The 71074-nt window shown below is 44.7% G+C and overlaps 5 protein-coding genes across 5 annotated transcripts in view; 3 read left to right on the plus strand and 2 right to left on the minus strand.

Moving 5' to 3' along the window:
• Nucleotides 1-1786, plus strand: part of kcnk2a (potassium channel, subfamily K, member 2a) — a 23896-nt gene extending 22110 nt beyond the window's left edge. Inside the window, exon 7 of the mRNA XM_036542509.1 lies at nucleotides 1077-1786. Coding sequence (XP_036398402.1) covers nucleotides 1077-1412 — 336 coding nt within the window. The 3' untranslated portion in view covers nucleotides 1413-1786. The remainder of the gene's footprint in view (nucleotides 1-1076) is intronic.
• Nucleotides 1787-25805: 24019 nt separating this feature from the next.
• On the minus strand, nucleotides 25806-30841 carry ctsba (cathepsin Ba). The gene is made up of 10 exons (XM_036542047.1): nucleotides 30762-30841; nucleotides 29688-29808; nucleotides 29282-29367; nucleotides 28823-28937; nucleotides 27881-27996; nucleotides 27535-27620; nucleotides 27265-27411; nucleotides 26967-27083; nucleotides 26583-26711; nucleotides 25806-26304 (listed from the first exon to the last, which is right to left on the minus strand). The coding sequence occupies exons 2-10, from the start codon at nucleotides 29805-29807 to the stop codon at nucleotides 26228-26230; spliced, it is 993 nt and encodes a 330-aa protein (XP_036397940.1). The 5' UTR covers nucleotide 29808; nucleotides 30762-30841; the 3' UTR covers nucleotides 25806-26227.
• A 3588-nt stretch (nucleotides 30842-34429) lies between these two features.
• Nucleotides 34430-40850, plus strand: xkr5b (XK related 5b). The gene is made up of 7 exons (XM_036542901.1): nucleotides 34430-34628; nucleotides 37412-37595; nucleotides 37695-37861; nucleotides 38340-38552; nucleotides 38822-38991; nucleotides 39399-39510; nucleotides 39812-40850. Exons 1-7 carry the CDS (start codon nucleotides 34508-34510, stop codon nucleotides 40768-40770), a joined length of 1926 nt encoding a protein of 641 aa, XP_036398794.1. The 5' UTR covers nucleotides 34430-34507; the 3' UTR covers nucleotides 40771-40850.
• Nucleotides 40851-44372: 3522 nt separating this feature from the next.
• On the plus strand, nucleotides 44373-50326 carry LOC118787168 (translocating chain-associated membrane protein 2-like). Its single transcript, XM_036542632.1, has 11 exons — nucleotides 44373-44540; nucleotides 45651-45714; nucleotides 46113-46222; nucleotides 46990-47106; nucleotides 47335-47393; nucleotides 47575-47659; nucleotides 47976-48046; nucleotides 48691-48795; nucleotides 49242-49385; nucleotides 49485-49642; nucleotides 49853-50326. Exons 1-11 carry the CDS (start codon nucleotides 44421-44423, stop codon nucleotides 49924-49926), a joined length of 1107 nt encoding a protein of 368 aa, XP_036398525.1. The 5' UTR covers nucleotides 44373-44420; the 3' UTR covers nucleotides 49927-50326.
• Nucleotides 50327-55769: 5443 nt separating this feature from the next.
• On the minus strand, nucleotides 55770-58425 carry LOC118787414 (protein eva-1 homolog A-like). The gene is made up of 2 exons (XM_036542969.1): nucleotides 58268-58425; nucleotides 55770-56790 (listed from the first exon to the last, which is right to left on the minus strand). Exons 1-2 carry the CDS (start codon nucleotides 58398-58400, stop codon nucleotides 56417-56419), a joined length of 507 nt encoding a protein of 168 aa, XP_036398862.1. The 5' UTR covers nucleotides 58401-58425; the 3' UTR covers nucleotides 55770-56416.
• Nucleotides 58426-71074: the final 12649 nt, after the last annotated feature.

The raw sequence follows: 71074 nt of genomic DNA on the forward strand, positions 1-71074 counted from the left end.
TATAATGCACATGTCCTCCGGGTGTGCTAAATGTTACAAGGGAAGCACATAGGTCCTTTCTAACCTAAGATGATGCACTTTTTTAAACTACAGTTAGAACTTTCAACAGCAGTCATTGACTCAGCTCGAAAAATGTGGAATCAGGTTAAATTCAAAGGCAAAGAACACTGTATTCATGAACTCTGACAGATTGATGCCCTTGTTTAAGGGGACTAGTGATGCCAATAAGAGGGACAAGTCTACAACCTTACATGGAAATGAAGGCCATCATTCACAGGTTTCATATTTTCAGTCTGCTCTGTGTTCAGTAGAAGAGTGCACTCTTTTCCCAAAGAATTTAGACGAGGATTCAGAAGCATTATTAAAGTCTGCAAGTACTGCTCTGTGGTATAGTGGTCAATTGCAGATTAGTTTTATTCTTCTGTGTTTGTTTCACATACAGTCCAGAGCCAGCCAGAGCCAGTCAGAGGTCAGAGGTTCCAGTGTGACCATAATCAATTCTGAAATGCTATTCTGCTTGTGGGTCCCATATTTAAATGCATTCCCCTTTTCATCATGGAGACACCATCCCTGTAGAGCAGACACAGAGTCTTTAGGCTGAATGTGACACTGACAGCAGGTCTTACTGAGGCACAGACTGAGCAGCACCAGGTTAGTGCCCACTCACTCAGTTCCATGACTCTCCCACCCTCTCCCTCTCCCTCTCCCTCTCCCACCCTCTCACCTACCCTCCCTCCCCCTCTCCCACCCTCTCACCTACCCTCCCTCCCCCTCTCCCTCTCCCTCTCTCCTACTCTCCCTCTCCCTCTCCCACCCTCTCACCTACCCTCCCTCCCCCTCCCCCTCTCCCTCTCCCTCTCTCCTACTCTCCCTCTCCCTCTCCCACCCTCTCACCTACCCTCCCTCCCCCTCTCCCTCTCCCTCTCACCTACCCTCCCTCCCCCTCTCCCACCCTCTCACCTACCCTCCCTCCCCCTCTCCCTCTCCCTCTCACCTACCCTCCCTCCCCCTCTCCCACCTACCCTCCCTCCCTCCCTCCCTCTCTCCCTCCCTCCCTCCCTCTCTCCCTCCCGAAGGTGGGGGAGTTCCGGGCGCACGCAGCCGAGTGGACAGCCAACGTCTCGGCCGAGTTCAAGGAGACGCGGAGGCGGCTGAGTGTGGAGATTTATGACAAGTTCCAGCGGGCAGCCTCCATCAAGCGCAAGCTGTCGTCCGAGCTGGGCCTCAGCTCCAACCCAGAGATGACCCCCGGCAAGAGGACCCTGTCTGTCAACTTCACCGATGAGCGAGAGCGAGAGAGGGAGAGGGATGCCTTCCCCCCTCTCACCAAAAACGGCAGCCTCTACCTGAACGGCCTCAGCCCAGACTGCACCGACTGCGGAGAGATCGCCATCATCGAGCACCTCAAGTGATATACACACACACACACACACACACACACACACACACACACACACACACACACACACACCCTGCTCTGCTTCAGAACAGGAGCCAACCACCATGCCAACAGCAGCGCTATGGCAAACAGACAGCTGGACAGCCACCCTAAACATCACTTCACACTACAGGTCCTGAGACTCAACATGGAGTGGCTGACATATATCCAGTCTTGAAAAAAAAAAGTTTAATGTTATGAATTGTGTAACTTTTTTATACGGCTTAACTTTTTGAAAAAACTAAAAGGTCACTTTATGCCTTGTACCAGCCAATGAATCTGTAGCTCAAAGGGGGACACCCAGGCTCTGTCTGGGTAAACACAAGTTCAGCTTTCTAAGGAATTAAACCAGTGCCTTAAACAGCTTTTTCCAAGCTAATGCATGCCTGAATGAATGTGGAAAAGATCACAGTTCTGTTTCTTCCTTTTAAAACGATTTTCTGGACAATCTTCCACTTGAATGTGTGATTAGAGGAACTGAACTCTTCATGCATGAACATGCAGGACCTAAGATTTGGATCTCTGGAGTGTCTAACAAAGAGGACAAGATAAACAGCAGAAATGGATGGGGCCACTACTCCTCCAACAACATGGCCGCTTGAGAGAGACTGTTGCATGGGAGTATTTTGTTCTGAAATTAGTGCACGTCATTTCTCCCGAAGTCCTAGGCTGTATTAAAAATGATTCACTCTGGACCCCAGGGTTGATCCAGGAAATCCAGTAACAGAAGGAAGCCATTTTTATCAGCATTGATGTACAGGTGATGTAGATACTTTCAACACCAAGTTGCCATTTGATCTTTCTTCATTCCAGTGTCCTCTACAAACTCCTGGCTCTTGTTACACAGCCTGAGTGTCTCGACCATCAGACCTAATGCCCCCCCCCCCTCCCCCCTTTTAACAAAAACAAAAACTTCATAGTTTTTTGTGCCTATTGATTTATAAGCCTTTGCTTTTTACCTCACTATATCGGAAAGCGATATTTACACACAGATGAGCAGATCGTTGTGAACTCTCCGCAGGGAGAGGAACGGCAGGGGCTGCAGCTGCTGGCTGGTTTTGCAGGCCTTGGAATGCGTGGCGACGGTGGCGGGAGTCTGGCTGTGTCTCTTTAAAAGCAGCACGTGCTGAATCTGATGTTAGCAACACTGATGAACTCAGCCCTTTCTTTCTACAGCAATGTATCATCAGCATTTCATCATTTCTAATGACAATGTATTCCTCCCTTGCACACCTGTTGTGTTAATATCAGTTATCTCACAGCAGATTTTTAAAATTTCTTCCACATAATATCTAGATTAATGTAGTAATGGCCAGGTGTCAGGCAGAAAGGCGTGGAGGTCCACAGCATTTGTCTACAGCAGAATGTACAGGAGGACAGACTTTGAATGTTACTTGAAAACTATTTTCATACAGTAGGATAAAAATAGATAAATATATCTAACACACAGCAGTAATTCTGTACCAGGCAAAATACTGTTAAACTAATACAATCCACAACAAACACTAGGAATTCAAATTACCAGTCAACAACAGTACATACAAGGTATTTGCATAGTGATAAATGTTTAGAAATGCAAGTAAGCAAAATACAGATCAAAGGCCATGTTTCAATGTTTCCATGAAGACCAAATTAATAAATGTATAGTAATACAAACCTGCCTTTCAAAAATGCACTTTTATTTACTCACTTTAAGTTAGGAACGCTATTATGTATGTGCATCACTGCTATATGACACCAGAAAGAATTCTGTACCAGTGTTACATTAAATGTTTATTTCTGCTTTCCAGACGTAGTCTATCATGTCTGATTAATGTTCAGTCTTTACTGAACACATCAGCAAAAGCTGAGCTTGGCTGAGACAGAAAAAAAATATCCGATTCATTTCATTTTGGCCAAGTGTTTTGGGCACAGAATAAAAGCTTGATTGACTTAAACATATCTACTTTCAATTTACCAGAATGCATACAATGAATGCAGCCATTTTCATAGCCATGCTAAACACATTTACGAGTTATGTTATGCTTTTTTATTATTACAAAAGCATCATTAGCAGTAGAAGATTGTTGACAATAAGTATGTTTCAACAGCAGTACTCAGAACATTTCATTTATTGCAGAAATGATTAGTTTTAGAGATATTGAAGCTGTATAGAGATGTGATTGAACTGCATAACTAATATTGTCTTATTCATCTTACTGGGAAAAACGATAACTTCAGGTGTGACAGTATTTCTGGATTCTCTTATGTAACAGTGCCATATTAGCCATGTTGGTTTTGCCTTCACTGTCTTATGAATTTATAGCACATTGACATGGTTTTTATAATGATTTACACTAATAATCTTTTAGCACTTAACTGTATGCTGCTTTTGTGTATTACTGTATGAATGCCTAATTTGTCTTTTTACAGGCATGATTTTTTTTTTTTTTTTTTTACATTATTTGACATTTATACACAGTGGTAAAATATGGTGCTGGAAATATTTTAATAAATATGGATATATTCAGAAATGAGATGTATGCAATGTTACTCAAAAGCAATATTTTTGTCTTTTATAAGAGGAAAATGCACAGTATTTTATAACTACTTAATTTCCAGTCCATTGATTGATTGATTGCAATCCTTTTAGAGATCATTTTGTATGGTTGTGGCTAATGTTATGAAGCCATGTCCTGAGAACTGGTCATCTGAATTTAACCCCTTCATTCAGCACCTGTGAGGGCATCATCATACTAATGGCACTACATATCCTGTAGTATGTCTAAACACATGCATTTCCAAAGCTTTATATTTTCCGTGGAAGCACTGTGTATGTTATTGTATGGTATTGTGATGTCAATACTTTATATGTTCATATTTCCAGAATCATTTCAGTGATATTGACAGGCAGCTGGAACTAAAGAAATTTAAACTGTATCCAACATTACAGCACTGCTAAACCTGCCATATTATTTGTTATTTTTATGTTTTAATGTTCAGCTCAAAACTGATTGAGCTTTGCTGGGGGAGCTTTGCTGGGGAATGCTTTGCTGGGGAATGCTTTACAACAGTGCCCAGAGACTTCAATTAACTGACATTTGCCACATTCAGTTTTGGGGCTTTTTTGTGACTTCTTTCCAGAATGTTCTCAGTTTTGCCCACCAACTGTTATAACGGAAACCAGAGACTTGTCTGTCACTCAGATCACTTTTTCATAGCTCCACTGAAAGGAAAACCGAAGGGTGCCGTGTTAGTAACGGTTGTTTTCAGTGAAGACCAGGCAGGATAAAGAGCCAGTTTGTGTTTCTTTTCAGTGAAGTTGGATGAGGTTGATGTCACTGAATATGCCAGTAAATACTGTGTGAAGCCATGGGGACTGAGAAAGCCAAGCTCTGGACTCATGGCACTGACAGCAGATTATTCCAGACTGTGGATCCAAAGGCTATTGGGAAAAGAGGTGTGGCCTGTGTGCTGTTTCTGATACAGTGAGGATAAACCAGACCACAACAGAGCACCTCAAGCATGAAGCTGTGTTATATAAGCCCGTCTGGAGGCCCAAAGTAAACACGGACAGTGTGTTAGCGCGGCTAGCCCTCACATCCGCTCACCATAACACGGTCTTCATTACACTCAGCGACAGGAAGAAAACTCCAGCACAAAAGGGTAGTGGTGCAAATGGAATGCAAAATAGCTCAGCTAAGCAGAGCTTCCACGACCTGCTGACACGGTACAGACCTGCTGATGATGTCATGAATGCATCTCAGCCAATCACAAACAGTAAATCAACTCTATCACTGATCACTGCTTGCATGTAGAAACTGAAATACTCGAGTATTCCAAATGTGCGCACATTCAGAATCTACGTGACAGTGAACCATTTCTATTTTTAAATGGAAAATGGAAAAGAAAAAGAATGTTTTCTATTGTGCAAGTGTCAAAAATTGTTTCTGAACTTGTTATAATATACCGCATGTCTTTGTTGATAAGTCCCTTTGTATTTACAGGAAACAAGTACAGGTGGATTGTTCACAATCAGTAAAAAATTAACTGCCAGTATTGACAGTATTCATGGATATGGCCTAGTCCACCTTCAACCCCGCTGTCTGGTTTAAGACTGGTTAAGGAGACAGTTGAATCTCTGAGGCTGGTTCTTTAGATCCTCTTCCTTGCAGCATTGAGCTAATAAGATTTTCAGATTTTGGCACTGTTCGACACCTGAAAGCGTGCTGAAAGTAAGCTCTGTTCATGTGCTGCTTATCCCACAAGCAAGGCTGTCCCAATGTGTTACAGAGCGCTCTCTCGGTGAGCAGAAACAGACATACATCAGTCTATGGCAAGATCCCTTAGAGCACCATGTCAGTAAATCACAAATGATCAATAATCAAAACAATTCCTTAATAACACAGCAGCTGCTGGTGGTGGGACCACAGACTGCCCTGTTCCCTGTACACACTGTTCCCAGAGTCAAGGTTGTTATGAAGTGGACATTCAATACATTGAACAAAAGTGGTACTGACCTGGTGGCAATTTGGCAGTGACATCACTGGACTAAATTGGGCAGGAGTTTTGTTTAGTTAATAGTACAAATCAGATGACTGTTTTTGGATTTTGTGGAAATCAAACATTTACAATCAACGGGGGAACTATGTATATAAAGAATATATTCTTTAATGCTGAAAATTTAATATTCTTTCAGCTTTAAAAGAAGGGCTTTTATAAATCAATGTTTTCCTCCATTGTGAGAAACAGGGCTGTGAGCTGGGCTCTGACTGTGAGGTCATGACAGAGCACACGAGCAAAGGAAAACACACAAATCAGCAAGCACTTCTTCCCCTCCCACTGCACATAAAAGCCGCATAGTAAAACTATGTAATGCATGCAGAGATGGATGACAATACAATCAACATTAAAATTATAGCCGCTTGCATCGGGGAAAATGTAGCTTTGTGTCAAGCTCTCTGCCACAGAAAGCTTTTAGAAGCCACCATGTTTCAGTAGCAACTCCAAAAAAAAAAAAAACAGCTGAGAAATGAGGCCAGGTAAGAAGGTTCCAGCCGTTCCAGAATTAAAATAAAACGAGAACAAACGAGAACATACAAGGAAGTCTCCCAATCTCAATGCAACACGAAAGAACGGGTTGCCCAGATAACATCCATCAGCTCATCATGGATGCACTGAAATGCACGAGGATTCTCAGTGGACATCATTAATAGTTGGATGCACATGAGAAGAGCGCATCTGGTGGGTCCTCCGCACTGACTGTCTCTTTTCTGGTCCTTTGTGGAAGCCTGTTAGTTGCATTATGCTGGATTTAGGTCTGTTCTTCCAAACATGCCCCATCGCTGGCATGTTAACTAGAGCGCCCGGCCGGGCCCGTATTGTGCGGGTCTATTTTTAGGCCTCAGCCATGATGATGGCCACTTTGATGATGAAAGGTAACATCCTGCAGGCATGTGTGTGCACAGAGACACAATGGGCCGGGGCAGGGGTGCATGTATGTGCTCTCACAATCACACATGACAAAGTCGGCCCCCAAGGCCCCTGGTGTGAGTGAGGGAGTGTCCTAACAGAACTGTCCATCCACATGCACACACATTCATCTCAGCAAAAAAAAAAAATGCATGTGCTGTTACTCATACTTGTATTTTTTCCAAAAAGGGCAACCAGGTCTTAATTTTGCCTTTAACCCTTTCGCACGTACGGTCACACCGGTGTGATTAGAGCACTAAATTGGAAAAATTCTAGCTAATGTTAGCTTTGAGGAAACAGCGATTTAATGATAAAGTATAGAAAATGTGGAGGCGAAAACTATGAGAAGCTTAATAACGCTAATGAAAACATAATGAACCATGTAACGTAACGCACTACATAGCATTTATCACGTCAAGATTAGTCACGTGCGAAAGGGTTAAAATTCAAGAGAAGCACAGTGTTGACTGAAAGTTCTCCCATGCTGTCAAGAGTCACATGACCAAACTCTCAAACATCACCTCGGCTCCAGTCTTCCAGTACACAGTATGTGTCACCTTGTGTGATAAAAGCCTACCCCGGACCGGTAAGAGCCAATTAACGGCACTCACCTTTCTCTCTCTCTGTGTTCCAGCTCCCCAAGAGTCCTTAATTACAGCATTCACAGCATCAGGCACCAGACAGTAGCACTGACGAGGGTGCTGAGTAGTTGCGGCAGAGTTTCTAATCAAAGATTGGTGAATCCGGGATGGCCAAGGTAATCTTAGAGTGAGACCTACCTGCACAATATTGCATGCAGCTGCTGGTGTGTGTAGATGAACGTTGTGGCTCATTTGTGAAAACAGATCTTGTGGTAACGGTATTGTTAGCTCAGATGAACATTCCCCGAGGGAGCATGCTCAGAGGGAGCATGTCAGATTTCCACTCTGGCTTGTATGGCTGTGATGCAGCTCACCGCACTGATCACCCAGCAGAACTTCCTCCCTGCTAATGAGTTCTTTGGTGAAGCTGGCGTTTGCTGAAAGTGCCATATATATATATACACACACACACACACACACACACACACACACACACTTTATCCTTCTCTACAGCTGGATATCTCCTGAAAGAGTAAGCACTGTCTGAAAACCCAACAGCAGCACTTCACCCCAGAGTCTTCTGGTTGACTAACTGAACACCACAGCATCAATACATAAAGGACAGGTAAAGTGACAGGGAGGGAAAACTTGTCACTGTAGTTCTTGTCATTCCCATCTTAGTAATACATAGGTAGCTCTCATGAAAGTGCTAATTTCTGAGTACATTCTAATTTTACACATTATTGTGGGGAGAGTGGGCAGCCCGTGTTTTACCCTTCCAATTAACCTGCCACGAGATGGCACCCCATCAAGCAGCCCTCACGGCACCGTAAACCTTGAAGGTCTAATCACGGGCTGCAGCTAAAGAATCGTTCAAGTGTATCGAAAACCCAGCCATCCAAAAGCGGTCGCTCTGGGAGCGAAAAGCAAGCCTCAGCAAACAGGGTGACAGCCAGGCCGCGGTTCTCACGCCCGCTCCTCCGAAGCTGCAGAAACAGCCAGAACTCCGATTAATCTCAGGCTTTCCCCTCTGAACGGACCGGGACCGTGCGGTGACGTCACTGCGGGCCGGGCGCGGCTCTTCCTACCCCCCCCGTGTGGCTGGGGCAGTGGTGACAGAGAAAAGATGATCTCATGCATACAGTTTCGCCTGAGGGAGGATCTCAGCACCAGTCATAACAGGGGCAGTGAGGCAGCGGCGGAGCACCACTTCCTGCTCCCGGCTTTTTGTTACGCTCTACTTACCGCGGGCGCTGGCATTCTGCTGACTCTGGGAGAGAGACACAGCACGGACACCGTCACGCAGGGAACCCGGGTCAGAGCTGTACCGGAGCATCACAGTCGCTTGTTTTTAGAAAACTGGCTGTGGCGTGGTCCTCCCTCAGACCGTTTTCACACTTCCTTAAAGCACATTGTGTCATTTGTCTATATGGTTGGCCCTTTCTCTGTTTTTTCAACCTCTCATATCTACTGTATGTGTTCCAGCCATGATAAAAGGTATTGCTCTCTGAGAAATGGGAATGAAAGGAGTTTTCACTGCTCGATTGCTTACTGGACAGTTCATTATCTGAAATGGTACCTAGGCAGAATACATGTTCAGAAAATGTAATGCACTTTGTATGTACTTCAGTTACACAACACAGCTGATACAGGCCTTCATCCCATGTGACATGACTGAAGATTCTGGAATATGTGTGTGACGTACAAGAACGCAAAAACTGACATTAATGCTAGGAAAAGCATCAGTTGGATTTAGATGACTGAATATTAAGCCAGTTAAAAATGAAATGATCTTGAGAAGCTGCCGGCTGGTATACAGTCAGTGCAGTACAAGAGAATTTACAGAGAGACTGGTTCTATACAAGGCAGTACTGATCCCCAAACACACAGCGAGTTTGTTCCAGCCTGGTTCTATCAGGAGTGGTCCCTGGCATGACCAACTCACTCTCCTGACTGAAATATGAGCTATACCAACACAACCACTGCAGCTGCCCTCTGGCAAGATGGCAGACGGGCCTGAGATTGTAATTCAGACAATAGACCAACTGAGTGTATGATGGTACAGAATTTCTTCTGATCGGTTAGTTTATGGATTGCATTCACACAGTGATTTAAGGTTTTGCAGATTCAATTCCTGCATAATTGTTTACATAGGATGAATTTTGAGCATGCATATACTAAAATAATTTGCACTGGATTTTAATTCAGTAAGTGAAGGACTATATAAACTAACTAAACATTTGTGCAGACAATAATTTGATAACCATATCTGACACAAAAAATATTTTATAACCTGTTACTGAGACGCTGCATTCAGATAAAATCATCTGCAGCCCTTTGCCAGCCAACACCACTGACCATAAACTAAACTGAGTTTAGGGAGTGTCTTGTGCATTTTTCCCCTCAAAATTAATGTTATACACAAATAATACTGCTTTAAATGCGTTATGCATTTGAATATCTGCCAACAATGAGTGGCCAAGGCAGGGTTTTGTCGGGCTGATTATCCTAAATGATAATATGCGGCACGCAAGCTCGGGCAGCATATCCTTCCACAATTCAGACGCCTCACGCGACAGCCACTTCCCAGCTGGTGCTGTGGTGCAGGGTTTGATATCATGGCACATGAGACAAGTAGGCTACACCATGCTTCTTTCTCCACAGTAAGGGTAAAACAGAAAAGCTTTCACCATGCAAACTGATCAGATATCGGATGTCATATAACTGGAATGAACACGGTGACTTTGCCAAACCTGTACTTTCTGGCGCTTTAACATAGCTGGTACCATTTCCCTGGGATCAGTACCGGGAGTGGAGCTGTCGAAGGTACACTCCCGAACAGGTATGACTTATGTTCTCATATACAATTGCCAGATGCATGAGGTTGCCACTGTGAATTTTCCCTACTATTATAAACTTCATAACTATAGCCCTTACTTCGCACAGAGACACAGCGGTCCCCGGCTACCCACGCAAGTCTTACTCCCTTCACACTCGCAAAATGTCATGAAACGTGCGCGTTTACGCCTTAACCGGAGTAGTGAGGACATCCGATTCACTCTCCTGCGACTGCGAGCAGTGAGAGAGAGTCCAGGCGAACTCTTAGCTAGATGGCTGTGCACCACAGAAGGCTTATCACTGTTACCGGCACTAGCGTGCAAGAGCATTGGTTTTCCGTGAAAGTGTAAAGGGAGGAAAGCTCTCGTGTGCGCTTGATTTTGTAAGCGAGTTCAATCCCTGTTCAGATCACATTTACACGTTTGCCCCACCACAGCGTTTCCCGTCTCTGGGCCCTGAGCCCCACTGTATACGCAGGTTCTCCTACCGGCTGAGATGCCATTTAGAGTTGATTGAGCTCTTAAATGCGAATTCTCTTACAGATCTGGGTTGGTGGAAATATGTTTGGTCTAGCAGAGGTATACTTGTGCGATATTTCTGGAAGTCATTTCATTTCTTTTGAGTCCCTTTAAACAAATTAGCAACACGAGCAAGTATTCAACTTAATTAAAAGAGTAATTCGCTGTTCAATGAGGCCTTGAACCAGAAATCGATCTCCTGATTGATTATCCTTTAAAGGGAGCTCTGTACAAAATTTGTTCAAGGGGCAGGTATTCGTAAACAGTATGGCGAACAATTTTCTTTCCCTTATTTGCCCAAATACATCTGTAACAGCATCTCATCCACAAAGAACCGATGGCTGTTTACGGCCAACAAAGTCAAGACTTAAACCTTAACTTCACCATCACGCGTACTCAGGAACCACAGAGACCGAAAACCCCGTTATATCACACAGACAAACGCGGAGGTTAAACCCGACAAGCGTTTTTTTTTCTTTGTTAATAATACCGTGCGTGTTACACACTGGAACAGCGAGGCTCGGCAGCAACCAAACAAACAAATCAAAAGAGGTGGGAACCCAGGCCTCCCCGCAATGGGAAGGCGGACCCGAGATTCCCCCACATTTGCCTGTCCAAAAACTACAACAAAACAAACTAAAATAACAAAAACCGAAAATACTGCCGGCCCGCTGATTTGAAATTTACAGATCGCCGTTGCCGACAGCACGCACGGCCGTAGACACCATTCAAGATGGTGGGGTGGAGCAGCACCGCCTGCTGGATCCGCCGCTTTAAATACCCTCGTCCACAGCTGCGCCTGCTCGGGAGTTAATGCGCGACGCTGCAGCGCAACACAAAAAATAACTGTACGACTAGGGATATTTTTGTTTTTGTGAATACATACATTTCTTTTATGTATTCACACAAAGAGCTGACAGCTCAATCAAACCTAATTGAGCTCAGCTGGTATGAAACCAGCTCCTACAGGGGGTCGCCAGGATCGGGAAAGGGAAACACCGGGGTTTACGCTCTAAACTTCAGCCATTACAGCAATCCTGTAGAGATCAGATGACAAAAACTCTCGTTCTCAATGCAAAACATATTACATCTCAGCACACATATTATCAGCAAGAATCTGCAGAAAAAATATACAAAAGATTGTGTGAAACTATAGCCCTGTATATACAAGTAAGATAAAAAAATATTAAATATCATATTGCAGTACACAATGAAACCAACACACACCTGTGACTCAGACAGAAAATGCATTATTTCCCCTGTGTATTACAAAGAGACACTGAATATTTACACTAGAAGGACTCCTGAGTAAATTTCATATTCATTTCTTTTTTTTTCATAATTTTATATTCCTTCCAGTTCCTATAAGTCCCTGATCTAAAATGCATCGCATTCTCAGACCATCTCTCTGAACTGGTGGAAGGTCAGGTACATCAGTGCTGAAATGTCTGTGTGACCCCTGAGATTCAAGCCAAAGTCATTTGAGTCATCTAAATAATGCAATTTACCTTTCTCAAAAACAAGCATCACAAGAATATGAAACACACAAAAGGCCAGTCCTCTTAGACCAACAGTGGCCTCATGTTCTGGTTCATTCAGATCTCAGAAATGAGTAACACACCTGCAGTCACGCTATGAAGTGTTGCACCACTTCATACAGTTCATTTTTTACACCACCCTTAACTGAACTGATGCCTCCTCCAGAATGACTTACATATCTTACATTCTTTTACATGTTATCAGGTTATAGTTATATAACCTATATATACTGTATGTTTTTACTGAAGCAGTTCAGCTGAAGCTACTTTCTCAAGAGTAAAACAGCCCTACCAAACCTGTGAATGTGAGCTTAATCCTTTGGGTTATGAGCCCAGCTGCTTCACCACTGACAGTGAACACACATACTATAGCAGTCCATTTCCTTTTACAACTCAAACGCAGCAGCAAGCAAAGCGACAGAATCACTAGCCAGAAACAGCCAGGACTGAAGATTCATCCTGATCTCTCATCCTCACGAGTCATAATTAACTCAATTAACATTTGGAACAGCTCCCCACTGGATGAGCAATAGTTACATTTTGCTCTAAGGAGCCACAGTTGTTCACAGAGTTTAATTAATAGTGTCCTATAATGGAAAGTGTATTTGATAAAAATACAAAGTGAATTGTAAAAAGCCCACAATATCAAAAGAACAATTTAAGGCAAGTCTGCAAATATATTTAACTACTTTATTTTGACCTATTTCCTTTAGTGACAAAGTGATAACTTGCCAAAACTGTGCTTCAAGTAGCAGAAATAAAAATAAAACTTTTGCCTCTGTTCCTCATGGTTTTTGATAAGACTGTCCTAACTCAGGCAGCATTGCCTTGCCATGCCAGCAGCATTCTCTGTAATAGCATTTATGGCACATTAGAGACACATTAGAAATGTATTATTTAAACCTCAGAGGGACTCTAATCAATACAAGCAGTTTGCTAAAAGTCCAACCTCAGAATGTAATAAGTTATATAGCTGACTCAGTTCACACACACACATGCACGCACGCACAAGCACACACACACACACACGCACACACAAGCACACACACACACACACACACACACACACACACCTGGAGGCTCGTGAGTGAGGAGGTCCTGCTGGGTCATGCCACCCCACCCTCCATCTTCCATCCTCCTTCTCCTCCTGAGTCAGGAATGTGTAGCCTGAGCAAAAGTCCGTCTATGTGTGAGAGAAGTATGGAGAGGAAGAGTGATGTACAAAGCGCTGATGTAACTGGCACGGAGAAAAACAACACTGAACGGGAGAGACCGTCTTGCAATGGGACATCGGATCAAATTGTTAGCATGATACCTGAACTATCAACGCTGATAGACTGAAATCTGTCAGGCTACTGGGGAATATCCATACCCCATTTTACAGTGACATTTGATGCCTCCATGAAATGTGGATCAAAGTTACTATATAACAGGTGAAGAAACAAAAATAAAATTAAGTCCCTACTGTCAATGTCAACTGTTACACATGAGCACAATAAAACATTGTCTAAAATGTACGTGTGAAATTCAGTAACTCTGCTGGTTGTTCTTAAAACATTTGACTCCATATAAGAAATTAAGAGACAAACGGCAGCTACTGTTCAATAGGCCTGATAATTATAACTGCAGTCAGAAAAGGAAATTAAGTTATAGGTCATCTACGGGCCTCACAAAGTCTCACTGAGCAGCTTTCTTGATCCGGTGATTGTTTTTCCTCTTCCACGTGTTGTGGACACTACACTTCCATACCGGTTAAGCAAAAATAAACCAGCCGCCTACATGATGCTGTTTTATGTATCCTGACACCAAAGTATCTCTCTACGTATCTCAGCGGGTTCAGGCCAACTCCCACCACAATCGGAGCAGCTCCTGGAGATGGATGACACTGTTTTCATGTGCTACTTCCTGCTCTGTTGTGGGGAAAAGAGAACTTTTCCGTAGTCTTTCCTCTTAGCGCCCAAGTGGAGGAACTCTGCTGCTCTCTAGTGTCCGATTAGGTGTACATGTATTTATTATACTCCGTCTTTCGGGCATGGAACTTATTTCAGTGTGTGAGTTATTTCAGAAACGACTAACTTCTCTAAACTCTCAGTATTGGCTCTTTATATTAAATACTGTATTATATTACGTTACACTGTCATTTTGCAGACTCTCTTATCTAGAGCGTCCTACAAGGTGTGTCTACTGTTGCAGCATGAAGTTGTATTGATATGGCAATACAGTGTGAGTCAGTGCCAAACGGTGTATGTGTCCTTAATTTAAAAAGGAACTAGGCAATTAAAGCGGATTTTTTTTAAATTATTTGCATTTTAAATGGAAAACATTGATAGTTTATTTATTCATGAACCGAGTGTTTTCTGCTTAACTGCACGCTGAGAACATTATGCGAAAGGTTATGGAAGGTTGCGATTAGAACACGGGGGAGCCGTGCTTTCATTGCGTCACAATGACTGGCGCCTTTAGGTCTGTTGTGACGTGACCAATCGACTACAGTATTAATATAATTAACGTAATGTTGAGGTTTATTCTGTGTTCAGGAAGTCTGTTGTAACGGAGCTTTACACAGACTCCCAAATGAAACATGAATCAAAAAAGCAGCAAGGTGGCGATCTCCAGGGCCAAGCTGGGGGAGAGGGTAAGCGCCTTTCACACGTCTCTGTATCGCAGTGTTACCGTGTTGCCTTTGTCCGCATCACCGCTGTGTTTAGTTTGTGAATATTAGAGAGGGTTCATTTATCTGGTAAGTGTTGGATTAAATTGTGTCAACTTCATTCCTTCAGGTCTATATGAACTCAAATGACTTCATACTCTCGGACCCCGGCATGAATGTGATGTCGCCAAGCTACAACAGTCTGCATGATCCTCATCTCCGCAAGTACTTCATGCGGAGGGATATGCTGGCGCACCTGCGGAAAGCAGATTTCATTACGGAGGAAAATGAGGTGAGACCCGTAATGGTTAGGAGATGCCATGGTGACCTAATATTTTGTGCTGTTTCACGATATTATTTATATCTCATTTCCTTCTTTCTCAGGTGAAATGCTCCTTCAAGGAGTACAGATCACACCAGAGGTATCTGGAGCACCTCAAGACTGTCACAGAGAGAAATATCGGTGAGACACAGGTAGGAAGCACATTATTTCCTCCACAGTGACAAATATTTTAACAAGCACTCCTACAGTGAAGCACGTTCAAAGCTGGCTGCGGAGTAAGCTACAGCACATACCTGCCTGTGTTGCAGAGGGCCAGGATGAAGAGGTTCCTGCTGCAGCAGGAGAAAGGCCTCATCTCTGAGGAACTGAGTCTGAGTGACCTGAGAGAGATTCTGCTGGAGGAGGAGGTCCAGTGTCTGCGTCAGCAGCTGAAAGCTGAATCAGCCAGGTGGGACACCGTTAATGCCTGATACACTACGAGAAGGACAGGTGCTGTGTGTGAACTCAGCGCAGACATTAAGGAGGGCTCATTTACAGAAGTGTTTATTGGGCAGCTCATTCCTGCTTTAGTCTGCCCTGGCTGCACCCTGGCTTGAAGAATCCCACTCTCACTGGATTAAGGACATTTTGGTCTTCATTGGAAAAGAAAAGCTTCAATACACCAGCTAGAACATCACTGCTAAATTCTACAAAACTTGGCAGCTCCTAACATTGCATTCTTGCCTAGTCAATGTGGGAAATTGTGAAGAGTCACAAAAGACAAGCATGCAGTGAAAACACTTAAGAAAACAAGTTGCATTTATCAACAGAAATGCTGTTACAAAAATAATTTTTGAAAATCTGTCACTGTAGGGAGAAAAGTAAGAGGAGGAGACGGTTGGATAGTGAGGAGGATTTCCAGAGAGAAATGGTGAGAGTTTAGGCTGGGATTGTGGCGCAGGCGTGTGGATGTGGCGTGATGTCACTGTGAGCTGCGCTGATGCTCGCAGTGTGAGTAACGCTGTCACTCCTGCACTTCCCCAGGACCTGCTGAGCTGGAAGGTGGAGGAGCGAGCCCGGCTCCGCAGGATCGAGAGGGAGGTGATGCACGAGTGGAACAGGGCCAAGCAGCTGAAGGATGCCCAGGAGAGGAGGGAGAGAAAGGTACTTACGCTGCCAGCAAACCTGGGCACAGTCAACTCAGCAACACATCATGGATGCTTGCTTCACTATACACGCTAAGTAGTTGCTAATGCTTTGTCTTGTTGATTTCTGAATGCCCCAGAAAAAGGCATAAAAGTTTACAGGTGGAATATGCTGCATTTCCGAACGTGTCTGTTTCAGAAACAAGCCGACCTGGTGCGGAAGTACGCCTGCTATCAGAGGCGGACGATGGAGAAGGTCAGGATCTCAGAGCAATCGGTGATGGAGGAGCGCTCCAACAGAGCCACGGCACAACCAGCGAAACCCACCACCATCAGAGTGCCTGCCAGCGCCTCCGACAGCCCCAGCAAGTGCAAAGCGGTGGCAACAGGAAGCGCTCAGGTCAGAGGAACAGCACATGAAATTAAATGCACACACAAACAGTGTAACTTTACTGAGATTTGGTGCTGGCTTTCTAATAGGACTGAAGTTGTCACTTGTTCAAAAAGCCATTTTGGAGTTTTCAAAGATATTTTTGAGATTTTTCCAGAACACTGCACTTAGCAGGTAAGAGCTGCACTATATGAGTGAAGTAGCTGTAATCATCGTTACATCATCACTGATTGTCTTTTTTGGTGTTGGGGGTGATGGTTGCATATGAGCTGTAAGGAGGTAGATGCAATTATGATTTTCTGTTTCCTTTCCTTTATTTTAGAGCTGCTCAGCTGTAGCTAGACTTAAGAAAGGACCCACAAAGTCTCGAGTCCAGCTCTGTGCCGCCTAGCTTCACTGGACTGCGGACAGGAGAGTTGGCACGGGACAGGATGGAGGGGCAGGCGTATCTACTTCAGTCGATGTGATTGCAGGAGGATGCCTGCTGTTTGTTGCTCTGATCGTTTGTGAAGCACAAAATGTCTTATGCTATTAACACCACTGAAACGGTGTTGACGTTCATTGTGGTAAGCTAGTTCGAGGTGATCATCAATTACTGCATATCGGATAAGTAAAAGCAGCCAAGGTAACAATTTCCAGTAGGGTTGCTCTGGTTCTGTTATTGGTACTTGGTATCGGGTCGATACTGCATTTATGTACTTTGACCCGGTATTGGACAAATTAGGCCACCATGGGTGGCTGTGTGGTATAGTGGTAAGCAGCAGGGCTTGAACCCGAAAGGTGGCTGGTTTGCTTCCCTGCTGGGGCACTGCTGCTGTATCCTTGGGCAAGGTACTTAACCCAGAATTGCCTCAGTAAATATCCAGCTGTATAAATGGATAATATTTAAAAGTTGCAACCTATGTAAGTTGCTCTGGATAAGTGTTTGCTGAATGACAATAATGTAATGTCTAAAATTTCACATTTGACACGTCTGGAATTATTTTACAGTGAACAAGAGCGACACTATTATTTCACAATATTATCTTGCACGAAGGAACTAATTTAAAGGATTTCAACATAACCAATCTGATCAGGCGTTTAAAATCACGTCACATTAAAGAGTACAATGATTACTCCAGCGCAAGCAGGAAACGTACTAACGTTGTCGCCAACTTTAAAAAGTGACGCACACACCGGCGAGAGCAGAACCCTTTGCACATTCAGTCACCATCTTTCCAAAGCAACAGCTATCTGAGCGAGGCTATAATTCCGACAGCCGAAAAAGCTCCTCAGTATTAAGCTACCAGTAAAATTACACTATTTAATAGAAGCGCTGCTCGCTGGTTTTTGTCCGCACCTTGCAGCAGCGTGGAGAGAGAGCTGCACCTCAGCGCTGCGTCCAGCGTAGCTGGTTATTATTAAGAAGAATCTTCAGTTGCTCCAGGTTGAGGTAGCAGCCAGTTTATTTTCTCGATTGTAAATTACACCATTTAGGCCCTACATTTTAAATATTGTCATTTATGATGTCGTTAGTTAAGCTAATGCTTTGATTAGTGTCTGTTTTTAACGGTTCATTTAGCTGATAGCTATGTTATGGGGGGGGGGGGGGGGGGGGGGGGGGGGTTTCTATAGCCAAATTTAGAGGGACAGGTACACACCTGGAGGTCTTTCATAAATTAAGAAGAGGTAAATTTCTATACCCAGGAGTTGCATAGTCCTGATTTTCACAAGCCCATGAATTTGTTATCAACTCAACCAAAGTCAGTAGCCTATAGTGGACAATTGAGGTCTATGGAAACCAGGTATGGTTAAATTTAGTTTCACTGGTTTCACAAAGCATTACAAGCTTGTAATTTCTTTTTAAGATGTATTATTTTGAATTATTTGGGGAAAATAAAAAGGATACAAAACTTTATTCTCACCAGATAATGCATAGTAAGCATCACAAAACGTCCATTAAACGTATAACTGCACTGTAATGGGTCTCTTTTTATTAGGTTTCCGAATTCTAAAGTCTGCAGGGGTGAACAGGACCACCTGAGAAAAGCTAACTTCCTGACAGAAGACAATGAGGTAAGAACAAAATGAAAATATAATGCTTAGAAGATGACATTCAACACATTGCTATCACATCATTTTCAACATTTAATATATTTTAACAGACACATATTACTTACTGTTACTTCATGTCCAAAACACACTGTTTGAAATATCATTGGTCAATCATGGACACCAGTTTGTTTAAATTTTGTTCATATTGTTTCAAAATGAATTCAGTTATGACCTCCTCACAGCTGGAGGGTGTAACACGCTATTATGTGGATGTTCATCATTGTCATGTTTTGTGCCATACCACATGATTTAATTCTTGTATTGTTTCCCTAGGCAATATACCCTTTTTGATAACCAGTAGTGCAAGTCATGCTTGGATGAAGAGTGTCTTCCTGAATATTCTTCTGACAAACAGCTACAGCCGGCGCTTATTGTAATGATCCACATACAGAGATTATTTTCATTTTCTCTTCTATTGTTTCTGACAAATCTGTTCCGTGGCAGGCAGTAAGTGCGCCATCTGATGGCAGTTCTTTGTAAGAATTTAGCTTGAGAACCTTTCTTGTCAAAATTGCTGCTGCATTAACAGTACACAATATATGACTCCCCCCATTGAGAATGTAACCAATATTCAAATAAAATTCAACCAATAATCACTATTCATTCAAACCTCACTGGATAACTGTTCAGACGTAGTGGATCTGTATTTGTGCAACTGAAAAGGACAAGCCACCACACTGCTGCAATGATGTAATTGCTGAATGAAGTCTGTTTCTCTGAGTCACCCAATACTTTCTCACGGAGAAAGTATTCAGCTGTGCAGTTATTTCTCCAATTTTAATATATGCTTATTGTTCATTTTCTGGCAAAACGTAATAAATCCAAATCAGAAATCGCTGCCGCTGTGTTCACGTTTTATACGACTTATAAACCAAACACAATTTGGATTTTCCGGATAAACATATCGAAAAGGCAAATTGCAGATTGGACGGGCATCACAGTGGATCTCGCTCCTGTGCACCTGCTCACGACCCATCACCCTGAGAAAAAAGGAAGGGTGTGCCTTTAAGCGAGCGATGCCTTCTCGCTCGTCTTTGACCCGCAGTGACGGCGTATGTCGGCCTATAATACAGCACGGCGGTGTGTGGTATGTGGTGTGTGCTGCACCCTGCCCACGCCTGCCAGATGCCGAGTCAGCCGCAGCGACGTGGCGCATACACACCCGGCGAGAGGCAGCCGAGGAACACGACACGTCGTCGACATCCACGTGGACCCTGTCACTGATCAAAACAAGAGTTACGCAGTGCAGACCGCTGCTGGGGTCCTGCTAGTACCCACCTGTCTATCAGACAGACACTGACAGGGGCTCGGAGCAGACACTCCAAGCGCAGCGGACCTTACGGGAACAATACACGCGGGGTAAGGATTCAGCTGTCAGGATGAACGCGATTCGCGGCGATCTCAGTGGCTATCAGGCTACTGTACAGGACTGCAAATTGTGGTCATCTTTTGTGTTATCAAATACGAAGTTAGATACATGATAGCTTAGGTGTGTCAAGGAAGTGGGTCAGCGCACATTTTACCAGAAGAGCACAACATTGCTAGCTACGATGATATGCTATGATGTACAATTTCTATGCCGGCTAGGTAGTTAGCGAGCTAGACTGGCTACCTAACTGGTACTTTATGCAAGAATACTGTGTATCGGTTGCACGCTAGATAGCTAGGTATCAGTATCGAAGGCACGGATAATAATGGGTAACGATTCTCGTGTAGAAAAAGCTGCATAACTTTTAACGTATCACTGTGCTCCAAAAGCTCACCAGCTACAGTGCCTGTTCTCTAACCTTGAGAAATAAAAGTGACGGCACGAGATGCAAACGGCCCGACACGCCTGGAAATGGTTAGCTAGCTGTTGCTTTAGCTAGCATCTTGCTGTATCCGGTGCGCCTGCACCAGCACCGGGATGCTGAGAACACTTTTTTGGAATGGCGATTGTCGCTGTGCGCCCGCAGGTTCGCCAGTCCCGATGCGCTCCCGCGGTGTGATGGGCGTCGCTGTGGCGTGTGCGCTCTCCCTCCTGCTGGCGCAGTGCTCTCTGTCAGCGCCGCAGGGCCCCGGGTCCGACAGGTAGGCCTCTTACCGGGGAATATTGAGTGGGAGAATAAGCATTATTTGTTTATTTGAAAATAGGAAAATGTCCTCCTTGCGTGTGCATTTTAAAAACATGCAAATGTAATATAATGAAAGAATGAAGCTCGAGACATGAGTGTTCCTCCTCAGCCATGGTGGGGGCAATAAACAGAATCTGTATTTACTGAAATATGAGAGACAATTTGAATACCATGCAAACCTTTGGACTCCAAGGCAAATGACCTGTGAAAAGAAAAACAACTCTGTATGTGTCTGCTTTTCTTTTTTGCAAGTTTGTATTGACTTACAGACTTCAGGGCATAGAGATGATGCTGTACGGAAAATGTGAAAGAGCATGCATTTGTCTTTCCTCCCACAGGACAGCTCCTGCTGAAGGAAGTCCCTCTCTGACCCTGGCAAACCCGTTTGGCTCGAGTGAGGAAGAGCGCAGGTGACACCTAGTGTTCTTTCCCAAGGCCGAGCTGAACTTAAGACAGGAAGGACACTTTCGCATATTTGGGTTCAATGGTTTTATTTGTATGACAATGATGCAAAGATTCTGTTTTACACAGTTGGAGTCTGAACTGGAGAAATGTCTCATTGTGAATAAAAGTTTAGTTTGTGTCTAGTGTAATGAATGGAAGCACTCCAGTTGAAATCATTGTGACTGGAAAATATATTTTTTCATCTCTTTCCAAATTATAATGTAGAACATTCTCTTAATGAGACACTCCAACCTGAGGGGGGTGTTTGAATTCCCTAAACATCTGAAGTAAAGAGAGAGGTGACTTTAACAGGAGGGCAGGCGCTCTCCTTGGAATGTTTAGCTGGAGGACACACTGTTCCTAAAATTCACCGCTGTTATCTTCCTCAGCATGCGTGTCAGTTCAGGCTGTTATCTCAGACTCCTTCGTCCTTCGCGCCATCTAATCAGTCCTGTATGAGCCATGATTGCAGGGGCAAAGTCTCCTGCCCCACTTCCACACATCACTCAGAAACTCTGCTCTTTCTCTGCTGGTGTCATGGTGGCGGAGAACCTAATCACACAGCACAGGAACAAATTCTGTAGAGCGTCATAAACGTGTGCTGGCTGTGCCAGGAGTCCCTCAGCTGTAGTTTGTTGAAATGGACTTTTTTGTTTGCCGTTGCTGTTGTTTTCATCTGATTTTGCCCAGCCAAGTGACACAGCAGCAGAACTGAGCCATCTGTACCGCAGTCAGTCACCCAGGGGTAACCGAATTTAGCACAGCAATGTCCTTTATGGTTAGGGAGCAAAGGTAATAAACAAATAAAATGTGAATCTAACACAGCCAAAAAAAAGTATAAAATATGTGTTTTTATTATTGTTGCTCAATATTTACACATAAGTGTAAAGAGAGGTCTGGGAGTCTCTGTATGGCTATATTAGTTTGGCTCCTATGACGAGTGGAGCTGAAAGGTGTCCAGATATTACTGCAGTTGCAGTAGCAGTTACAGCAGTGCTTGTCTCTTCCACAGGCTCCTGCAGAGCTACATCAGGAGTAACGTGAAGGACGGCCAGGCCAGTCCAGACCTCAACACGTGGGAACAAGGTATGAGGCACCTCATCCATCAGCGTGGACGGGAGCTTTTACACTGCAGCTTTTACACTGATAAAACAGGCCTGAAAATAGTGACGTGGACCTGTGTTTAACGACAAATGAATCCAATAGCTGAGTGGCACAGGTTTGGCGTTATATCACAGGTGGAAGATATAACAGAGCATGTGCCTGTGCTGTATCTGAGGAGGAGGAAAAAAGCTGAAAATAGGTTAGGTCATAGAATGACCTGTAAAACACCCATATATACAGCCACTTTACAGTCTTACTTATGATTGATATATTGAAGATCCTCAAATAAAACCTACGCAGAAGGCCCCACAGAATGTGGTCATATTGTGAACTTTGTGAAAGAGGTACTGTGAGCATTGTATAGTGTGGTAGCTTTGAGTTTTAAAATATGGGTGGAGGCCATGTGTTTGCCTGTCTGGAGAGGTATTGTAACTGTGCTGAGCAGTGAATCATGCTGTTATCTTTGTTCTGCACACAGAGATCTTCTTCCTCTTCTCTCTTCATGACTACGACAGAAGTGGTCAGATGGATGGGCTGGAGGTGATGAAGCTGCTGTCGGACTTCCAGGCTCATCATTCGCCGGCCCCACAGTCAGCTGACTCTGTGAGTGACAGCTGCCTCTGAGGGCGGGGCAAAGCAATCTATCTATCAGATAGCAGAAAAAAGAAGTTATGCCATTTGTGTGTGTGTGTGTGTGTGTGTGTGTGTGGGGTGGGGGCAGGGAATGTGTGACTATAGGAGTCAGCAGATGGGTCAGTTTGGGTAATTTGTAGCACACTTGGTCTGAAAAGTGATAGCATGTATCTGGGACATGGTTATTGTAGGTCTATCCGGAACAAGCACCAGACTGTGTGGAAGTCTTCTGTTTTGTTATGTAACTGTAATATGACACATTCTCATATTACATTTGTTCTGTGCCCAGGTTAAACCAGCAGGTGGTGGATATCTTCTTCCTGTCTTTCTGTACAATTAATGTTTGTGAGTGTGAGGCATACGGAGGGGAGCTGAGTGCATTTCAGGTTTAGGCCAAGAAGGGATGTAGATGTGGAGAAAAAAGCTATTGAAAGATACCCCAGGCTCCTTACAATTACTCATTGCTGAGTTTGAATTTTTTGTATAGGAGTCAGGTCTATACTGTTGAATGGGGGTCTTTTTTGGTCAGTGTGTGATTGAGATTACGGTCATGTTTCACGAAAGACGTTACCGATGTGAGGAGGTACTTCCCATGGAGTACGGGCCTGTGACCGTGCTCTCTCCCCTCCCGCTTGGCTGCTTTCAGGTCGTCTCCCTGGTGGACACTCTGCTGCAGTCACAGGATCTGAACCAGGACGGGATGCTGGACCCGTCCGAGCTCCTGACCCCGCCCACAGAGCGCCGCAGCACTGAGGCACAGCCAGAGGTGGCCGGAGAGGCGGACCTTTCCCACAATGCACCAGCAGTGCCGGCCGAGGAGACTCCGCCACAGCATCAGCCAGTAGACGGGGCAGCTGAACCTCAGGAGGCGGAGCTTTCAGATTCCACTGGAGAGCAGCAGCAGGAGGGAGACCTGGGGCTGGCCCAGCAAGCGGCCCCAGGGGAGGAGCCCCAGCAGCAGGAGAGCCGAGGTGAAGCCGCGCAGCAGCAGCCAGGCCCGGGGCAGGAGGCGCTGCAGCAGGCCGAGGCGCCCCAGGCCCAGGCCCCTGACCCGGAGCCGCAGCACCACCCTGTGCATCAGGGACAGCCCGAGATGTGACCGCACACGCGGCACGGAACGCAGCAGCGAGGACAGCCTTAAACACAACTGTGCAAAAAGGAAACAGCCATAGGAGGAGTGTGAGCTGATACGGCTCCCCTCAGCTCCCAGCACACACCGGCCCCGAAAGGGGGAGCTTCACCGCCTCTGCCAGGGGGGTGCCGAAATGATTCCACCATGGCGTTTCCACCACACAACCTCCACCGACTGCTCTAATGATGATGATGATGGTGATGAAGGTGGCTCCCCCAGAGACTGTCCTGCGTTGCGTGTTCACAGCCTTTGCAGCTGACAGGGCCTGTTTCTGACGGACAGGAAGTCCGTCTCTTTCGCGTTTCACGTTACATTAGGCCTGCCTTCGCCCCGCCGTCCTGAGATTCGCTTCAGTCGCGTGGGTTTGGGTGAAGAAGCTTGGTTTGCCTTGTGCAGGATAGAGGAGGCTTACGGACATTATGCAATGAATATCTTCCTTCCCCTTGTGCACCATCACCACAATTTGTATCATTTCCTTAATACAGACATTGAGTAGGCCCTTTGCATGACATCAGATGTGTCATTTACACTCCTTATTCCAAAAGCTGGAATACTGATATCTGAGATATGCATCTTGCATTGCTCTGAAGGCACAGATTAGATTCCTTGACCGAAACCCTTGATTTTCCTAAGGATATGATACTGTCCACTAGTGTGATACACCAAGAAAATTGTTAAACAATTAGCTGGAAACCAGAATGACAAACTAGAGAGACAAACTCCTGGGTCAACTGTGTCTTAACCTCTTAATTCCAAAAAGGAGCTATAGGTATGCCAAGTACTGTATGTGTGATATTTCTGAAAGTTTTCAAGTGTGTGTATGGTTAAGTAAACACAGGATATTTAATCTTTGTGGTCTTGACAACCATCAATGCTGAATTTGTCAACCATCTCTAGTACAGTGCATTTCAGTCATGACATCCACATCACAGAGGCTTGAAATTGTGTTCTGCTTTGAATAAAAGATGAATTGCAAATATTGTTTTAGACAGCCCTCCAAATCATATCCCAAAAATGTACTAGACAGTTGAATTTCAAACTTCAAAATGTTTCCATTTTCACCACTGTTCATGAAACACCAAGACCACAGGAATTCCAAAGCTCTGCATGGTTGCCAGTTGATGATGCATTTGGAACTTCAGTGGAATATTCATGTCGGTGTGGTCATACAGGGGTAATTCCACTGTGGTTCATTCGGGTGAGAAATCTGTAAAGATGCAGGAAAGTCTGCAGGTGCCTGAAATCAACTGCATGTCAGGCAATGATGCATTTTAACTGTGGAACAGAGTGGGAGCGTGGTTGCATTTTGGGAAACGAAATCTTGTTCAGTACAAAGGCTACTGCAGCACCTCAATGTCCTGGACTCAGTTAAATTTGGAAATTGAGTCAACCTTGAGCTGGCTCTCTGAAAAACAAATTCAAATATCACAGAAGTTTATATTCAGTGGTTCACTTTTATTAACACTTTCAAGGCACATGAAAATTGTCACATCACAACATTTAAAAATACAAAAAAAACAAATCAGCTTCATTCAGGGAGTACAGAAAACAATTCTCAATAAAACTGCAGTGCCTACTGAAACACTGAACAGCAAACTAAATCACAGCCAGTCACTGGAAGTGCTTTTAGCAGATTCTGGAGTCTGAGCCCCAGTCTGGCACAGGTTCAGTTGAAAAATTTAAAGAGGACTCATTTGCATAGTTACAGCAGGAGAATAGGCCCTAGAAGAGTTTTTTTTTTTTTTTAAAAGGGCAAGTATTTCAAATAAGACTACACTGAGCAGTCAGAGCATTCATGTTGGATTGCGCCATAAAGCTGGAGTGCAAACAGCAGACTGAGTCTCTCGGCCGGACATCCGTGGACACGGGTGCAAACCTGGCTGACAGCTGGAACCTACTTTCTGGGGAGCCCAGCGACAATCATGGACTCGATGCCACAGTGGTTCTTCCCCCGCAGGATTTTGAAGAATCCTGCAAGAACCACAGTGGCTCATTACCTGGGAAACCTGCTGTCCTTTCAGACACACACACACACACACACACCACTGCAGGCTTGGAGTTGAGCAGGAGCAAAATCAGGCTCAGTGCCAACAGCACTGCCAAATGGCCGAGCCTCAAAGGAGGCAACAGGACTGACCAAATCAGACATGGAATGAACATTACAAGAGTCCAGATGATGCAGGAAATACTGTTGGACTGGACAGTTTTACACACATTGAGGCTACAATTCCCCCACAGTTGATCCTTACCATTGTCACCCCAGTCAGTGTTCCAGGAGTTGGCAGCCAGCCAGTAGGGGGTGCCATGGTCCTCTCCCCAGCCCAGTATCTTTATGGCATGGCCTCCCACTGGAGTGCCTTTCACATGCTGATATATTCCTGGAGGGGAGGGGAAGCAGCCACAGTGGGTTTAGCCATGGGAGCAGGTGCAAAGCCCAAAAGGACATTTCATTTTGTCACCAAAATCAGCACTGCATCTGCCAAACAAATCTCAGCTGTAGGACAGCAGTGATCTCCCCTTCTACACCATTTATTTCCATTAGTATAATCAGGAAATTACTTCAGTTAAACTTCAAAGGCTCAAACCCTGTCCCAAGAGAGGGCTGAGAGGTACAAATGCTAGAAAGTTCTCACCAGTCTTGTACAGCAGGAAGTCTTCAAAGACAAGGAAGGCGGCCTCCACAGGACCGTTCTTGTAGAGCTCAATCATGATCTGTACCTGGTCATCGGGAACGCGGTATGCACCGTTTCCTGTGGGAGGGGCGTGGTGAAGTGCATACAGTGAAGCCACACGTGTGGAAGCATATGCAGTCAGAGGGTAAAATGCTTTCACCCTGACAGAGGCTCCAGTCAAGAAAAAGGTGTACAGGAAACCCCCCTTTAACACTAGAGGTTTCCCTGGCTCCATCTCAGACAGACTGGATGACCTTACCATAGTACTTGTCCTCGGTGTAGGAGGGGCTGTATCCTGGATCGCACTGTTTCACACACTCAGGGGTGTCACCGTGTTCGCCTGTGCAGGAAGGTCGTGACCCGTTCACATGGTGCTCACAGGGCGGGATGGTGTAGGGTCTGCAGCCTACAGCAAAGCCACAGCCAATAAAAGCCTCAGCATCTGGATCAAGTTCAGCCACAGCTCCATTTATAATCCAGCCCGATACAGCGGGCTGCCATTGCAGCACTGGCCAGTGTGGTTGCTCACCTGTGTGAGAGTCATACAGTCCTCCAGAAACTAGCCCTTCAGTGGACCAGAAGTTCCAGGCAGCAGAGGGGTATCCTCCATTGCACCTGCACAGAACAGTCCCGATTAAAACAGCACATCCAGGACTTACCAGGGAGAGGTGGCACAATTCAACCACCAAAATGAGGTCATTAAAGGGAGAAAAATGAATGTGTAAACCCCACTGAGCTTTCTCCTTGAGCTCTTGTTCCTCCTGAATGGAATGACAAGACTGGTCCACTAGGATTCAATGTCCACACACATTACATACAAAGACCTCACTACCAAAGTCAAAACAGTGCCTGAAAGAGCTGCTATAGATACACACCCCATGCCACAGCGGCGGCAGCAGGTCAGCAGGTCCTGGGAGGAGATCTCCACATTGACCTCGCCATTGCTGTGGATGCACACACGGTCAGAGATGGCCTCTGCAGCTCCAAAAGCCTGTGGGTTACAGGTTTGGGGTCAAGAATCACCCAGTTTCAAATACACATAGGTCACAAGGTCAGTTGTATACAGAAAATAGATTGTGCAGATCTGCAAAGTGATGTCATGCTTTATCACTACTGTAGCATGTGGGTTTGAACTCAGACATTTGTTGCTTTTCCACCATCAGATCCTGACTCACCAGCCCATGAACTAACAGTAAATTTCAGATCTGCTCCCTGCGACTCCCATCCACCTCAGTGTTCACTCAGGAAAGTCAGGTAAAATTTCAAAGGTGCTGGACTTGCACAACGCAGAAGTGGAAATTCTATTCTTAAAGAAATCCCTGCTTTTAGTCTGCCAGTTGCATGAGGCAGTTTGATACCGGTTAACCATGATGAGCTCATCTTGCATGAGTCTAGCGCTGAGGCATTTGCAGAAGGTCCCTGTCAGTGTTTAAACTGTTTGCCTCCTGAGTGAAGGGGGGGGGGGGGGGGGTTGCCATTCTGGCAAAACCAGCCAAGCAGTTTCATTTATTTGAATGGTCTATTCTACCCCTGTGCACAGCTGAGCTGGCCATTATCCTCCGATTAAAGGGCTCAGTACTTAAGCAGCCAGACAGACATTTCTCCAAAACCAGCCATGTGCCCCATTTCAGTAGGCCAAGAAACCACAACTTTCATCTGACTAGCAGTGCTTACCACTGTGGTTAACACCACCAGTTCAAACCTCAGCTCCACTGCAGGGCTGAAATTGCATTTCCATGTTAGGCCGTTCTAGTTAAGGCCTTAAGTAGGAAGGACCCAGAATTCCACAACCCCCTCCGCTTCCACACAGCCCTTACCCAGCAGGAACCACAGGAGCCCTGGTCTCGGATCTCCTGGATGGTGGGGCAGTTTGGCCACTGTTCCCTGGCGTCAAAGCTCTCTGGCAACTTCACGTTTTCAGCATTCTGTACCCTGTAGAGGGAAGCGAGGTGTGTTACTACCTTTGGAGACACTGGTGTACATTCACTTGGATTATAGAAGAGAGTTTAGTGATGCGTCAAGTGCCAATCTCAAACCCGACACCTTGAATTCTGGAAATCACTTTCCAGAAGCAACAGGTATCCTGCACCATCAAAGGCAAGTTCCTTAATTGCCATTTTTGGGAAGGGGGTGGGGGGGCTTCATCAGATGACTAGCTCAGGGGGAAGTGGGAACTTCAGGCTAAAACTCATGAACTTGACATGATTGCACAATCCGAGTGACTAGTACACATTTCCCCCTTTGTGTAGCCGTTCCTCACAGCTGCAGAGACTCACATGACAGGGACTTCAGGGCCGTCCAGCAGGGTCCCACACAGCCGCTTCACATAGCTGTAGTCAACGTTGCGAAAGTTGTGTTCCGCCTTGGGGGGAGAGAACCACACCGAGTTAGACACCTGCAAAGCAAACTACTCCCAGCTTAAGTCAAACTGTGTCCATCACTTGTGCATCACACAGGGGGTACAGACTAAAGAGTTTGGTATGGAGCAAAGAAACCCCTTTTCAGGGTACACTGGTGTGAATTCAACACTGGATGACACAAGCAGAGGTTATACAGAACTTGAATTTCAAAACCAATTCATGATTTTAAATCAGCATAATGCCAACAGTTTGCTGTGGTCCAGAGAACTACCAATCTAGATGACCACATTAGCATTTTAGTCATTTGTGCATGGACACTGACTTTCCATGTGGTGTTGGCTTTATTGATTTCGTTGACCATCTCATGAGAAAGTGGAGGGAGGCGGGGCCTTGCCAAGCTGACTGACAGCACTGACAGACAGACCAAACCGAGGTGCAACATCCTGAAAGAGAGGAGAAACTCATTTTTAAAAACAAAAGGTTTTCAAACTTCTGAACAGAAAAGCATGGAGACCATTTAATGTATCAAAATGCCAAATGTCGTGCAAGGGTCCTCAACTGGCGTACCCACAGGAGTGTTCCCATACAATGAAGTGGAGCAGTTTGGTTTAGGTCTACAACACCACTCCGCACCGGTGCGTTTTTACAGCCAAGAGTGCTCATGTAAGCTTGAGTCACGCATGGGATTCAAGAGGCCAAAGCACATAAAAAAGCTGATTAATACGGCCCATATCCGCAGTCTGGGAAATTCCGATAGACACGCAGAATCGAACAGGAAAAGCAACCAACACTGCAGTTATATCAACCGCACTGCAGTCGGAACTGTAAATGTTGGCCATTCAGTTTCCTAACGTTTCAAAAGATTCATATCCTTTCAGTTTCCTCAACGCGAAGACACTGCAAACGCTTAACGCGCTTATGGACAATATACCCATGATTACCAAGTTAATGAAAGCAAACAGGTCGATCTTCATGGTTCAAGTGCTGACGTCAATCACTACATTCAAGTATCCAACGGACCATTTGAGGAAAGATGCACGAAGTTCGGCTAGACATTACAGTGGTAACTCAATGTCACCCCAGTAAAAGCACTTTTGCTGCCAAATCGTTTCGCGAAAGCATATTCCACTCCAATAAAACCAAAAATGGAGAACTTCTGAACCCAAGACTTCGTGCTGTCAACAAGGCAAGCGGAGGAAAACAGTATCACAGCAAGTCCATGATTTTTGTTTTTCCTGTTCGTGCACATTTTCACAATAGCGGTGCACTAAGCGCAATTTGGAAATGCTGCAAAAACTAGTCTAGTCTAGACTTCAACATTTATATAACTGGCCATGTTATCTTTACTTATGCACCGATCTGTAGACGACTGCCACCGAACAATACATAAAAGTACCTGACAATTCTGTTGTGTTTGGAATCCACCTGCTGTCCTGCTGACCCCTCGTCCTCTGTCTCTATACACCTCTTGTTTCCTCTTAATAAACAAGCGAGAAAATCACATGATCATGGTCATGTGGGTCGAGTTCCGATCAGTCACACGTGATTCGCGAGTTTCATGATCAGCCTCACAAGTGAAACCGGTCTTCCAAATTACGGAATTAAAGTACGGTATTATACTATACTATATATAACTCAAGACGGGCGGCGGCAATCTGACAAATACTGATTGTAACGTGCCGATATGCGTAACTGAAAAAGAAAACGCCCTTTAAGAAGAAAGATATTGGATGTTTCGTTGGTGTTAGCGAAGTCAAAATAGGACAGCCTTGGGGGTCTTCAGGTGACCCATAGTTCAGTCATGAATATAGAAACAGTGACCTGACCAATGTGAAGGTGTTGGGCTGTTATATAATTAACCATTCAAAAACAACTTTATGGTAAGCCTCAGACACCTCATGGTACTTTTCTTCCTTTATTCCCGTAGAGAAACACCTGTGGGAAATATCCGTCTATATAGAAAACGGGAACAAATACCTATAACATTTTTTTTCCATTTATTTGTTTATTTATTTATTTCCATATTTTTTTTTAGGTTTATAGTTTTTTTTGTACTAACTACTTTGCTTTTGTTCTTATCAACGTGTGGAGAGGTACCACTTGAGTGTTAGACATGCCCCCCACCCCCTTTTCCCCAGTACGTAACTACAACAAATAGTGTACTCTAAACCAGCGTTTCCCAACCCTGCTCCTGAAGGCACACCGTCCTGCATATCTTCTATCTATCCCTGCTCTACCTACCTGACTGAACTCATCAGTGGCACTTTTGATTAGCTGAGCACACCTGATTTAGTCAAGCAGGAAGGATACATAGAAGATATGCAGGACAGTGTGCCTCCAGGAGCAGGGTTGGGAAACACGGCTCTAAACCATGTTGTCAAATAGAACTGAGAGATCAGGTTTGTAATAAGGGGACATTGCTAATGGTGGAGAGCCGTTCTGACGCTTCCCTCTCTTGGTAGGAAAGGCTGCAGACTCTGTGAGTCTCTAGCCAGTCCTCTAGCCATCTGAAAAGCCCTAAGGAGGCTCAGGCAGTCAGCTGCTCCCAGCACAAGTGACCTGGCTTCTAGAAAGCATTTTACTGTCATGATCTAGAAGAATTTAAAAAAAGACAATGTGACCCTGTTTAGTCAGTAGCCCACGCGCAGGCAATATTCTGAATGCCATTCTAGCTGGATTCCAGCAATGTATCAACTAATCAGAATAAGAGGAGGACTTACATGGGTCAGGAGGGCTTTTAAAGCAAGATCTGCCACCTCCCACATACCTCCAGGAAAAGTCCAGAACAGAAGTGTGGCCCAACTCCCCCATGGACCACCCAGGCACTTCATCTCAGCTAACTGAAACTAACGGCTGCAAGATCTGCGAGACTGAAATGATTATTCATTATTGCAGTTTTAATAATAACTGGTAGAAATAACATCAAGCTAGCTTTGCTCTCCACAGCGGGTACAGTGAAAGAAAACCTTTGCTTCCAGGCCAAGGTTTTCTTCCTGTCCCAACACTTGTGAGACCTGGGATATTAAGGTCATTAAGGACCTTCAGAGTAGCAGAGACTCATTCATGACCAGAGCAGAAATCAGACTGAAAGAAAGTGCTCTCTAGGCAGAACAGAAGCAGGCCTACAGCAGTTAGCATCTGCCAGACCTTCCCTTTAAAAAGCAGAAGCGCAGCAGCTGACCCCTAAGCCGTGGGGAATATGGTGTGTGAACTGAGAGGGTGAGTAACTGAGAAATTGTAGCAGCAAATAAACAGGCAACAGCCTTTAAAAAGAAGTGAAAGCATTTTTAAAACCTTTAAAAACATTGGACCCTGATCATTTTTTTTTTGGATCCAGTGAACCCCGTTTAACAGCATGGCTTTTGTGACTGATGGTAAGGAAACAGCACTAGGGGGACAGGAAGCAGGAACAGCAGCGTGTGCTTCCAGGTGGGTCGGTGTGAGTTCACTGTAGTGCTGCTGTGAGATTTGTAGTACAAAAATAGCGACTGACTGCGTGCTGATCTGCTGGAGTGTATCAGAGTGCATCCGAGGGTTGCTTTCGTCCTGCTTCAACACTCGTGCATAAGTGCAGACGTTGTTGCAGTGAGATCCGTCTCAAATACAACCGGCAATTCTAGGATAGGGCTGCATGAAGGGGAAAAACATAAAAAGCCCTCGACCATTCATGACGTGTCAATGACAACAATGTCACTGAAGTTGATAGAAACAGAAAATTGCAATCCAGAAATAATTCTGAAAACCAGATCTAGCTCTGACATAAAGACCATATTATTTTATGCCGAAAAATAAGCAGTGCAGCAGAAAGTCACTGGCCAAATTAAATCTGCAATGCAACCACAAAAGGGGAAGGAATTCTTATTTCTCAATATTCACATAATATTGCTAGTTTCAATTATGATTTAGCAACGAATGTTGGTTTAATGAGCTTTATGTAAGATCATCCATGCAGGCAAATGGACAACTTTGACAGCTCTGTAAGCCCAGACATACTTAGGCACACACTACCTGGAGTGTATCTACTCCTTAGCTCTGAAGTGGCAGGTTGAAGAGTTTGCTTCAGGGTATAAGAGGTGTGTCTCACCTCTCACCAAACATGAGTCTCAGTGGTTGCAAAGCCATGTCTCTAACCACTACACCAAACCAAGAGCATGAAGGTATATGTTTCTGTTGTTCATAAAAAAAAGTCACTCCACAGGGCGCAAAGATGGAAGCAGCTCTCTAAATTAATCCTGAGGGGTTCCGTAATTAACTACACTCACAACCCTTTGGCATTATGAACTATGTATTACAGCGAAGGAAGTTTACATATCTGGCGATTGATGTTATTACCGCTCAGCATTTTCATAATCAACAAAGTAATCCCCTCAGCTTAGTAAGCCTTTATACCCTTTATAACAGCAACAACAATCATTACATTATATTCACTTAGCAGACACTCTTATCCAGACAGACCTCCAGCGCAAAAGAACAGAAGTCCATCCATTCAAGTTGCATGAGCAACACTGTCTGACCAGGCTAACACTCCCAGACCAGTGTGAGCATAATCAAAACATATAGCATGCTAAGATTTTTTTTTTTTTTTTTGTCATTACTATTGTTTTTTCATCAGTAATTAATGTGCTTACATATTTGTGACGCTATAGCTATGAGTGTATAATTATCTCGTTATTATAGGCGACACAACTCCACGATCATCTTATAGGCATGTTTTTCTCAATAACCGCAAACTGAAATTATTGTTGTCACATAGGCTGTTCTAGCTACTGAGTGGATCTTACTGACATGGACTTGCTTTAACAGTTGAGTGTGCGGTGACAGTCCATGTATGTACCGGACATGCAGCTGTTACCACGATGTCCGTGGCTCGCTTCCACAACTTCGGTCAGGGTCAGGGGCGTCACATCCGTGCACAGGACTGCCTTTGACGATGCTGCCTTTAAGGACAGCGCTTCCTGCAAACATGCATACACAGAAAGTTGAGCGAGCAGGAAGAGGCTGTTTGGGGTACCCTACCACTTTAATTTCGAACCAATGACGTCAGATACGGTTGCTGAAAGGAGAACGGAGCAGATGCACAGTTCTGCGGGAAAAGACGATGTCTCCGGTTAATTCTGAAACATCAGTTTTTATATTTTCACGATGAAAGAGAACACCGCCGCCCAACAGAAGCCGCCAGGTCGAAAGGGATGCTGGTCGGAGTGGTGCCAAGTGATCCTTTTCGGTGCATCAATATTCATTATACTGGCCGAGAGAACCGCGCGTAAGTGTCCCTCACCAAAATATGACACACAGCGACCCGCCTTAACTGTAAAATAGTTTGTGAGCAAACGCGATACATTGAAGTTATCAAACTTATTTCTGAAATAGAGACATTCATTGCATGGGTAAGTGTAGGTGACCGGTTTGCTAGCCCACTCTGTGTTTGTCTCTGGGGTATGGTGCATAGCACTTTTAGTGGTTAGGTGAAAACACTTCATGCAGCACCAGCGAGTTGAGGACACGCCGCATTAAGGCTGAAAATACAGGCGCGTACATTGCGACACGCTGCTCAAAGACTGCGCCTTCTCCAGTCCCTGTGAGCGCCCTTTTTCGCCCGTTTCATGAATGAAAGGAGAAAGAGGCGTTTCCTTTAGCTTTGGCACAGATGGTTCACATTACAGCGCTCAGAGAAAGAATGCGCCGCAGCGCAGACCGACAGGACTTAGACGCATTCGGGAAAATCAATTCAGCACTATCCTGCGAAGTCCTGCGAGTGCTGCGCTCCCGCAGTGCAAGTTTAGAGGGCATTGCAATCTCCTGTATTTCACAGGCACCTACTGTACATGATGTAACTAGCACTTTTCGTTGCTAATGCTGTGAATTTACATGGTGAAAGGCATTAACATGTCTGTATTCAACAGTACGTCCATTCAGTGTTACACGAGTGCAATGTATATTTTATGTTTATGTTAATAAAGATTATCCACAGTTATTTACAAATATCAAAATACACAAAGGTTACAGTTTAAAAACATGCAACACTGAGCAAACTATTTATGATAAGCATGTACAGTTCATGTCAGTTCTGTCTGTTGCAGTGAAGTTGAAGTGTCATTCACACAGACACCATTAGTCATTTGGCAGACGCTGTTTTGCATGGTATTCAGTATGGCAGAAAACAGCTATGCTAAATATGGTGGAGCTCATACTCGTTTGGTTTTTCCTGGAACATTTTGAAAAGTTAACACAATTTATGTTAAGCAAGCTGGAAGTTATTTTACACTGTAAAAATAACTCTTTGTGGTGTGAATGTACCTGAGTGCCAGTTTTCCTTTAAAAAGAGGTGAGGAATGTAGTGTAGCCTTGTGTCCACTGCTGGTGTATACGGCACCAGCTCAGGGGCCTTTCAAAGAGGCCTTTTGCTTTTCGGTTTCTGAACCTAAGCGTTCCCAGGTGTCTCGCTCAGCAAGGAGCCGGCCTCGAGCGCAGGCTGAGCCACGCGTTGCAGATTGGAAAGGGGCCGTGTCATTGTCCGAGGATGAGGAGGGAACGGATTGGCTGCCGGAGACAGGGGTGGGTCAGTCAGGGTGTCCTCCTCTCCCTGCTCTCAGGTGCCCTGAGATTCATCAGTAGGCTATGAGTCGCTCAGATGGTATCAGGGGAGTGGCTCCTATCATCCCGTTGGTGCCCGCTCCACTGTGGTGCAGTGTGGGTGTGAGCGCCGGGAAGGACTGAATTCGTCATGCTTCAGTGTGACCGCGGGGGTTGTCACGGTGAGATGAGCCTAACGTACACTATGCGATTCCAGAAGGGGCTGTTATTAAAGGCTGGAACCATAATTTCTGAAGACACTGAGATGTCACTCCCTGGGATGTCACTCCCTGAGATGTCACTCCCTGAGATGTCACTCCCTGGGAAGTCACTCCCTGAGATGTCACTCCCTGAGATGTCACTCCCTGAGATGTCACTCTGCCCTCACGGAGTCCCTGCTCCTCCCCTCCCCGCTGTTCCTGCAGCAGAGCAGGGTCCTGCTTCCAGATTGCAAAGCAGTTTTTCTGTGTTACAGCTGTACAGGCTACCACATGAACGTGCCCACGTTGGTTAATAAGTATAACTTGTAAATCAAAGATGAATTAGTTAGATAAGATACTCATGTTTTTCTGTGTATCCCTTTGGTCAGAGAGTGACTCCCCTTTAATTGATAATTAAAATGTTTAACACTGATTCAGAACAACATGTCTGAACATATGTGTGTACAATGGTAAAAAGCATAAAATTTTCCCTGTTACTTCATTAGCCATTTGCCGCCAGCTCAGTCTGTGTTTACAGCCTGTGTTTAAAAATAACCACAAGTCCCTTTCACGTCTGCAGAAAGGGTTTTATTTCAGTGGCTCAGAAACCAAAGGGATGTGACACGCTGGGGAAACTGATGCAAAGCTTATTTCTGTTGCTGCTCTCTTCTGCCAGTCAGCAGAGCTGCTGAAAAGCTTTCCCTCTGAGCAGATTTTTGATACTGCATTTTTAATGCGTGCAGTCATAAGCACTGACCCAAGCGCATAAAACATTGAGATTTCTCCCTGTCCCGCGCTGTTCGCCCCCTGCCACGCCCCACTCTGTTGTCTCTCAGTGGCGTCTCCCAGCCCGGCAGATGGGCTGTTTTATTCTTTGGTCCTGTGCATTCCTGTCATGCTTGTGGAGGAATCCCTTCATCCAGGGCAGGTGACCCCTCCACTGCACAGGGGTGGACTGAAACAGACCTGAAACCCACAGTCAACCAATGCAGTAACTCAGAGCTAATACAGGGTTCAACAGCAGTGGTAGTACCAATATACTGTACAACAACCTCCTTGAAGTAACAAAGCAGGAAACCTACACCAAGATTGTATGATCCTTTACAGACTCAGTACAAGTAAAGCCAGAAATGGGACAAATGTTTTACCAAAAACAAAACACCTCAAAAGTCACTGGCTCATTGAGTTTCCTGTTTTTGGTTTTAGATTTCCTGATGTATCTTTGTTGTGGCGTTGGGCTTGGTGAATGACTTTTCTCTCCTCTTTCTTTCAGTGCTTTACTGCTTTGGGTACTACCTGTGGCACACCCGGATGCTGTTGGCGGGGCTGACCCTCGGCCTTCTGCTGCCGGGGACAGCGGCTCAGGTGCTGAGCTTCCTGTGGTACCGGGCGGATGGAGACCAGCGAAAATCCTTCCTTATTTTCATACATGTGATACATATGGGCATCTTCAAAAGGTTAGCGCACCACCTGTGTGGGGGTTTATTTTATTTGCATTGCTTCAGATGACTCAGTCACACACGGAATGTTTTTCTCATAATCGTGCCTTTCGGCAGGCTGTGGGACTGCATGCGATCTGTGGGGGGTGAGGTGATTACGGTGGTGATGCAGCAAGCTGATGCTTCAGCCCTCCGCCTGCTGGAGGCGCTCCTGCTCACTCTGCCACAGACTGTGCTGCAGACGTACATTCTGTTCGCCACAGACGTGGGCATCCTGTCGCCAGGTACGTGCTGTGGGTCTCGGATTTTAGTGACAGGCATTCTGCCTTGTATCTTTCTGCTGGTTACATAAGCTATGCAGTGCTTCAGAAAAGCTATGAATAACCTCTGCCAAGGAAAACCAGGTTCCTGCAGTCTGTGGAGTTTGCTTTCCTCATTCAGATAAATCCCAGTTACAGTGCAGTGATAGGAACGCAGAGCTGTGGGTGGGTCATTGCCTTCAATGCTTCCTAACCTCCTCCTTTCCCTCCAGTGGTCACCTGTCTTGCTGAGAAATGACTTCCCATTTGAACTTCCTGATAATGTGAAGGTCGTCTAAAGCGTGAGGCTTTCTTTGGCTCGCCACTTCTTCTAAATAGTCATATCTCTTCCTCATTTTCTCTTGTTTGTTGGAAATGAGTAGTTCCTGGCTGGTGCGCTGATGTCTTTGAGGAAATTATCAGGCTGCTCAGTGGGCTGTTTACGCTGTGCTTTCTCCCGCAGTGAGTGTGTGCTGTGCGGTCTGCCTGCTCTCCCTCTCCTGGGCTCTGATGCTGTACGCCCGGGCGTGTGTCCTGATCCGGCCGGGTCACCTGGCCATGCCGCCCGCCGCCCTGCTGTGTCTGCTGCTCTGGAGGGCCAGCATGCTGGGCGCCCGAATCTCCAGCCTCATGTTCTTCACCCGCGTCTTCACCTGGTGGATCTGCGGATTTGTGGGTGAGGAGAGACCCTGTTAGACCTGTCCCAAGGGATGAAGATGATGATTATCATCGTTCATAGCAGTAGTATAAGTAGTATAAGTCATATTAGTATTAGTAGCTATAGTAGATGCAGCAGCTGTACAGTAATGGCTGTAGTAGTATCATTGTTTTTGGTGTGGAGGAACGCTCCTCTTAGTAGCACTTTCTTTATAATAGAACTGAACCCTGACATCCCACAGTATGAGGTCATTCTTTGGGGTCATTTGTTTTCTCCCCACCTGACAGGTTTCCATTGGCTGACCGCGTGTTTCTGGCTGGTCTCTCAGCAAACGGACATCTACACCACTCCGTGGCGCTGGCGTCTCTTTAACTGTGTTCTGGGAGCCGTGCACGTTTTTGACTTCCTCAACGTTAAAGATGGACCATCTAGGTTTCGCATGGCTGCCTTTTATCTGGTAGGCCATACCGGCGTCAGTGGAAACAGCAAGCAGAGTCTCAGATTGCTCATAAAATGCTCCCATCCCAACAGATGATGCTTGCAAATGTACAGCGTAGATATCTGCCAGGAATAACGCTGGTATCTCTGAAGTGCCTGTTTCTCTGATACAACAACCACACTAAACACAGGATGTCCCAGTCTGGGGTTAGTTAGCACATTCATACTAGTTCCAGCACACCATAAGTCTTACTCCCTTTTAAAGATATCTGTGTTTATACAGCTATAAGTCAGTTTTGCTTTGCTGTGAAAAACCTTTTAATTCAGTCATTTGAACTCGGGCACTGGTGTGGTAATTGTGTGTTTTATCTGCTGGCAGCAGAGGGCTGCATGTCTTTGGCCTCCATATTCTGCCTCTCGTTTCAGGTCATGCTGCTGGAAGCCGCCATTCTCCTGCTGCTGCCCTCCGACTTCTTGGGCACGGCGACGTGGGGCAGCGTGGGAATTCCTGCCTCTGTGTTCTGCAGTTTCCTGCTGGGTGAGTAACGCAGAGAAATCCTGCATGCATCGCATTATGGATCTTCTCCTACTACATTATTCTGAATACATTTTGAAAAATTCTGGATAATTTGTGAATATTAGTTTACTAGAAATGTCAGCATTTCAACACACAGGTACACCTGTGACAGTGATTTTAGCTTTTGCAGGTAGCACATGGATGTACATTGGCTATTGGCCTGAACCAGAATCCATAATATTTTTAATGGATGTAGAATTATGGCCAGAGCTGAGGAATTTCATTCTTTAACCACTGGCACTTTCCTCTGGATCTCTGTTAGGTGTAATATTCCTGACCTTGTATTACCGATTCCTCCACCCGAAATCCACCGAGATCCTGCAGAACCTTCACCACGACCGCATGGGCAGCGTCTGCCTGGAGAGGGGGGAATCCTCCTTCTCCCTGGGGGACAAGATCAGGCCGGTGCCAGCCGCCCAAACGCACGGCACCTTCTCCCTCACCGGCGAGGTCCGCTCTCTGGTGGAACCTTCCGGGAGCTTCACTGCAGAGCCTGGGGGGGAGTACCGCCACCATCACTGGCTGCTGATCCGCCTGGCCCTGAAGACAGGAGACGTGGTCAAGATAAACCGGGCCTACGGAGCCAGGGGGGCGGCGGCCATGCTGAATGTGGAAGATACCAAGCAGGTGAAAGGGCGGGGGAGTCCTCCGCCGGAGTCCGAGGCGAATCCTGCCATTTTGCCCATGTCTGATGGGAAGGAGGAATTCCAGAGCGTCAGTGAGCCCACTTCCCCTGATGACCAGGACGAGGAAGACCAGGATGAGGAAGATCAGGATGAGGAAGATCAGGACGAGGAGGACCAGGACGAGGAGAACGAAGGCGAAAAGGACCAGGGAGACAAGCGGCAGGAAACAGTCCTGGAGTCTCCCGTCACCAAGCTGAAGAGGGCCTCCCCTGAGGGCAAGTCCCTGCTGCTGGACAGTCCTGAGCGAGTCTTCTGCCCGACGGAGTCCTGCACCACGCTGTACTTCAGCGCAGACCCTCAGTCCCCCAGCAGCGCCAGCAACATGTACCTGGAGCGAGACGGGACCCCGTTGAGCACCATCTCAGGCGACAAAGGCCTGGCCCGGGAAGTCAGGGAGTTCTTAAACCGGCCCGAGCCCCGCTACACCTCCACCCCCAAGGGGAAGCTGGGGGGTCCCGAGTCTCCGGTGGCTCGGCTGGGAGCCGCCCGCAGACAGCTGCTGCAGTCTAAGAAAGGCGCGGCTGACAGGCCTTAACACACGCGGGGGAAGAGGTTCAGAGAACAAAAAACTAAGCCATAGAAGGCTACACATGCTCAAACCTCATGTTTAAAAGATAAAACATGAGTTTTCTTTCAAAGGTCAAACTGGACAGCTACCCTCAGTTTCGCTGAGCATGTTACCGTCATCAACACTAAAAGTTGGACTGGGGTTAAACTTTGGTAACATGATTATAGTGTTTTCTTCTCCTTAGTCTGACTTCTTGTTTCATATTTGTTGGTTGAATGTCTTCACCATGTTATTATATGCTGCTAGGGGCCACAGCTTGGCTTAATTCCATTAAACTGTATGGTATTGTTGTCTCAGCCTATTTTTGGTTGAGCCACTACAGAAGGGCCTGATACCTCATAAAGTCTTCCATTCCTGCTGTGTGCAATTTGTTTAATTCTGTATTTAACATGTAGAGAAATCTACATTTGCAGACTTTGTACAGATATACTTACTAGCAACTTTCACCTCATTGAAACAAGTTTTTTTGTCCTGAAATGTTAGCACTGATTATCACTGTTAGCCCAGAAATATCATTTCAATTTTTCTTTAAAACAGACTTTTATTTTTCCATGAATACATTTATTTTATTCATATTTATAAGAATCAATTACTAACATTTTTGTAAATAGTAGTATAACATTCAGTCATGATGTACTAACATAATACGCCACATATTGCCAATGCTGTGATACCACTTTACTGTTGCAAAGGCCATCATTTAGGGACACTAATTTGGTTAGGAGTTCCTTGTGACACAGTATGAGGAAAAGTTAAATAAAAAATATATATTGATATCAAATTTACCTGCTTATCAGATGTGAATTACAGTATGTAACCATGTATCTAATATTTTAGAGACTGTCCGCTTATACAGCTGGACACTTGCCGAGGCAGTTCAGGATAAATTGGTTTAAGGGAGAAGCAGCAGTGGCTGTGGTAAGATCAGAAACTGTGGTTCTGGCTACAGGATCAAAACATCAACACTACTCTGCCACTCCACTGCATACTGCTATTCTAAACTGAATTGTTTCTACTCATTAATAAACTAATATTTACTATATTTTGTCCCTCTTTTATTGCTGCTTTTGACCATAATTGACACTTGAAATGAGTTTTAAATAACTTCTTAGTTAAAATGGTTACCAGTAGTATGACATGTATTTTCCATTACCAGCCTTTATTAAAGATAACAATAAACTTGTGACTAACCTAGCTTACCTCATCATATGTAATACACCTAAGAGACATAGCTCATGATGAAGACAGTATGAAATCAATTTAACACATCACAAATCTGAGCAGAGATAGTATTTTTTGCTTTATTTTGTACTGGAGACAAACCTAGTTATTACATCCACCCTCCTTTAAATTGTATAATTAACTTGACTTGAAAAAGCCACCTTTATGTTCTTCATATTTCTTTTTATACCATCCAATTTGCCGTATGGAACTACACAAACAGCTTTTCAGGGATTGCATTGCTTGTGCCTATTGTGGCAATATTTTAAATATTTTTGAAACATTTACATCACAATTTTTACATTTTTACATCACAATCTGAATCAAGTGTCATAGGTTTCCCATAAAAGGTAATGAGGCATGGAGAAGCACATTTCCCGATGCCTTACAGACAGAGACATTGCTATCCACATTGACTTAAAGACAATAACAGACTCGCACAGAACTAATGACAACACCTAGAATGTATATACTGCATATATTGAATTTTTTCCCCATACTTACACTCTGATCAGCATAGAGTCTCAACAGGCTGAATTGCTAAAAGGACTTTTAAGTGTCCATTAATGATCAACCCTTATTTATTCCAAGACATATTTGCAATATATGCAGTACTGTTCATTTCTTTTATTGAGAGCCAATGCGGTAGGCTACAGAACCTATCCTGAATGAACGTGATTAATTTTGGTCCTAATTCAGCAGTTCAGTAAATGTGAAATTCCCCTGCATAACGCTGCATTAATCAGATTAACCTGATTATTCCATGGCAACTCTGTAGTGCCATCTAGTGGCCATCTCCTATTATATCAACCATTTATGAAACCAATTTTGATTCCGCTTACCTTACCGTACTTAAACGATATATTCACCGTGTTTGAATTACCGTCGTAATTGTCTGTATACATTTCAATATAGTGCTTAATACATTCAACGGCCTGTTTTGCTATTCACTGATGTGAAGTAAATTTTCTTTACTGTCGTGGCATACAGTGCCTTTCCAAAGTATTCAGACCCTTGACCAATTATCACATCTAACTGAATTACAAATGAACACTAAAGAGCTTTCTACAGATGTCACAGATAAAGTAATACAAATGTAAAAATTTGAGAAATGGTGAAAAATAATATCCAAGGGTTTGGATATCCCAGTGAACACTACTGGATCAATTATCAGGAAGTGAAAGCTTCACCAATCTATCCAGGCACTACCTAGAAAAGACCATCCCTCAAAACTCAGCATCCAAGCAAGAGCTTGTGAGAGAAACCAGGGAGAGACCAACAATCACTCTGAAGGAGCTACAGAGTTCAGAGTGAAGTAAAGGTGCACCACTCAACAATATCAGCAGCTCTGCATAAAACCGGTCTGTATGGGAGCGTGGCAAGAAAGAAGCCATTACTCAAAAAGAGCCATCTCAAAGCACTTCTGGAGTTTTGCAGAAAGCATGAGAGTGACCCAAGATGGGGAAAAATGTTTTGTGGTCAAATAAGACAATTCAGAGCATTATGTGTGGGTCAACCCTAACACTACCAAAACCTCAATAAATATCATCCATAAAGTGCAATATGGAGGTGGCAGCACCATGCTGTGGAGATCTTGTTACAATTGAAGGAAGAATGGATGGAATAAAGTACAGTGAAATGCCGCAAGAGTACCCGCTTCAGTCCGCTAAAAACACTGAAGCCTGGGAGAAAGGTCACCTTTCAACAGGACAATGGTCCCAAACACACCCCACCTGATATTACACCCTCCAGTGTTTGACTATAGCCTGAGTGTGCCCATCTTATACTGTATGTGCATGAACTCAATGAAGTACTGGCATTGGACATGTTTTTTTTTTTATTCTTATGAATACGCTAATGTGACAGCAACAGTTGAAACCAAGTGAAACCGAGTCAGATCATGTCAAACAAATGAAGAGAGGAACAAGCTACCACATCCACAAAGTAGAGGTGGTGTAGAGCAATTCATAGTCAGCAGCGTGTGGGTTTTGAATTTAATTACAGAACTCAGAGCTGGAACATCCTACAGGAGACAGAGCCTGCCAGATAAATACAGCTGAGCACTGCTATGAACGTATTTACTTAATTTGAATAACCAAACTACAACAGTACAGTTTTGATGTTTAGATTAATTATCCTTACAATTAAATGCGCTTTTGCACATAAGGTGTATTCCAAATCCTTAAAATTCTCATCAGTTAGTGGATTTGGTTTCATTCTTCAAAGTTTTTTTTTTTTTCCTGTTGGTGTATACGTTGCCTTTAATGCGGAATTCTTTTAAGCGCTTTCCCCTTTAAGACAAACTGCGCTTGCGCGTAGGGACCTGAAACTACTTCTGCCCACTGAACTTCGCAAAAAGTTTTACAGAAAAAGGAGGAAAAAGTCGTAATGCTAAAATGGCTTTCCGGAGGAGAAACAAGAGTTACCCATTCTTCAGCCAAGAATTTCTGATTCAGAATCATGCAGACATAGTCTTTTGCTTGGTCGTTTTTATTTTAATTGGATTGATGTTTGAGGTGAGATGATTTCTGATCTCAGTTTTTCCTCCAAAAATACCAGCTAGCAGAGTAACTTACCTAACTTTAGCAAGTATTAAGCACGGTGACCGTGCCTCATACTAACAATGACACAGATAGCTAAATCCAGTCTTTTTAAATTAGGGGAATGGCTAGTAAAATGAGTCTTTTCATATTTTTGATTGCATTCGTTTTAAACAATTGTGCATATAGAGAGCATAACTACACGGAGATAACAATCTTATCATAGCTGGCAATTTCTTCAGTGATGTCGCTAGTCCAGCCAGATGACTTAGATCGCTCTTTTTTTGGCTATTTTACAGTTAATGGCAGCTGAAGTTTGTGATGGTAGCATGTCAACAGATTAGTACACTAGCTAAGTAGCCAATGCTGAAGTAGTTGATGGCAAATCAGAGCACGGTATAACGATCATCGTAAAACTGTAGTACTGTACCAGTACTTGGCTAAGACGAACTGTCTGTATTCTGACACAATTCCGGACATGGAAATTCCAGAAAGCTGGATAACGTTATCTTGCCAGCTAGCAGACAGCTACGTGTACTTGCTTGCTTGTATTAATATGGATGTCAGTAAATAATAAAAAACATACATTGTATTGATGCTGCTTAAATCTGTTATATGAATCGCGCTAGTTGGGTAGCTGGTTATTACCGACATAGCACTCTGGCTGACTAGTTGGAGGCACTGTCTTCTGAATGGCATCGTGGAGTTTATCTATCCAGCTGAAATGTTAGCAGCCTAAGCAGCATCTCCCTCAGTGAGCGTCTTTCCGCAGAGCACAGCATTGATCCGATACTGCAGTTACTGCCACGTCTCCACACTTAAGTCTACCTGTGGACAGAAAGTATTTAATTTCAATCTACTAATTAGGTTCAAAATATAAACTTGTCAACAACTGATAAGCTAGCTTGTTTGCGTGTAACGTGTCACATCTCTTCAATCATCAAAGTGAAATTAAGTGATAGGTTCAACATACAGGTGATTGCAGTATGTGGTCACTGTTGAAGGTAGAAACTTTGTGACAGGTGTAGCCCTTTATTCGCCATATTGGTGGCACAAACCGTATTTTCCTATTTTGTAATTTTTCAGGCAACAGCAAAAACTGCCTTCCTGTTCATTCTCCCTCAGTACAATACCACCACACTATCGCCAGGTAAGCAGACAGGTAGATATAATAAGCCATGTCTTTATTTCGGTCCGATTAACTCTGACACAAATTTGATAGCTGTGAAGAGATTGGGACAGTGTGAAACCTTGAAAATTATGTTTCAATCAACTTACTGCATGGATAATTATGAGGTTATTTGTGGAATGTTGCTTTAATCCATTGCATGTGTCACTATGTTGTAGCTTTGAAAAGGTCAAATGTGATCATTGGTGTAAGATATTCTTTTTCTACCAAGTCCTTACACAGGATAGGCCTCTTAGTCTATGAGGAAACAAAGATCACCAGTTTTTTGAGTGTGACCTAGGAAGAAGGCGGAGCAGAGAGGTGATCTCGGGGAGGTTACTAGAGTTCACTGCTCAGTTTTAGGTTGTGTCTCTGTGCAGAGGGGGAGGTGTCTCTCTATCACTACGGTTGGAAGGACTGCGTCACTATACTCTTCTACTTCCTCATCACCATCATCCTCCATGCTGTAGTCCAGGAGTATGTGCTAGATGTGAGTATCTGTCCCCATGGAACCATGGGAAATGGAGTCATTCATCACACTTCCCATAAAAAATTAACAGGGATATTGCCCTGGCTACATCAGCAGGTCCTTCATTGTCACCTGTATCACAGAGAGTGTAGGTACTAGCTGCATGCACTTTGATAGAGATGAATTAAGAGTAGTAGCATCTTTGAGGAAAAGGTACAGTAGAGCCCACTAGGTAGCATGCCAGGGAGACAACTCCAGATTACCTCAGTGCTATCAAATAAATTGACTCTAATCCATGTGGAAGTACCAATCCCCCCATTAGTCATACTGAAAATGTTTGTCTTTACCTTACATACCTTTCACCCACTTATCAATATGACAGGGTCATTGGGAAACTAGGTAATACTAATAAGCATGCCAATAGTTTAATACCCGTTCTAGCCAACTACATGGATGATAGATGATTTATCATGTTAGTCAGCTAGCCACCATGGCTTGTTGCTATTTTATAGCAGCATGACTGTTTGTATTTTTGTATGTGCTAAGAATACATTGGGATACATTAGGGACAGTGTCATCACTAAACCCTCTGTCTGTCATCATCAGACCAGTGCCCTCAGTTATAATAATGGGCATGCTGTGGAATAAATTAACTTGGGAATGGAGTATGTCCGTGATGTCGGGTTTAAGCTCACTGATATGTCATTATGTGTTTGAGCATTTTTTTCGTTTCAGTTCCCTTTTAGCGCAGTTTTTAATGCTTTTGTCTCCTCTTTGCACGTGAGCAGAAAGTGAACAGGAGGCTCCACCTCTCAAAGAGCAAGAACACCAAGCTGAGTGAGTGCGGCCAGCTGTGTGTATTCCACCTGGCCTCCTCTGTGTGGAGTCTCTACCTCCTCATTACGGTGAGAGAGTCCCTGACGGAAGACAAGGAGGACTCATTACAGCATCATCTTCTGTCATTAGTCCTGACATTAGACCCTGTCAGTCCAGCCCAGCCAGTTCATGAATTGGTATTTGCAGACAAGTCTACCAGGAGAGCATGATGCATTCAGTCTTTCACAGTGTACCCTAGTCTCAGCTGACAGGTCTTCTTAAGCCTTCCTCTGTTTCCTGTTTAACTCTGCTTCTAGGAAGGATATTTGCTAAACATGAGCAGCCTGTGGGAGAACTACCCTCACGCTCAGCTCAGGTGAGGTCACATATGGGAACACATTTGGGGAACCTGCAACTGGAGGGGTGCAGCTCTATCACTCAGTAGCTGTTTGTTCTTGGTGAGAAGGGGGGGGGTTACTTCTCTTTTCTAGTGAATGTGTCCACAGTAATTTTGTTCCTTTGAGTTTGTGTGTCAACAAGCCCGTTTCCTCCTCTAGGTTCCAGGTGAAGTTCTTCTACCTCTTCCAGCTGGCCTACTGGCTGCATGCCCTGCCTGAACTCTACTTCCAGAAAGTGAGGAAGGTAAGTAAAAGAGATTGGGGATGAGGGAGGGCTGACTTACACAGACAGTGCAGCCTGTGGGGTAACTGTTTAAAAGTGAAGGGAGTCAGGGATTGAAAAGTTGACTGGAGGTGAGCTGACACAGGAGAGAATCACAGGAGATGACAGAATCATCCCTCAGCTCAGAGTAAAGCCATGATGCAGAAAGATGTGCATATGGGGAGTGTGTGATGTCAGAAGAAGTTGGGTTTGATATAAGACCATTTGTGTGTGTGCGTGTGTGTGTGTGTGTGTGTGTGTGTGTGTGTGTGTGTGTGTGTGTGTGTGTGTGTTACAGGAGGAAATTCCCCGCCAGCTTAAGTATATCTCTCTCTACCTGTTGCACATCACAGTCGCCTACTTGCTGAAGTGAGTACCGTCTCCTAAAGGGTCACATCTAGATAACAGCTTACATTCTACGCTCACTCAAGCTGTAGCAGTTCAGGGGAATTGCTCTTTTTTGTCTCGCTGGTACACTTACAGCAGTAAAGTCATCTATGTTGTTCACTGCCCTGCAAAACATTGAAGGGTCAGGTCGCCTCACATCACAAAATGTGGAGGCCGTGAGGTGACAGTAATGAGAAGCACCTGTAAAACAGTAAGGTTACTTAAGATCACCGTGGCATGCCGTGTCAGAGCTTTTACACTGCAGAGCTGGCATTATGAATGGAGGTACACCCTGATTCCTGCTGAGGGTTGCAGATAACAACAAAGAATAAAAGAGGAGCTGGAGCAGTCTTTCAGAATAAAACTCCCAGGGCACCATAAACACAACAGAAAAGGGAGCTAGCACTGGACAGAAATGCTTTTGTTCGCACGCAAACTAATACTATACTGCTGCTATTTATGCATTATGGTTTTAGAAGTATTGGATGTTGACAAAAAGTTTTTGGTGTTAATCTGATTCATTGACCATTTGTTACTTTGAATGTTACATCAGCACTGCATGATCTCATTAGTCAGTGAGGTGAGGAGTTTGCGGTTTATTTTGTACCCATGGCTTTCTCCTGTAGCTTGACTCGGGTGGGACTGGTACTGCTCTTCCTGCAGTACATTTCGGAGCTGGGTTTCCACGTCTCCCGTCTCGTCTACTTCACTAATGAAAGCCACCACAAACTGTGAGTAACTGAGTCACCACACGGCCCTCACAGCAAATAAGCACACGCACACCCTTACACTGGTGGTAGGTGCAGAAGGGGCAGCTAATGGCATATGCAAAGCATTCAGCAGCATAGGGCCCCTGATTGCCTTTTTATCAGTCACAACACAATTTTTTTTTTCAATTTTTGAAAATCCTGTTGCAGGAAAAAATCAGGTGGTCCTACTTGTGGTACTGGCACACTGTTAGTTTCTTCCACTGACAACTGACCCAGGATCAGTACTGAGGAAATTACTCCACTGCATTATATGCCTGTATTAATGGATGCAGTGAATTTATGTATATTCACTGCTCAGAGTGAAGGAGTCGCACTGATACTGTGCTTGTCTGAGGCCAGTGATGTGTCTGCTTGTGTTCAGCCTCAGTTTGACCCCAGCTGTGTGTGGTGTCACCCTGTGTCCGCAGATTTGACGTGTGGGCCGTGGTCTTTGTTCTGACCCGCATGGCAACCCTCACTCTGACCGTTCTGGCTGTGGGCTTCGGGCTGGCCCGGGCGGAGAACCAGGGCCTGGACTGGGAGGCAGGAAACTTCAACACCTTATTACTCAGGTGAGATTGACAGAGACCCCCTGCATCATGCCTGTGCCATGCCCCGCTCACACTCACACAGACCCCCCTCTCTCTCCCCCTCGCTATCGCCCCCTGCAGGCTGGCGGTGCTGCTGATGGTGTGCCTGACGCAGGCCTGGCTGCTGTGGAAGTTCATCTGCTTCCAGCTGCGGCGCTGGCGTGAGTTCAGACGGGAGCAGGCAGCCCGGAAGAGGGCGGCCGTCAAGCAGCCCGTCCGGACACTGAAGAGGGACAGCGGTGAGTTAAACAGGCACCTCGGCGTGCTCCACGTGAAAACCCAGGGCCAGTGGGCCAGTGCTCTGTCATCCTGCATTTCCATTTCCTTTGGTTTGCCGTGTGCCTTGTACATCCCACTGAATGTATTAAATGATGACTGTGGTTGGCATTTGGTCTGAAACCAGCCCTAGTTTTCCTCACTGTTGAGTAAACTGTGGTCTCATATCCCAGGCCACCATGAGAACGGTGTGATCAAGGCTGAGAATGGGGCATCCCCACGAATTAAGAAGGCCAAGGCCCTCTAACCCCGCCTCTTGGGCTGACCTGGCTGCGGCATGTGAAACGGAAAAGGAAGCTGGTTATTGGTCGTCTCACTCCTGCTTGAATGCCTAATGGCGGAGCAGGCGCCAAGCCCTGGAGTACAGGGGTGCCTCGCTTCGAGTGGCATCCGAACTCCCTGAACTCTGACAGATACGTCGTTCTCTCATCAGTATTCCGATTTTTTTTTTTGGATCGTTTTCTATGCTGGCTGGCACTGGCTGCCCTATAGACTCAACCCCCCCCCTTCCCCCCAGTTAGGTTTCATTCTGTTGTCTTTCCACTTCAAAGTGAGGGCCTTTTCCTCATCATACACTGCACCTGTGAGCACTTTTTCCCCCTTGAACCCCTACACTATATTTGTGATGGCATGTAAAGCTGTGTTTCCTGGGACAGCGGTCAGGGACAGCAGGGCAGGGACAGCAGGGCAGGAGACCTGCTGACGCTGTGGCTGTCCCGGGCCCCCTGCAGGACCCGCTGCCCCCCTGTGCTGTGAACAGGCCGGGGAAGGACAGCACTGGGCCACAGCGGACCCTGTGCAGCGCCGTGTGCTGCTTCACGCACATCACTGTGCTTCACAGTTCTGCCAGTTCAGAGGCAGCACTTGGCTACGCGCTGCCCGTAACACTTGCAACAAAAGAGTCAGCCATGTTAAAACGTTCACTGTGATTCAGTCTTTATCGAAGTGTTGGGATCACTTTGCTAATCTGCTCTGAGAATGTTTAAACTTGGACAGTTGTATCTGTGACATGTTATGATTAAACAAGCACCTTCTGAAAGCCTCTGATAATATAGCCAAAAACATCATGTATACTATACAGTAGAATGATACAACTAAGCTTTTTTTACACTTCAGCTCCACTCAAAATAAAGTAGTATTGTAGCATTTTCAAATGTGTTTTTACCAGTTAAACAACAAGAACAAACAATGAAGGCATTTATAAATGAAACGGCTGATTATGAAAGTCTGCCTTAATGTAAAAAAGAAGAAATAAACTGACACAATCTGTGAAGTGACACCAGGTCTTTGCTGTTTTTTTTATTACTTTTCTTACTTTCATTTTCAGAAATAAACCGTGTTGTTTGCATGACTCTGTTTACCTGGCCATGCAGTAAAGTGTGCACTGCTGTAAGACCTTCACAGGCCTTCACATATGACTTTCATATATTGTGGCTGTGGCAACAGTATATTAATATTGGCATTGCTGAAGGTCATAAAGCTGGTTTTACTATGTTCTCACAGAACATAACTCATAGGAAGTGGTTGAAGAATTTTATATTGGCACATCATGCAGGGACATATTACACAGCTACTTGTAATGGTGTGGCACTTGAGCACCAGTCCAGAAGTCCAGCAGAGGGCAGCCCTGAGCCAGCCATTACAGGTCATAGCGATCTTCATCTGAACTAAGCAGGCAGAGTTTGATTCTCCCGTTGAACAGGCTGGGACACTGATTCTCAATCCTGCTCCTGGGGCCCCCTGCTCCGCGCGTTTTCCATCTTTCCCTGCTCTACCTACCTGCCTGAACTCATCAGTGCCGTTTTGGATTAGCTGAGCACACCTGATTTAATCAAGAGCATGCACACTAATTTCAGCCAGGTGTATTTGGAGCAAGGATAGACATGCAGGACAGTGGGCCTCCAGGAGTAGGACTGAGAAACACTGGGCTAGGACAGCTTTGGCGACAATGAGAGGTTTGTTTTGAGGAACACTGCCTGGAGGCAGGGCTATCACAAACGGCTGGCTCCTTGGTGAGCGATGGAGGTACTGAGGTTTGGCAGATGCATCTTAGAGGTATACAACAGGGCACAATCTCAAATCTTAAACTGAACCCACCAAATCTGAATGAAATACCATCATCTGTGTACATCTGCGGAACCACAGGCATTGCTTTAACAGTGAGAGGCAGACAATCTACTCAACAAGGATGCCAGTGTGCACCTGAGTACCACGATCTATTTTATCACTCACTCAAGAGGAGCTACACACGATCTACGGCCCTTCCTGTCAAACAACTGTGTAATGTTAGCCGATTACGTTAGCATTTCAGTTGGCTATAGGCTAAAAATTGTTCACAATGGTTAATCAGGTAAACTCGTGTCTGGCAAGTTACAGAATTTGTAATGAAAACTGTCAGGGGGGGAAATCGTGGCTAGCTAGTATATTTCTACCACTGTGTTAGTCACCTAGCTGGCTCTCCCGCCAGAAAAACAGAATAAATGTAAACGGATGACGAAAATGCCATTTTAAAAACGTTACTGTAGTCACCGATAATCTGTGGGATTCAACAGGAAGATGATCGCAGCGGTGACTGTCATTTCTTTCACCGGCCTCCTTGTACATACCTTAGGTGTGATTTTCAAACCCACGTTTCGTTTCACGAAAACGAGTCACGAGTCACACCTGCAGCTAACTACTGTTACTCGTTAGTTAGCTAGCGTTTTAGCAACTTTTACTACTACAACTTTTACTAAAGATTTTTCTAATTTCTTTGTAAAAAGAAACAAGACCGTTCACCTGTACCTGCCAGTTTAAGAGCACAATATTTTCGCACTCACTCAAACCAAACGATTCAAAGCTAGCTGGGTACATTTCTAGCTATTCTAACTAACAGATTGCGTGAAGTCTGGAGTAAGATTATTACCTTTAGAGGGCATACTAGCAAGATACCTAGCAAACAACTTAAACACAGCTCCCACAAATGTTTGTTAACACTAACGTTAATTAGATTCAAACAAATTATGATTGAAAGCAGTTGAAGTAACTTACGTTCCATCTTTCACGGTTAGCCTGTAGATGCTGCTGGAATAAAGTTTAACGCGTCTGATTTTCACATAACGGAATCGAGCGCTCCCATTGGCTGAGCCCGAACAGGTGCGCCGCGCGCGGTTACCGTGCTCCCATAGTAACAGCGCACCTGAGAGACGCCATTCTGGTCACTGCATCCTGTACCTGGCGTTGCCACATCCGCTGCAGAAACATTTAGCAGTCCTTTACAACGGCAGCTACACTGACAAGCACGATGCAGTGTGTTTGTTAACACGCATTTTATGGCTGTCATGGCATTTAGTAAGTTAAGAAGTTCGGTTGAAGGGGGTAAAGTCATTTAGCATGAAATTCAAAAGTATGTAGACGAGAGGTGGAGTGAATGTATGAGGTCCATCACCACTTTCAGATAAAAAAGAAGATGGGGAAAAGGAGAACTGTTTCCAGTGTTATCTTGTGATAGCAAGAAAATCAACAAAGAGATGAGAAAGGGACAGAATTATTGTTTCCCGGATGCTGACTGACAGCTCCAGGGTTGAGTTCAAATACAGTGAAGGATTACAGAGGAAGAGAGTGTGAGAGAGATTAGACATAAAGGGATGTGGTGTTTCCATCTGGACTGAGGAGGCTGACACTAACAATTAACGAGTGGGATAGGATGGAAAGGCTGACAGAGGCAGCCCCTCTAAAAGCCTATCCCCTCGGGATCCTCACAGATTTATATCTTGAGTTTATTCTCACTTTAGCAGAACAATTACACAAGGATGATATAAAACAGGAAAATACAACAAAGTGTTACCTTTGTAGGGACAGTTCTTACCAGTAGGGGGTGATCCAACGTGTCACTTGTAACATCCATGTAGCTTTAACATTGATGAAGATAATGACAGAATTCTATGATGCAGTTAAATTAAAATACATATGCAGAGCAAGAACCCAGTGTGTGTCAGCGTGTATGTGTGCATGTACATACATAGACGTGTGTGAAGGTGCACATGTGTGTGTGTTAAACAGTTAAAGAATGAAAGAGCTCACTTGGCTTTCTTAACTGGCATTAACAGACTCAGAAAAAACTATTCAGCCCTCTGAAGTCCAAGTCACTGATTACAAGATACATTCTGGAGTGGTGTACCCCAAAGTTTTCCTTAGTGGTGTACCCCAAAGCTTTCCTCAGTGCTGCTCCTCCAGATTCATTTTGACTGGCAGGCAACGATGGGGCTTCTTTCCAAAGAGAGAGAGACAATGGAAAATGAGCTTCAACAGTGGTGCTGTATCAGTGTGGAAATGACTGAGGGGCTAAACAACTCTGCCATTCATGTATCTCCTGAAAGTATAACACGCGGAAGGAAATGTTGATATTATTGATACTGAAACTTTGATATCAGATTTAAAAAAAAAAAAAAACATTTTTAAGAACTATTTAAAAATAATCTTTAATCAACTGCATAGAAAGGTATCACTGAATCTGCAATTTTTTGCATCCAGGTACATATACAATGTCCGCTGTTGTCATACTAGCATGCATACATATTTTATTAAGGTTCTGAAAGAAGTATGTATTTGACTTCAAAATTACCATTCTATTAACCAGGACTTGACATCAATTTCAAGTTTTCTGGAAAAAAGTATTTGAAATTAAATTTCAGGGAATGGGGTTTTCAGCAGTGTATCAAGAGCAAAACTACTCAATGGAACTGGTTGAAGCAAATTTATAATGTTTTGTACAATTAACTAAAAACCTTCCCTTGATTTTATTTTTTCATTGAACCACAAGGTGCCTTCTTAATGGTACCCTGAGTCACCTTTCCTTTCTTCTGGTGAAGCCTCTGACTGTTTATTCTCATAACATTTCTCAGTTAGTAACAAAATGTTTCAGTTTAAACAAGGTCAATTTTTTTTAACTGCACACAAAGTATGAAGTATGCAGTTTCCTTAAAAACCTGTGGTGTGATATCTTGAAAACAATAAACCCTTTTCCTCTTCATCTGACTTTATCAAAAATGTTCAGCTTCAAATTTAACAAGGTATAGACTTCAGCAAAAACTGTGATCCCCTGCTGTAAAAAGTTTATTTTTTTTAGATGAAATTAAGCACACAGACATTATTTGTAACATAAATTGTGCAGCCTGACATGCTGATGGTTCCTTCATTAAATGACTCCTAGATTTTTCAGTATAACTTGTCAGTAAACTAATTGTGTCTTATGAGAGCTTGTAAATAGTTTGAACTGCTTAATATTTTTATTTGAAGTACTGGAAAGAGAACCTTGTGGAAACAGTTGGATATGCCTGGCCCACATCAAGGTAAATCACCCATACCAGACTGAGTTATAAATGTTTGGTTCATTAAATTAAACACTTTCCCTGGATTATAGTTTTCTCATAGACCACCCCAGGTTGTAGATAGATACCAACTGTTTTTGCATAATGAATCATTGTCATTTATGACTCATGGATGGCCAGACATCAGGGAAGAGAAGCCTACAGGACTGTCACATAGGTGCCAGTACTGAAGGATATTCCACTCTTACTAGCTTGAGGAGCATGAGTATGCTGCTTCCATGACCTTGTGGCAGAGGAAAAAAGCTTCAGGCTTACTGTTTTACCAGGTAGAGAGTTTCTGGCTTTTTGGTGACCCTCGTGCTGTACTGAAACAGTAATTTCCATCTGAATGACCCTTCAGACACCCATGTGTTTACAGTGCCCAGTGGGAGATATACCTGGCTATCAATGCGAGAGTAATCCAATGAAACAGAGTACTGCTTGTCTCTGCTGTTGTGACATCAGGCCACTGAATGACAGCTGTCACCGTGTGAATGTAGCCTGTATCTGTCAGCACCACAAGGCCTGTCTTTTTCTTCAGGGTTTAAATGACTTGTGAATATGATAATTACATTCTAACAGGGGGAAGAAAAACAACGTCTAAAAAATATTACTATGAAAAGAAGCATTTCATTCCTGAGGTGGCAGGAAAAAAAACCCCAAAAACAAACGATTTGTCACTTTAGAAAGGATTTCATATTTAAAAAATATAAATATTTATACATATGTCTCATACAAAATACACATTTTTAATTGGGCTGTCTTGTAGTAGTTTTTGTAAATGCCTCCAGTTGGGCTACCAGTTACCAGTCTATCATTTTCTTCTCATATTCTTTAAAATGTCCTTCTGTAAGAAAAATGTCTTTCTAATGGACCAAAGCTCTCCAGACAGAGCGATTTCAATGTTGCTCTCTCATGGCCTCTCCCCTCTGTGGTCACTGTGTTAATGCTGTGCCTTGTAGCCCCCTTCAGAACTGGGCTGGTTGGGTAGAGATTGCATAGACTCCTCTTCCTATGGAATAAAGACGGAGTAGTTTGACTGGGCAGATCTGAAACAGCCCCTGTTCCTCACACCACCACACTGATCGTCCTGATTCAGGTGCAGAGGAGTTTAGCACTGTAGAGTGGGGGAGGGGGAGGGGGAGGTCGCACAACCTCTTAATGTCCATCTGTGAATCAGTCTCAACAGATCCGACAAGGGCAAAACCTCAGCGACTCTTCCATCCAATATAACAACAATGCGCTGTTTTTCAATGTGAGCAATGAATTTGAGCAAATATTGCACTTTTCATGTCTCTTTTAACGCGTTTTCAAGCATTTCAGTAACCGCTGAACTTGTGAAGTTGTGTCGGAGAGGAAAGCGTTTGTCGGCGGCGGTGTTAGTTAGCGCTAGTAGTAGCGGTTGAGGCTGCGCGTCCCGGGGAAGTCGGGCTGCCCGTTCATCCAGATCTCGCGAATGATCCGCTCCCGCTCCTCCAGCCGCTGGGCGCGCTCCAGCTCCTCCGCCGACGTGAACACGTTGGTGTTGAGCGTCCGCTCGAAGCGGCGGTGCCGGCGGGCCGACAGGTCCGAGGCGGCGTCCCAGTCCGAGTCGTCGCTGTCGCTGCTGTCGCTGGCGCTGTCCGCCGGCCGCGCCCCACCCTCGGGACGGCGCTTCCTGCAGTCCGTGCGGCAGGAGATCTGCACCACCAGCGCGCACAGCGTGAGGACCAGCCCCAGACACACGCCGCACACGAAGTACAGCGCCGTGTGCTCCGGGTGATCTGCCGAACAGAATGATTACTGTTATTAAACAGAAATAAGATCATGCACAATTACAGTATAATGCAAGCTCTGGTGATATAGAGTTGCAACAAGAAAATAATATCATGGACATTTACGGATTTACCCTGGTTACCTCCATCATACAGTGTGAACAGATCGAAGTGTTCTTCACTGTCTCTTTATAAACATTTTTTTCTTTCTTACACGAAGGCCACTTCTTCTGCAAATACACCCAGATGGGAACCTACAAGTGCCTATTTAGACCAACAAAGGCTCAGTGCATATTCCTACACTGTCGTTAGCGTAAAGAAGGTAACGATGAAGGCTAACATAGATACACACTAATCACATTGTCTGTCCAAGACTGAGCAACAGGGGCTCCAGTCCTCCACAAACTAGCAAGACTGAGCACTTTGTACGTACAGACACGGAATATGTAATATACAGTAACCAAAAAAAAAAAAAAAAACACACACACACAAACAAAAACGCACACGCACACGCACACGCGCGCACACACACACACACACACACACACACACACACACACACACACACACACACACACACACACACACATACATACACACACACACACACACACACACACACACACACACACACACACACACACACACACACATACAAACTGACAAGGTAACCCTCATTCCAGATCTAATTTTGTATTAGGCAGGCAGAAGTCACCTAAGGGTTTCCAAATGCCTTTGTTTTCTTTTTTGCACAGCTGGAGTGGAGTGAGCCCAGCCCAGTCTGATAGGTACATTAGAAATGCTTTACATTTACATCTTACATTTAGGTCTTCATAACATAACCAGTACCTGTTAATTCAGCTGCTGCACCAGCGAAGATGAGTGTAATTATAGTATCAGCTTTACACACATATAGTACTGTTGTTAAGGGTCAGATCGGTACAGTGTAGCATTAGGGATTATTGCAGAGTTGTATTGACACAAATTCTCTTCTCTACACTTCATTAAACTCTATGCCTCAGTTACATGTCTGAAGTGAAACACTGGCTTCACACTGACTTGGACCATTATAAAACATTCAGAGGCAGACATCAGGCATTAAATAGCATGTAGACATTTCCAACATTAACATTTTAAAATGTTTTTTTCAAATGTCATTATTCATTTCAGGACAATCAGGAGTTGTCCTTTCCTATACACGGTTTGCAGTCAGCAGTATGTATATTACATTATGATTAATTTATCAAGCTGAATATTTGCAAAGTAGTTCAGGCTGAGTGCCAATCTCTGTGTCTCACCTGAAATATGATCCCACAACCACCTGGTGCAGTGTATTAACTACTATGCCACACTCCCATTCAACAATATACAGATATTTTTCCTAAGGTACAAAGAGATGTGTACTCTGTAAACATGTTGTCCTGGTTTTAGCATGAAGGCTAAATCATGAGTGTGAAGGAGTAAATGACCCGCTGTCAGATCTTACCTGCTATGAAGGTGTAGGCTGCCAGGGCGTTGCTGATGAGAGCCATCTCAGTGTAGACTGACTGGGATGGAGAGAGGCTCTGAGCTCGGGGAGGTCTGTCATCCACAATGTCCGAAAAGGTCTTCTCTTCCATATAGGATCCTCCTCTTTCACTTTACTGTCTGTGGACCCCAGTGAAAGGCAGACTTTACCACAGGTTTCAACCAAACCACAATTTGCTGTTTTCTACACAGTACATAAAACACAGCATGTGTTAGTTTCAGACCTTATTCAGAAATTGCCTGCCACCAGGTACAGAAGGTTTTATTACTGATGTTGGGTTTGGTGGTCAGAATTGTGCAGTTCACTCTGAGAAAGTAATATCAGCCATAGAGGTGCTGGCAGGCTGTATGAGGACCCCACAGGGTGCGTGAGATCTCAGAGACAGGATCAAAGGCTGTGTAATCTGCGGCTGGCGCATCGCCGCGCGCGCTTTTAGCGCGTGATCAGGGGCCGGGCGCTGTAAAAGATGAGTGCCGAGGCTCTCTTTATCAGCGCTCTGCTTCCTCCTCCAGCCCTCGGCGTGGAGATTACAACCAGCGAGCCCTCGGTGTGGAGATTACAACCAGCGAGCCCTCGGTGTGGAGATTACAACCAGCGAGCCCCGGGAAGCACGGCGGAGCTCCGAGGCCCTGCGCTTCTGAAATCTCACCTGGTTTAACCCTTTACCGCCGCACTGCACCTTCCCAGATCCTGCCTGCACCCCGATGGGGGTGCCTGTAAATCTCCCCTCGGGACAGCGGTGCAGATGAGACATGTCATCTCTTATATTCCTCTTATATTAGTTGAATTTCCACTTATATTAAAGTTAAATCATGAAAGAGAGTGGGTGTTGAAAGAACTCCAGGGGTTTAAAGAAAAAAATGAGGAGGTGTGCATTAAATCAGCTATGATCAAGAGCTTGCATAAAATACAGTGAAAATTATTGGCTGATATTTCTCCCTGAAATATCGAGGTATTACATGACTGTACTTGCTGAGCTTATGTAGTCTGTTGAGAATCACTATGTGGCCATCGCTGGTGAGGAAATGAAAGCCTCCTGCTGGGCTGTATTTCCAGAACCTTCTCCAATCAGGGCTTTTCCTCACACTCTGAAGTTTTTATGCCACTCATAAATCCCAGTGTTCTTTTGATTTTATCACAATGGATCCAGAGTTTCTGCTCTTAATGAAAAAAACAACCAGCGAATGTTGTAAAAAAAAGTAATGGAAATGAATAAATCCCTTTAACAAAACTAATGAAGTGCTTTGCTTGAGGGTGGAACAGCATGGTCTCGTTCAATACTCAAACCCGCCCCTGGTTACACTTCTGAAGCCTCAGTACCACACTGCTGTTTATTAAAAAAGCAACAGTGAAGAAGAAGAAGAAGAAGAAGAAGAAGAAGAAGAAGAAGCACAAAACACAGACTCTCCATGGCCTGTTTACTTTTTCCTCTGCCAGTTTCAAAAGACTCAGCACACAAGGCCATGGTTTCCTAATCCTCTAATTCTCCCTTCCCTGTCAGATTTCAGTTTTATTCCCTGTAATTAGTAATTAGCTAATTAGTAGCTTTCTGCTGTTCTCAGAGGCAAAATAATTGGCACTAGGCAGTCAGCGTACGTGATGGACGAAGGAAGTATCAACAGTTGATGTACTGTGCATTCACTTCAGAGATGTGAACGAGACCTACAGGGGTATTATTGTTTCATTACCATAATCCACTACAATATTTAACCACTGTCTTCATCCAGGGTGACTCACATTTGCATTTAGCAGTAGTATCCCAACTAGCACACCTGCAACCCCATGGTAAGAAATGAGGTTCACACACATACCATCTCCCTCCTGCAGTTAAGAAGGTGTGCTTCATGCTCTCCATGTAAAGCCCAGGATTCCAGCAGAAAAGCCGCACTTTGAGGCAAATGGATTTCAACAATTCCATGTAAAACCCTGCTTAATGTTCAAAAATGCTACTGAATTCACAAGAGTCAGTGATGTTGGTGCAAATGGGAGCACATCCTGAGAGGGATAATGATGAACACCATGAGAACCGGGGTGGGGTGTCTCCCTTCTCTGTGTACTCAGAAATGTGCTGAATACAATCACGCTTTAGACAGTCAAGGCAGGGGAATACAGGCAGCCTACTGTTTGGAAACAAGGATGGCTAATCCATCCTGATTTCTGAGAGGAGCGGGAACTGGTATTTTTGCATTTCAAAGCTCTTGAACACACAATTATGTCAATCCCAGGAATTTCAGGATGAGCCATCAGTTGTAATTACACTGCAGATGTTGCTGCAGTTATCACCATCATTATAGTCATGATTTTGATTACAATGCTGATGCAGGCTGTTTTCCTATCGTTATCATTGTAATTATGGATGTGTTGTAGGGGGTGCTCGGCTTGAGTAACTACAGGCTGACCTGTAGAGACCTCACCTGGCACAGAGTCAGTGCTTGTGGGTGTGGTTCCATCAGGAGGAGGGACTCTTCTACAATGTTGTGGTTAGGGCAGCAGGGGTGCGGAAGAGACGGTTAGTTTGGGACTGGCCTCCTCCAGCTGCCTCTTTGACCCTGAAGAATAAGGAAGAGAGAAGAAGAGGAGGAGGACCATCACAACTGATAAACTGAAATACATCACAGACCCACCGCCCTGGAAACAACTGATAGGACCTTTAAACAAAATAAATTAGATAGAAAGACAGATGGTTCAACTGATTGGTGGATTGATATCTCTAAACCAATCCATCCATCCAACCACACACTCTACATCACACCATTCACCAGATCTGAAGCCTTTAAGGTCTGTCTTCAATCAGCCAATCATCCGTTTTACCTTTCTATCTGAAAACGATTTACTAAATACGGTAACCGTCAGTGCAAAGACCCTGCCATCTGGTGTGGATATATGCCATGGAAAAGAGATTTTAAAAGTGAATAAACCCATTTGTGAGTAAACAAATTAAACAAATTTCTTGAAACGTGTGTGGACTTCACTCCATAATCAAATCCATGACCTGAAATAACCCCAACTCTGCCAAGCCAACAGTGTCTCATTATACTATTTTGTCTGTCTGAGAATAACAGAATCCTTTTAAATGGCTATTAAGGCATTTACTTCATCTTAACCATTTAGTTCATTAAGGGAAAATAGACCAATAGTTTGAACGACACCAGTACATATTTTTCCATTCATTCTTCTGCACACTGTTACTTAAGATACTGTATCAGCAGTACAAAATTGCAGTTTCTTACAGTTTCTTACAGACTCTTACAGTTTCTTACAGTTTCTTACAGACTCTTACAGCTTCTTACAGCTTCTTACAGCTTCTTACAGACTCTTACAGACTCTTACAGACTCTTACAGGTTCTTACAGGTTGCATTGGAGTTCTGTCCCTGCATTGCTGAACCAAAGTTTTCACGACTGGACCTCCCAGGCCAAACCATATGAAATAGCAGCTCTTGGCCAATGGAGAATTTAGTTTCCTGGGTGATAAGCGTCCCCTATTCCTACTTTTTAAACAAAATTAATACAGAGGTTCAATATTCAGGTTTTCTATTGCACAAACTGAGCTGCTCTAACCCCACTGATCTGACCACAAACTTGGCGCTGCTCGCTGCGCGCTGGCATCTCCTCAGATTCAGAGCGGTCTGCTCGCCAGCCCTCACCTGCACATGATCCGCTAAAGCCAAGCGCAAACACTGCATTACATCAGATCAGATTATCAGATGCTACAACCCCACTGCACATCACAGTCAGGCTGTGCTGTTGCGATCATAGCCGACGATATGAAAGACATGATATACGAGAGATGATAGTAGTGTGTGGGTTGAACTGTAACTTGCGATTAATGGAGGCTGCTGAGTAATATCTGTGACTCCCCTAACTTTTAGACAGAGGAGCTCAATGAATTATCAGGACTTTCCCTCTCTGAGAAAACGCTGAGATCATTTATGTAACTGTACAACCCTCAGTGAATGGATTACATTCATCTTTCCATTCTGTGGGATAATATCTGTGCGTGTGTGTGTGTGTGTGTGTGTGTGTGTGAGAGAGAGAGAGTGTGAGTGTGTATGCGCATGACTGAAAGAGAGCTCTTTATACTGTCAGTGATGTGAGATATTTTAGGTAACTGTCATGCTAACTTTGATTTTTACACCCAACCAAAAACTATTACTATTACTGAAATGTTGACATTGTAATTTTACCAGAGGCTGATTGTTCACAGCTATGACTAACAAAAGTCCAGTTACCATCACCACCGAACAGAGAAAAGACACACAGAGGACAGTAAAGCCAAGCCTGCGGAATTCCTTAAACCCTCTCCACAGAAAAGGCGGATTACTTGCCTGCACAGCCTGTTTCCCCAACACTATTCTTATTACCCACTAGCTTTATTTACGGAAGTAAAAAACACAGAGACTTAAAGGGCACCCAGGACTGTTCTTTCAGTTACTCGAGTCCTTTGCTGATTGTGCAGCTAATTGGAGCTTGAAATCGGCACAAAGCCTCATGGGAAATGTTGACAGGAATGTGAAAATGAGCCCCAAAGAAAGTGGGAATGCTGGGTGCTCCAACATGCATATACAGGATTCGCACAGTGCATGCTGGGTATGTCCAACCGTACGCTTTTCCTGGGTTTCTGCTTTCTCTCAGAAGCAATCTAGTTAGCGTTTAACCCCACTTTAGTTGGCATGCGGTGGGCGGGTGGGGGCGAAACCAGAACCCCCCGTACGAACCAGACCAACCCGGGGAAAATGAGGAAACGAGCGGCTGCCGCTGCAGTGCCTTTCATCACCGCGACATGCTAATCACTCGTCTCAGAGCCCCAGCTGCAGACGACCAAGGTGTGATTACAGGCCACTGATTGGGGCTAATTGACTGCACATGTTGGTGAGTATATGGGACCTGACAGCCAATGCGTTACCGGCATTTAAAGCGTGCCTGGACTCGCCAGTGCAGGAAAACAACGCTATCTTACAACATCATCAGCAAACGCAATCACACACACACACACGCACACACACACGCACGCACGCACACGCACGCACACGCACACTCACACTCACACTCACACACACACACACACACGCACACGCACACGCACACGCACACACACATATACTGTATATATCTGTGCTTTTATATACTGTACTCTCAGCAGAAGAGATGTGAGCACAATATGAGTTAGACAGTAGTAAATAGAGTAGTAAAGAAGAGCTATGGAACTTTGCCAAAAGAGGAGCCCCTTGGAATGGTATTATTAGAAGCAATAAGATTAAACCTCCTTTAAACTATAAATTCAAACTGTGGACAGAGATATTCCCTAATTGAACATCTTACTGTTACAAATCATAAGGCACGCTATGTATGAATTGCTCGTAAAGGGCAAAAAAAAAAATCATAAAAACGTAATTCACACAATTAGGGAGGAAAAACTTTGAAATTTGCCTTCAGTCACCTAAAGACCATAGCTTACAACTGAAAACTAAACAATACAAAGGCCAGAGAGGTGCAAAATCTACTGCAGTGTGACACCTCCAACCAGATGCTGGACTTATGCCTCAGATATCATTTTACAAATTATTTCAATTTACAAATTAACAAAAATAATGAACTCTCCCAGTCCTGTTGTCTCATGTTCTCACTGAAAATGAGGTGATAAGTATATGTGGGACGTGATGCAGGAGCAGCACAGAGGAGATCCAGAGACACTCCCCGGCTAAGTGCCCCAGGGGGCAAGGCATATTGACCAGAGCTGGAATAAGATACTGTTCACCAGTTTGACAGCAATGTTATTTCATCCACTCTGTACTACATCCCTGGAAGCATCCCTGCGGCAGTAGCACCAACAGGGCAGGCACAACCAGGCAGTGGAGTTTAGTGGTCGTAGATTAAATCCATACGCTGACGGCCAGTAGTGTTGCAGGGGCTCGACCCACGGGACCTGGCTTCAATCGAACCCCAGCCTGGATCAGCTCCAGCTGGGACCTCAGCGCCCAGACAAATCTTCCCAAATCAGATTCCAGCGACACTAACACACAGCAGATGCAGCCAGCTGGGCGATATGCTTCCTTGCTTTGTCGCACACGATCAGCTTCGCCTCCCTGTGCCGTCACAGTGGGCCGTTAAACCTCAAAACGACACCGCAGTTTTCCCAGTGACACAGTGACTGAGATGCTGCACCAGGAGGCCTGTGCCTGCTAAACTGAGATAAGCTCCGTAGACACAACATTTTTCACGATATCAGAGACTGAAAGCCTGCTTTAACATCATTTACCCAACAGCCACCTCTGCAAACACTGCATCACAGACATGTGGCTATGTGTATATATAGTTGGACAATAACGGTAACTCTTTCAGTGAAGTGCCTTGCTCGAGAGTCTAAAAGCACTCCCTGAATCAGTGATTTTTGACTTGTCTGTGAATTTTTGGAATGTGTTCATAGCACAGAAACATCCTGTCAAGACTTTGTCACAGATTTTACACATTAATCCATGATAAAACTTCACTTTGTAGACAAAATGCAACGTGTTTCTAACTAAATTATGCCATGTTTAGACTGCAAACAAGTGGTAAGATGATTAACTGCATTGAATATGCTAAAACTCAAAGTCAAACAGTTTAAAATAACCCGCATTACAGGGATGGCTCAGTTTCAAACTGTCTGCTATTATCAGGCTTTATAAATTGTGATAATGAATTACACCATAACTTACGTACATGCGTGGTCGCCATTGTGACATACTAGCAACAACATTTCACCGCTTTGAATAAACGCTATGTCAACTGCAAAAATTGTCCACATTAACAAACTACATATTATAGAGGAAAAAACCCTGAGAGATAATTATAGTCTTTCTAAAAATCCTTTGATCTTACGCATCCAGTTCTCAAAAAGTTGGACACAATTTAAACATGTAGCAAATGAATTACATTTTTGATTGTTAATTTAGATTACGGACCTTTCTGAATGACATTCCAACCAGGGTTCTATTTTCATGCCTGAAAGGAGCGAGGAATCCACTCTGTTTTCTGAACTCTGCTTGTATCCTACTCTCTGTTTGATTTATATAGGAGAGGAAATTTGGAAGGTTCTGTGCAGAGGGGCCATTGCTTTGAGGGTAATGTCCTCAAGCTGTTCTGGGGACAGCCTGTTCTCAAAAGACAGGACTTTCCCTATTTATATCATACCAGTGAAGGGATGTTCAGTGTGATGGCAGGCCCTGTATATTTCCACGGGCTCCCTACATTAAAGAGGAAAAACAGTTGAAAGTACCACTGTACTGCTGCTAGTGTGTTTACGTTTTTCTGATGGGTACGTTATTTCACCATAGAGTTTCTATAATAAACTCACACAAGCCCCACCCCTCTGCAATCTCATGGGAAAGCAGGATGCTTCCATAAATATCCGAGAGGCCAACGCATGTGTTTGGCATTATTATCAGGGACGGATCTCCAAGTTCCTCTCTTCTTTGAAAAAGAATATAAAACACAGCAATTATCTCTCAAAATGCACCAAAGTTAATTCTAAGAGAAGAAACCAAAAAAATAAAAGCATCTGGATGGACCTACCAGCCCATGCCTGGTATGGCCAACTCATCACTTTCCCTGTGGTTGATTTTTACATAACAAGACTTCAGCTGCCTGTCAATCAGGAATCTCAAGGCCCTCACACGTTAGCTTAACTGGGGTTGTTATGGAATTAATTCGGGGTTTATAAATGGTTAACTGATATGTTCAGTTAAGTGAGGCCTGAATCAAGAGGAACAGTCTCAGATCCACCAACAGAGATGACAAAACCTTGCCCTTTTCTTTGACTTGGATGGAAGAATGTTTTGACCAACTCGTTTTTCAAAACTTTTCCCTTGGTGGTTGCAAAAATCTATTTTAAGAGGAACCATTTAAAAATAGAGATCTCAGAGTACAATCTGTATTGCAACAGCTGTCTTTGATGAAGGGAGGGCTGGATGGGGTCTCTGCAAGCCGCAGCTGAACTCAACCTCACTCGTGTTATATCAAACACTGTACATAAACTACATGTGAAAACACTGCGACTCTTCTCAACACACACATACAATCCCCATGTCATTACAATATAAAGACTTTTCAAAAATATGCTGAAAAACGGGCATACAGGCACTCGTTTACACAGAAAAATAGAGACTATGGTGCAGATATTAAAAAACAGCTACCATTCATAAGATTCCACCCCAGTATCCACAATTCAGCCAATCAGCACCTGCGCCTGCCGAGCCTTCCGCAGTAGTGATGAAGACCAGCTCACAGGTCACACAATGGCACAGATATTGTTCCAGAGCTGGCGGTCAGCCGTTACAAAGGGCAGGCGAGGGGAGCGCTGGCTGCTTCAGCATCTGCTTGCCTTGTGTTGTGGAGGTCTGTGCAGCGTACAGAAGCTGGCCCTCAGGCCCTGACAGCCAGACAGCCTTTTAAAGGTCTCCTTGAATAAACACCTACTAAATACCCAGGGATAGCTCAGGCACAGCCCCCCCAGAAACAGCTTCATTTAGATACCGAATAACTCATGCGGAACAAAAGCAGCCTGCCGTGCAGCCCAGAGACACTGGAACCGTAAGAGGGTGATGGAAAGCTGCATAACTGTGCGTAAAGGTGCACAAATGTGCTGGATTTTTTTTTCTGGGGTGGGGGGGGGTGCACTTGGGGGGTGTGAGGAGTAAGGAGACATGATAAGGGAGATTGGGGCTGGAGTAGGTATTGGGGCAGTACATTTGCAGGCTACGGTTTCCCATAAAGGAGAGGCAAAGCCGTGGAGAGTACGGGTACTCCTCATTAGAACTCCACACACAACTTAGCAGGGCTTTGTGGAGCTGCCCCTCAATGCAGACCATAATAACCTGTCTGCTGCGGAACCTGGCAGAAGCTCTGGACAGACTTACAATACAAGGAGAGAACAGATCAACAGTCCATGCAGTAAACCACAGAGCACATCTGAATACATCAGTCCATCACAGTGTTATAATAACTAACAATAAATGCTTATTACACCCCCGAAAACACACACACATAGAGCATATACCCTGAAAGTGTAAACAGGGTACGAGTGCTTAAATGTTCAGGCAAATGATTTTCACCTCTCTAGGACTGGCCACCGTCCAGCCACCTGCAAAGCATGCAGGATCACTGCTGCACAGGTAAAGCCGTGCTGCTGCACAGGTAAAGCAGTGCTCCTTCACAGGAGGCAGAACACTGAGGTGCATGTGGCTCATGAAAAGCAGCAGCACTGAATAGTTACGCAGCTAAACACACTTGGCGCTTCACACACTGGCTGATGGGAAAACTCCTTAAAAAACAGCTTCTCCTCCAGAGAGCTGCAGCAGCGGTATCATTTTCTCCCGAGCGAAACACATGAGAGACAGCTGCACATTTTTGATGGTCTGGGGTACAGGACTCTCCCCCGCACCCACAACTGTCTTTGATTTATCTTGTTTTGATTTCCCCTCGGATGACATCACCACGCTCATTTGAATCGCTAAGCATGGCCCTGGGGCAGAACTGCTTTTTCAGGATGGCCCAGCGTTTCCTCTTCCTTTCTGTCTGTCTGAGGTTTCACAGTGAAAGGCCTTACCCCCTCGGCACAAAGCCACCCCCCACCCCCCCCCGCCCCCACCGCTGAGGGCCAGCACCCATACCACCACAGGTCAGAGACGCATTTAACCCCACACAGGCGTGAACACATAGCCCTTTCTAAATGCTCCACAACATCAAAAAAAGGGCAGCAGTAATTAAATATTGCAAACAGGTCAAATGTAAGCAAACATTGCTTTTATTTTTGTACAGTGTTGCTAGCAGAGACGGACTGTGAGCCTTGTGTGAAAAATGCACCTAATAAGCTGCTCACTGTGCCCCGCCCATCACGCTGGGGCTTCTGGTCCAGCATCGAATTTCAGCGCAGAGAGCTGAGGGACATGTCAGACGGAGGTCACTGTATTCTCAGGCACATTTTGGTGTCACATCATGTCCGTTTGGCTGTCCTTTCGGATGACGTCCCTCTGTCTGCACCCTGCACCCCGTTGGCTTGGCCCTGTCAGCCTTCTGGGGTTTCCCCAGCCCTGAGCGTCAGTGGAGTAACCACAGGGTGTCGGGTTTGAGTCCTTGGAAAACTCTGCACTCTGGCACTAAGTACTTACCCTGAACAGCTTTCAGAATGTAACCAGCTGTATGTGTCATACCTAAACTCAAAGTTATGTAATACAAATATTATCTGGATAATGACTAGAGAACAAATAATACTGATGATGATGATGATGCCATCCACAACAACAAAAACATGAATAATAATATTAGTCATAATTATCATCAAAGATTATGAAAGACTCTGGCCATTGGGTCATTGGTATCTGACTGGCTCCTGCTCCTGATTAATGTCACCACACTGAAGACTCAGCCTGGCGTCTGTATTCCAGTGACACATATCACCACCCCTACGTCAGCACTGCAAGGCTCTGCCTTCCTCCCTCTGCAGAGGCCGTATCACCATCCCTACACCAGCACTGCAAGGCTCTGCCTCCCTCTCTCTGCAGAGGCCGTTCATGCACAGCGGTTGGCCTGCAGCGGGACGGGAGGTTCACAGCAATTGGCTGTCCTGCGTGGAAGGTGTGTGAAACTGAAGCGGCATCAATCAGGCAACACACCTGTCCGTCTCCTACAGTCAAACATGTTACCTGTCCAGATGGAAGCATCACCATCCAACAACTGAATCCTGACAATCTCCCCAGTTAAGCCTCATCCTGACACCATCTTCAAGGAGGTGAAAAAATAGTTGTTCATGATCATATTTCAGTAATGGAATAAAAAAAAATTCTGATGAAAGCATGGAGAATTGAAGCTGAGCATCCTGACAGCTTTCCTGCCTGTATTAAGAAAAGAGATGTGAGCATGAAAGCTGAAAGATGATATGGGCATAAATGGGCATAAATATGAGTACAGATATGGGCATGAGTTTGGCCAAAACACTTTGCGCAACAGGTTTGGCTGATGATGCTGTTGTTCCTGTCTGGATTCAGACTTCGCTGGAAACTTCAGAGGGCAGGAAAGCGAGAGAGGATTTCTGACGAAAGGCTGAGCAATGCCTGGGTCAGACCACATCCCGGCCCGGGACTTTACTCACGGGAGTTGCGTCATGGAAACGGAACAGGCGGCTCTGAGCACCAGCCAAACAAGGGCAGAAAGGTACGTGTCGTGTGCCGAGTGAAAATGGATGCGGGCCTGAGAGTCTGACCTCAGTGGGATCTGGCCTCAGATTAATGACATTTTGGTCTCTAAGATCTCTGCAGAACATAAACAAGTACGATTCGAGCAGTCACACAAAACCCCCTGCCGTCAAACAGAACACGCAGGGAGAGGTGGATGGAAACTCAGCAGCAGGAGATTCAGCACTCAGAGGAACAAACTGGTTTTGTGTTGCAGAGCAGCTCAGAAAGGCTGTTGGACAATCTGTTACCTCTGCAGATCACTGGGTCCCAGTGGGTTTGCTGTGGTGACCACAGCTATGTTTGAGCATACAGCCATTTCCTGCTGTCTCTCAGGTCCTGGCAGGTATGCCCTCTCTGTTGGCATACCTTTCACAAAAATATATTCACAGGATTGGCGAAGGATGTGACCATTAAACCCACAAATTACCACACTGATCATTACTACACTTTCTGTGGTTACTGCGGTACTACAATCACTACAGCGATTTAAGAACAAAAATGTCAAATATGCAAGAATATCAATGCATCGGTTTGCCCCCCTGCGTTACTTTTCTCATCTTGGTCCTTTAATTTAAATATTTTCATCACCGCTGAACTTAGACTCCTCTTTAGCATAACTTGTTGTGCTGATTCATAAAGAAAAAAAAACTGTCTCAGACACTCACATAATTCCAGACCTCTGTCATCAAACCACATCTTGTAGAAAGCGCAGCGATCCTTTGGCTCTCAGAACAGACAGTGCTCAGCAAGACTGGGGAGGCCTCACATCACACACACCACATTGTCACAGTGAATCCTGATTCACTCTGACTCTGGCCTCGCTTCATCTCTCTGGCTTTGTGCTCTCCTCTGATTGGCCCGCTTGCCTCCCGCGGTCGGCCTGTTACAGAGCGGCGTTAGCATGAGGAGCGGCGTGGCTGCGGAGGCAGGGACAGGACAGGACCAAACACAGCTTACAGTCCCTGAGTAATGAAAACCACTCCGTCTTTACAGGGATCTTTTTTAGTCATTTCAAAGCCAATGATGGCTGTAAACGTCAGGGTTTAAAAGGCACCTTGGGTCACTCTCGAAGGAAATAAAACTCAGCGAAAGTGTTTCATTGCATGACGATGCAACAATAGGTCTGGTTTGTAAAGGCTGTTTACCAGACATGCGTTAGGTCTGTTTTTTCAGCACTTATCGACTTTTCACCCAGAGAACCTAAAATGAATTTCAAGCTAACTGGATATGCATGTTAAGTGACTGTAAAGTCACTGTTAACTGTAAATTACCCATCATATTTGGAGAACCAGCTCAGCTGTCCAGTATGAGGTTCCCCTGAAAGGACACAAACCCTCACATCAACTGCACATTCCTAATCTTTCTGATCCGAGGAGCAGCTGAGATATGTACCTCACATTCTAGCTACTAACACACCGCACAGCCACCGACTGAGCGTGGGATCACCATGGTAATCATGTATGCCAGCCTTAGATGCATAAAACACCTGGCCATCACCAACACATGCAGTCTGGCCTCCATGGAAAAGAGCTTGATCAGAGTTTTCTCAAAGAA

Source organism: Megalops cyprinoides, chromosome 12 (genome assembly GCF_013368585.1).
Source record: "Megalops cyprinoides isolate fMegCyp1 chromosome 12, fMegCyp1.pri, whole genome shotgun sequence".
NCBI lineage: Eukaryota > Metazoa > Chordata > Actinopteri > Elopiformes > Megalopidae > Megalops > Megalops cyprinoides.

What these genes read in the sequence shown, in the direction of transcription:
- LOC118787168 (XM_036542632.1), top strand. Translation starts at nt 44,421, where the DNA reads ATGGCTTTCCGGAGGAGAAACAAGAGTTACCCATTCTTCAGCCAAGAA. An exon ending in TACCACCACACTATCGCCAG is followed by an intron (nt 45,715 to 46,112) that starts GTAAGCAGACAG and finishes GTCTCTGTGCAG; the next exon opens with AGGGGGAGGTGTCTCTCTAT. An exon ending in GTCTCTACCTCCTCATTACG is followed by an intron (nt 47,107 to 47,334) that starts GTGAGAGAGTCC and finishes CTCTGCTTCTAG; the next exon opens with GAAGGATATTTGCTAAACAT.
- LOC118787414 (XM_036542969.1), bottom strand. Translation starts at nt 58,400, where the DNA reads ATGGAAGAGAAGACCTTTTCGGACATTGTGGATGACAGACCTCCCCGA. An exon ending in AGCCTACACCTTCATAGCAG is followed by an intron (nt 56,791 to 58,267) that starts GTAAGATCTGAC and finishes TCTGTTCGGCAG; the next exon opens with ATCACCCGGAGCACACGGCG.
- xkr5b (XM_036542901.1), top strand. Translation starts at nt 34,508, where the DNA reads ATGAAAGAGAACACCGCCGCCCAACAGAAGCCGCCAGGTCGAAAGGGA. An exon ending in GTGGATCTGCGGATTTGTGG is followed by an intron (nt 38,553 to 38,821) that starts GTGAGGAGAGAC and finishes CCCACCTGACAG; the next exon opens with GTTTCCATTGGCTGACCGCG. An exon ending in GCATGGCTGCCTTTTATCTG is followed by an intron (nt 38,992 to 39,398) that starts GTAGGCCATACC and finishes CTCTCGTTTCAG; the next exon opens with GTCATGCTGCTGGAAGCCGC.
- ctsba (XM_036542047.1), bottom strand. Translation starts at nt 29,807, where the DNA reads ATGTTGCACCTCGGTTTGGTCTGTCTGTCAGTGCTGTCAGTCAGCTTG. An exon ending in AAGCCAACACCACATGGAAA is followed by an intron (nt 29,368 to 29,687) that starts GTCAGTGTCCAT and finishes TCTCCCCCCAAG; the next exon opens with GCGGAACACAACTTTCGCAA. An exon ending in TGCCGCCGCTGTGGCATGGG is followed by an intron (nt 27,621 to 27,880) that starts GTGTGTATCTAT and finishes TGTTCTGTGCAG; the next exon opens with GTGCAATGGAGGATACCCCT.